The 71,753-nt window shown below is 43.4% G+C and overlaps 3 protein-coding genes across 3 annotated transcripts in view; 2 read left to right on the top strand and 1 right to left on the bottom strand.

The window, feature by feature from the left end:
• The window catches only part of katnb1 (katanin p80 (WD repeat containing) subunit B 1), a 17,151-nt gene extending 8,742 nt beyond the window's left edge, over positions 1–8,409 (top strand). The window contains exons 12-20 of the mRNA XM_063187933.1: positions 1,056–1,219; positions 2,940–2,990; positions 3,114–3,178; positions 3,396–3,620; positions 3,828–3,959; positions 4,725–4,801; positions 5,148–5,222; positions 6,953–7,069; positions 7,783–8,409. Coding sequence (XP_063044003.1) covers positions 1,056–1,219; positions 2,940–2,990; positions 3,114–3,178; positions 3,396–3,620; positions 3,828–3,959; positions 4,725–4,801; positions 5,148–5,222; positions 6,953–7,069; positions 7,783–7,918 — 1,042 coding nt within the window. The 3' untranslated portion in view covers positions 7,919–8,409. The remainder of the gene's footprint in view (positions 1–1,055; positions 1,220–2,939; positions 2,991–3,113; positions 3,179–3,395; positions 3,621–3,827; positions 3,960–4,724; positions 4,802–5,147; positions 5,223–6,952; positions 7,070–7,782) is intronic.
• A 5,959-nt stretch (positions 8,410–14,368) lies between these two features.
• slco3a1b (solute carrier organic anion transporter family member 3A1b) lies at positions 14,369–40,575 on the bottom strand. The gene is made up of 10 exons (XM_063188125.1): positions 40,420–40,575; positions 35,651–36,116; positions 24,473–24,571; positions 21,901–22,158; positions 20,918–21,082; positions 19,988–20,186; positions 18,416–18,551; positions 16,989–17,164; positions 16,069–16,133; positions 14,369–14,748 (listed from the first exon to the last, which is right to left on the bottom strand). The coding sequence occupies exons 1-10, from the start codon at positions 40,573–40,575 to the stop codon at positions 14,369–14,371; spliced, it is 2,100 nt and encodes a 699-aa protein (XP_063044195.1).
• A 17,071-nt stretch (positions 40,576–57,646) lies between these two features.
• On the top strand, positions 57,647–63,259 carry LOC134439047 (gonadotropin-releasing hormone II receptor-like). The gene is made up of 4 exons (XM_063188862.1): positions 57,647–58,207; positions 59,016–59,220; positions 61,410–61,541; positions 62,112–63,259. Exons 1-4 carry the CDS (start codon positions 57,701–57,703, stop codon positions 62,459–62,461), a joined length of 1,194 nt encoding a protein of 397 aa, XP_063044932.1. The 5' UTR covers positions 57,647–57,700; the 3' UTR covers positions 62,462–63,259.
• Positions 63,260–71,753: the final 8,494 nt, after the last annotated feature.

The following is a 71,753-nucleotide window of genomic DNA, read 5'->3' as shown; positions in this document are numbered from 1 at the left end:
TACACATCATGCCAGAGTCTGGCCTTTCACTGGGGTAGCTCAAGCGTTAGTGTGGTAGATAGATAGTCATGAAATAGAAGAGTCTTAACTTGCTTGCTAAAGGTTGAAAGAGATGGGCCTAGTCTTGCCGCCAGTGGGAGATTGTTCCACCACTAAAGAACAGTGACAGAGAACAGTCTTGATGTCATGATGACGAGGCGAAAGCACAAGGGAGGATGGAAGTTAGGATAATGGTAAGAAAACATTGGCTTTTTACTTGCTCGTTTTCTCCCTTAGCCTCTGTTCATATGGCCAGTTCCTTGACACCTTAGCTTAGATCCTTGCGCACTGATTGCGCATATTGAGTGAGCCGTGCAAGAGACAAGTGCTGTATAAAAGCCGATCACATCTCCAAGGATACCTATAATGCTAGCTAAAGCTATATCAACACCGTTCACACTGGGCAACGGTAACGCCTGCCTCTCAGGAACAAGGAGCACCACAGGGTTTAAAGGGACACTGTGTGAGATTTTCAGTTGTTTATTTCCAGAATTCATGCTACCCATTCACTAATGTTACCTTTTTCATGAATACTTACCACCACCATAAAATTCTAAGTATTCATTATGACTGAAAAAATTGCACTTTTCTTACATGAAAAGTGGATCTTCTCCATGGTCCGCCACTTTTTAGCTGCAAAAATGACTCTACTTGGACAATACTAGAAAATATTTGTTTATTACTTAGTAAACTATCATGTAAACATCTCATTTGGCAATAGGCAACCCAGTTTCAATGAGCAGTGTAGTTGCAGTACCTTTTTTGACCATTTCCTGCACAGTGTCCCTTTTAATGTTAATATCATTCTAATGGCAACATGAATGCTTGATTGTCTGACTTTGCTTTTACAGTTTAGAAAACTATGAAGTGAAAATCATGTGGGGGAAAAAAAACACTTGACTTAAAACCATTTTTTCACGAAGTTATTAATGGGTTTATCTTTGTAGTTATCATTGTAGATGGGAATGCCCCATTTTAGTTGAGGATGAAAGTGACGGAATGTTTTCTGCTTCCAGGATGAAGGAGAGTTCGGAGTCGGACCGGCGGAGTCCGGAGGGGGAGAGGCGGAGCCCGAGCAGCGAGGACGAGCGCGAGGAGAAGGAGAAGGAGAAGGGGAGCAGCACAGAGATCACCAACCCGGACGACTACAAGGAGGTCTTCCATCCACGCAACGCCATCTGTGAGCAACAAGCACATCATACCTCTGCACTATACTGCCCTACAATATCAGAACGCAGTATCTTGAAAATGGTCGAAAATGGGTTTAGACCGGAAATTGGCTTTAAAATACCTTCTTTTTCTTGTGTTAATTTTTTTTGGCCCAACTGGTCCCGTTTCGGAAAAAAACGCAAAAAACTAATTATACTGCGCTTTTTGGTTTTAGGAGGTTACGTCGTACTAGCCAAGAACGCAGTATAATGCGAATTATACTGCACGTCTCCATTGACACCGTGGTTTTGGTGTAGACAGTAATACCACAACAGAGCGCAGTATAATGATTTTTCAGCTAAAAAGTAATGAGAATGTTGTTTTTTTTGCTTTTTTCTTGTGTGCATAAATTTTCACCATAAAAAAGTATTATATGGAAGTGTCATCACCACTTTACCTCCAACACAGTCGCGTGGACAGAAAGGAAACTTTAAAGCCTTTTTTCTCAGTTTGCCATTTTGAATTATACTGCGTTCTGAAATTGTAGGGCAGCATACTGCACATCACACACATCATCACATCACATCACATCACATCACATCACATCACATCACATCACATCACATCACATCACCACACACCACATCATCACATATCACATTGCCACTCAGTATCATACCACATCACACACACATCATCACATATCATCAGCACTCTGCACCAGACCATACCACACACAAAGATCACCAACCTGGACTGTACAAGGAGATCTTCCAGCCATGCAACGCCATCTATGAGCCCGCACACCACACCACACCACACCACACCACACCACACCACACCACACACCACACCACACCACACCACTCATACCACTCTGCACTTGGCACACTTAATTGGCTACACTGTGTCATGCACATTTAACACTGCACACACACACATACACACACACACACACACACACACTACACTGTGCACAGGTTTTTCACCCAAATCCACTCTCCGTTGAGGAAGTGGTTGTTGTAGAAGCTGCTGAAGCTGAAGTTTTAGGGTGCATTCCAATATGCGACCTTGCTTCCTCCACTTGTGCTTGTGGCCTCGCCCCGCCTCCTGGCCCCTCCTCTGTGGAGAAAACAATAAAGTTTCCCAGCTGTCAGCCTAGCCACAACAACTTTTGGGGGACTGTTTTTCATTCACCATCCCAATTGCAAATGAGAAAAAGACTTTACAATTGAGCTTTTGCAAGATATTGAAATATAATGCTGTTGTCAGTGATGTCATCATGACATATTACTTCCTGGTAAGAGGCCACAAGCACAAGTGGAGGAAGCAAGGTCGCATATTGGAACGCACCCTTGGTCAAAGAAGATAAAAAGTGGAGAAGAGTTAGGATGGGAAATACATTACGTGCACATGTACACAAACCCCTCCAAATGTACTATGCCAATATGAGGATTACTATTGGGCTTTTTTTTTTATATATATTTTTTTTAGGGGCTTTTATGCCTTTATTTGGCAGGACAGTGTGAGATGGTGACAGGAAGCGAGTGGGACAGAGAGATGGGGTGGGATCGGGAAATGACCCCGGCCGGACTCGAACCGGCGTCCCCGTGGGCATGCAAGCCCAAATGTGGGGTCTTACACTATTGGGCTTTCAGTCAGTTTTACAGTTAAAGTCTGAAAGTCTTTTATTCCATAACTATTCAGACACCGCTATTGGCACTGGTTTCATTTCTTGTTCTCTATTTCAGCTCGGACCCCTCCTAAACATCCAGAGCCCTTCCCAGCCCCACCAGATGACGGTAAGTGTCTGTCTGTCTGTCTGTCTGCCTCTCTGCCTTTCTACAAAGTGTCTACCAATACATACATAGTACATGATAAACCTTTGCATTAATATTAATATGCATTGGTGTTGTTCTGTCTAGCTGAAAGTTTTCCAGTGAAGCCCAATCAGATAGACATTGTGACCCCCTCATCAGACAAAGCTACGGTGAGTGCTGTATGTTGTTGTTGTTTTTTTTTTTCTCCAAAAATCACTTGTGTCGTTATGCATGTTTTTAGCATATTGTTTTTGTGTGTATGTTAAGCACATAGAATGGCTATTGTGTCTGATGTGCTATATATACAGTATATATATACTGTACATTTTTGATTGGTTGGTTGGTTGGTTGTTTGATTGATGGTTTGTTTTTGTTGGTCCCTGGCAGCCGTTCACAGTGAAGAGCGTGCCTCTCTGCACCTCGACGCCAGTGGTGAGGGTGGAGCCCACCATAGTGACCAGTGCCCCCCGCTCCACCACGGCGGTGACGTCATCATCCAGCGCCCCTAGCAACCGGCCCACAGTCACCACGGCCAAGACGAAGCAGCCACCAAATGTCATCATGTCCTCGCGCAATAAACCCATCGGACTCAACGTAGCAGACTTTTTACCGGTTAGTTCACAACAGACAGATTTTTTTTTGAAGAAGAATTACGTTTTTTTTATGGTTTTGTTACAAAGGATCATGAAGGTCCACGTACATATAAACAGATGAATATATAGAGAGATGTCAATAGATCAATGATTGGTACATACAAAACAAAAGATGGACTAAGTGTTAGTTTCTCTTTCTCTTAATTACCTCTGTCGTGTGTTTCAGCCTGGTAAAATGTCTGATGACGAGGCACTGGGTCAGATTAAGAAAGGTCATGACACCATGTGTGTGATGCTGACCCGGCGCTGCAAGAACCTAAACACTGTACGAGGAGTCTGGTCCAACGGAGACGTCAAGGTGAGTAGCAAGCAACTAGCCTGGTCCTGACCATCCCATAATACTACCATTTCATTTTGTATTCATGGTCTGGAGCTTGTGTGATCTGACGCGATCGCAGGAAGTTTGCACTCAGTTATGGTTTGAAATGATTGGACAGCTCTCACCCAATCGCCGACAGTTACTCAACAACAACATAGCACAGACCAGAGCCAATGGCGCAGATGTTTACGTCATCGTCACGAGCGTCCTCCCCTTTTGCCCCCATATGTGGCGCTTATTCGCTTATTGGCTGTTTTCTGGGGAGCGTTGGGCGGCAAGATCCTGCCGCTGCAATCGCTCCACAGAAAACAGGAGCCAGACTAGTAGTGGAGCCAATCCTTTGGCGGAAGTACGTAGGATGGCTCGCGAGGCTAGCCAGCAACCTGCATTCAAACGACAAGTTTCCAACAATACTGTGTGGTTAAAAAAAGACTGAAGGAAAAACATTCTTGGTCCAGGCGCTTCAGTTTATTACAGACAACAGATCCTGATAAAGGACAAAGGGCCAATTCAGTATGTGACTCTTTTTACTTGTTCAATCAACTGAACTCACCAAGGATCTTTTTCGTTCAGTCTTTTTAGAAAATGTTTGAACATTGCACCCTCCATATGGCATATTCAGCCATATTCATTGGCTGAATATACATTTTCATATACAACTGCCTATTAGCTTAGTTGACCTAGTTTTAAGGAATAATGTGTTAATGTTTAATTCTTCACTGAGCTCTTGTTTGTGTCTTGCAGGCGGCTGTGGATCTTGCCGTGTCGATGAAGGATCTCTCCATAGTGGTGGACATACTCAACATTGTCAACCTTAAACCGTAAGTGCAAGTCAATCCTGCTTTACTGCCAGTGGTTCCATGCCAGATTCAAAGTCTGAAAATCCTGCCAGATATTAAAATTCTTTTTTTTCTGATTCTTTTTTTTAATTATTATTATTTTTTTTTTTAGTTTAAATATGCTAATGTCAATGATCACAGCTCAAGAAGATCGTACAGACATAGAGGAAAGCTTATCAGATATACATTTGCCATACTGTGTGTGGGTGTTTTTGTTTTATTTTATTTTATTTTTTTTTAATCTGATGACCAATATTTGGGTGTGTATATGTGTGTTATGGATCTGTTAAGTCTTACATGATTGTCTATCTTGTATCTGATACGGCAGGTCGTTATGGAAACTAGATTTGTGCACGTCCATTCTGCCTCAGATAGAAGAGCTGTTGCAAAGCAAGTATGAGAGGTGAGTGAGTTCACACAGACACACAGACACACACACACACACAAACCCTCAAGCAAACACTGTTATGAAAGCCAGAGCACTGCGCTTGTTGATGAGGAGGTTAATGAGCCGACCGATGCGTGCGTGCGTGCACACGCGTGCGTGTGTGCCAGTGCTTGACACTAACTTTTTTGGTCACCGGCCATTATGGCTAGTGGTTTCCCTGACTCACTAGCCATTCGGCTTCCTCACTAGCCATTATTTTCTTAACCATCATGACAGTCAATGTAGCCTGATATGATTGATATGATGTTAGACCCTATATAATATAATATAATATAATATAATATAATATAATATAATATGTAGTAATATTTTACTCGGATGAGCAGACAGGAAATTACAGAACTGATCTGATGTCTGGTGTTATTTGCTTTATATATTGATCAGAAACGACAAGCACAATGAACATGCTGTGTTGTGCAAGGGCACACGCATAAGTGCAAGGTCTGGAACTATGTGAAGAAGGCCATTTGTTTCTTTGAGGTGGAAGGAATTTTCATTCGTTTGTTCATTAATGTGCAAATACATGTATCCCACACAGGTCTGATGCACGTTCGCCTGCCATGAAACATCACATCTTCTGGGATATTAATCATAAAAGTAAAATATTATTTAGCCTTTATATCTTATTTAGCCTATCTCATGACAACCTGCACCATTACGTTTTGCATCAACTCCTGACAATTTTGGCGACAAAGCCACAAGGGGGAACACATATTTCATATTTTTTAACGATATGCAAAGTCTACATGCGCCTTTTAAACGTGCGTTATGGGTGGATTCTGGACAGGACTGCCTCGCACGTGAACTGTCAGCGTGAAAAGCAACGCACCGCACGACACTGCTGGCCCATTGATTTTCAGAATTTGACCTGTTGAATATTTCCTGCCTTTGGCGTAAATTCGGGGAATTATCCAGATTTGTGAAGCTCAAATTTGACAGGTATGATGTCGTTACCTGCCGACTTTCTGTCGTCGTCCTGTTTTCTTACACTGTTGTCAAAGCAAGACAGACATTGCGATGCTGACAGAATGTTTGTGCAATGTTCGATAACGTGCGTTGTAACCAAGGTTGTGTCAGTACCCACACTCCCACAGCTTATGCGCACAACTACGCAAACCATTACTGGATTATAAAAGGCAGGTCTTAAGGCAGGTCGCAAAATATGCACATAGCGTCGCTTGCCAGTTGAGAGCAAACTTCGCCACATATTTAAACCGGAGCAAGCGGCGCACGTCTTGGCGTGTCCGACTTTCTCCACGGAGGCGGGGCATCTGCAGTGTTTGACAAGCCAGTGCCCTAGGTTCGCAAGACTGGATTCCTTTTTGATAGCGAACACATTCAGAGAAATCCATCACCGTTTTTTTTTTTTTTCAATCACTCCCCAATAATATGCTACCAGCCAAATGGCTAGTGAGGATCAACTTGTTACACGCCAGATGCGATTTTCCCCCGCATTTGGCGCCCGTTAGTTTCAAGCCCTGTTATGTGCGCACGCGTGTGTGCGTGTTTGACCATGTGGCTGGCTGGCTGGCTCGGTGTGTGTGTGTGTGTGTGTGTGTGTGTGTGTGTGTGTGTGTGTGTGTGTGTGTGTGTGTGTGTGTGTGTGTGGCTGCGTGTATGTGTTTGTGTGCTTGTGTGTGTGTGTGCACGAGTTTGACCGGCTTCTCCATCTGTGTGTGTGGCAGCTATGTGCAGACGGGGTGTGTGTCCCTCAAGCTCATCCTGAAGCGCTTCTGGCCCCTCATCTCGGACACACTCACCGCACCGCCCTCCGTCGGGGTGGACATCACAAGGGAGGAGAGGTGTGTGTGTCTGTCTGTTTTTGTGTGTGTGTGTGTGAATGTGTTTGTGTTCACATGTGTATGCACACGTCCGTTTTTGTGTGTGCCTCTGCGTGTGTTGTGTGTGATTGTGTGTATCTTCGCGTGTTGTGTGTGTGTGTCTTTGCGTGTTGCGTGTGTGTCTTTGTGTGTCTGTGTGTGCGTGTTTGTGCGAGTCTGTTGGTGCACAACTGCATACACATTAGATGTGAAGAGCTCTTTTCCAAAACACTATATAAGCCACCATCTTTTCTTAATTTGATTTTAAGGTAGCATTGGGAAAATTGATTTTGAATCAAATTCAATTGGAAATTGATATACTGTTTTTGAGAAGAGCTCTTCTGTTGTATTTCTTTTTCTGCAGCTCATAAAGTGTACAATTATTGTCCCAATGTGTGCAGTCCATTCTTATTTTTAAATGTTATGAACATGTCATATTATTATTCTAAACTCAACACTAACATTATAAAGACATGCATACCTGCAAAGAGGGGAAATTACTTTTCTGAGTACAACTGTTGGTATAAAGCAGTGGTTCCTGTATGATATCACTTGAGTCTAATGTTATTTCGCAATTGTCTCAAGCAACTGATCTCTCTCTCTCTCTCTCTCTCTCTCTCTCTCTCTCTCTCTCTCTCTCTCTCTCTCTCTGTCTCTCTCTCTCTCTCGGCCTACCCCTTTATTTCCTGCGATAGGCTTCAGAAGTGCAAGATGTGCTACAAGCAGCTTTTAAACGTCCACAAAGTGGTGAAAAATCACGCCAAACAAGTGGGACGGCACGGGAGCACTTTCACAGAACTTCAACTACTGATGGTTCCCCTGGACAAATGAGACAATCACCACACACGACACACTGGAACACACACACACACACACACACACACACACACACACACACACACACACACACACACACACACACACATGCTGTACACTACATGCACAGTATTTCTAAAAAAAAGACTTTTTAAGTATATACCTTTTTCACCTTCCCTTTCTTCTTGGGGTTTTCACTCTCAATCACTTACAGCCTATAACATTGGCCAGGTTCGTGAGGGCACACGCTGCACTCTGCGCAATCACAATGCATGCATTCACGAACGTGGCCATTGGCTGAGTTCTTTTGTACGAGCCCATAGTGGGCGTAGCCTTTTTGGAGGACCACATCAAAGCACGGCACATAAACGAAACAGGGGGCTGGGGATGTTTTCTTTTTAGTGTCTGATTTCTTGTTTTTTTTTTCTTTCTTTCTTTCTTTTGTACTTGAACCAATGAGGAGAATTTTATTGTAAGAAAAAAAATAAAGTATTTTGTAAAAATGATTTCCAACGCTCATGTGCATGTCAGCGTTTGTTTGTAAGAAATGTGGCTCAGTTGAGATTTCCCAGCGAGGCAGGCATGCGTGCGTGTCTAGAAGAAGCTGTGACATTAAAGCTGAGTGCAGCATTCAGCATCACGCTAGACTAGTGATCCCGACCACAAGGAAACCGCTCTCATCCCCGGAGAGCCACAGTCACACAATAGCCGTCCCATGTGTGTTCTCAAGGCATCTCTGGGCAAGCCGTAGCAGCACGATCCTAACCGCTGAAAAGCATTTCCATCATCCGCTCCCTCACTCACCAACCGCTCTGGGCAGGGGCGCAGCGGCAAATTTTGGGCCCTATGCACTATCAACTCCAATGGACCCCCCCTCCCCCACCCCAGCCACATGGGTTCACCGTGTTTGTAAAAACGATGTTGTGATGAGGGGCAAGACACTGGCAGCCAACCACGTGAGCTAATGTTTTGACCGACAGCGGTTTCCAACAATCGGAGGTTGAGTTGTGCGCAGCTACTTGTGCGCAGTCAGGTTAAAACTAAAATTTAGAACCCATGTATATCTTCATACAGTAAATCAGTGTGTGTGGGCCCCCAGTACAGTACATGGGGCAGTGCATTGTGCCCTGGTGACTCAGTCACTCTTCACCGCTCTGAATGACACCCCTGGCTCTGCGACAAGGGACTCGAACAGACGAGAGTTTGTAGGAGTTAATACGCTGTGAAGGATGTCAGTTAACTTGTAAACATGCACATGAGGGACAGAGGGCTTTAAACTTTTAACACACACTGTCATCTTCAGGCACAGAGACACAACACGACACCATGCTGGAAAAATCAAAAATAGCATTTATTGTCTTTACAATACACATACAATCATGTAATACGTCGTTATGTACACAATGTCATGTGCAATACTGACTGGTATTGATTTCTCTTGGGGAAGTGGGGAAAGCCAGAGGGGGAAAATGACCATGGGACTATTCCGTAGACTATATCAGTTCACAGCTTGGAATTAATGTATGGGTTTGCTTTGGAGTTGATGTATGATTTTGATTTGTGTTAGCCCCTCAAACATACACACATTCACCTATCCACACAAACAAACACACACACACACACACACACACACACACACACACACACACACACACACACACACACACACACACACACACACACACACACACACACACACACACACACACACGCCTAGAGTGTCTTTCAAGATCCAACCAAAACTGGTTAAAAGTGAAGGCTCTGGAAACTTCTCAGCACCCTCCATTGCATCTCTGAATCTCTGCCATCCAATCAGAGAAGAGATAAGCCTTGTTGTGGGGGAGAGAAGAGGATCTGAAGCATAATAACTGTCCTTCAGGAGTGTAGAGCTAAAAGTACAAAGCGTTCTCCAGACGAACAAGTTGCTTATCACACACATACGCACACTTGCCTTTTTCTTTTTCTTTCTTTCTTTTTTTTTTTGGCTTGACACGTGCTAAGGCCTGAAAAGACAAGAACAGGGTCTCAAGGGCACATTACACACGCACACACACAACACGATGGCCTGACCACTTGTACGTGGTAGCATCTGTGTGTGCAAGTCTGTGTTTTGCCAGAAAACCAGAAGGGATAAACACACACTTTTTACCATAATGCCTCAAATGTATGTGTTTGTGGTGCGTGTTTAATTTTTAAAAGAGAAGCTGTCGAATGATCTGCTGTGTGTCTTATAAATATGCAAGAAGCACGATGACAGTCTGGTGTGTGTGTGTGTGTGTGCAGGGGCACTGACAGCTTTTGCTGGGCCTGGGACAAAGCCATCTGAAAAGGCCCCATCCTCAATTCATACAGTGTAATAGGGTCCCAATACTGGGCACCTCCTTCCTCTGGGCCTGGGACAACTGACCCCTTCCCCCCCCTGTCGGTGGGCCTGTGTATGTGTGTATGTCTACTCTGGTGTGTGAGTGTGTGCGTGCGTGTGTGTGTGTTTGTACTGGTGTTTACTATAGAGGAGCTGCTCCATACAGTGGTAACAACTGAGCTGTCCATCGAGGAGCAGTAAGCGGAACACAGCAGCGCTTTAGATTGCACATGATCAACAATACAGGCACAGGATGGGAGTCTGGACCACACACACACACACACACACTCTCCCTCAGACATACTGTACACACGCACACACACACACACACACACACACACACGCACTCGCACTCGCACACACTTCAGTACTCTACTCCTACCAGACTAGAGTGGAATAGAATTTAAATGCTGACCTGCAAAAAAAGCCACAGCTTCGCTATTTACTACATTCTAAATAGAATAGAATTATTAGCCATCACTATATACAGTACCGATATCTGAGGGTATCACAAAAGTCTACATAACAATTAAATATATCATCTTGTATATTTATATACACAAATCCAGCATTGTAAAAACCAGGTCCTCGCGGGGGAGAACTCTCTAGAACACTTAAATAATGAAGTCACTTTGGCACTTTCATGGCATGGTAGTATTTACACACACAGCAAAGTACAAATTATGACATCAGTCCAATTAGTCAGGGGCACCCAGGGGTCCCACCTGTTGTCCTGTAGGCTGGATCCGAGTTGGCGCTAGCTAGCCCCCAGCTGCGCTAGCCACATGTATTAACAGCTTTCTACATAAAACTACTGGATAGGAAATAAAATATACCATTATATCTTGATTTGGCAGCATTAACAAGCAAGTTCAAGCAAAGAACAGCGTTTTTTTTCTTCTCAGGCAACCAAGCAAACATGCCTTCCATCCCAGCCACTAACGATCCCCCCTAACGCCTGGCTTAGGACCATGCGATACCACCACCGAGGTCCACTCCAAACCCACATTCAGAACCGCTTTTTTTAAAAGAAAAAAAAATGTTTGCTTTAGTATTACATTATACTAAACGACAGACCTATAGGCTAACAAGCCAACTAAACATTTCATCAATAGCCTACATATCAATCCCCACTTCACTTAGAAAAGAAAGAAAAACTCTAGGTAGCCTACCATTTACCTTTAAAGACACCATTAAAGAGGTGAATTTCATTGTCAAACCCCCTTTTCCAGAAACAGTCACATGCTCTTTGTAGGACACGTGTTGAGTAAGGGGAGGATATCAGTAATCCACCATCAAAACCAGTCTTAGAAAACCAACATTGGGCTTGAATTCAAGAAGTAAACGGCATGATTAATAACATTCCTCCACATGGTGGTTGTTGTCATAGAACAACAAATGGGCAAACAAACACATTTACAGCAAGAGCAAAGACAACAGATATGAGTATGTGCCACAGATGTCATGTGATTGGATTGTCTTATCACTTCCATCAACCTAAAGGTAGCCTACAGACTGATTTTGTCACCTTCCAAACAACTGCTAGAATCAGATTTTAGAAAAAAAAAAAAACAAGTTCAGGCACACCTTCCTACTCTACCTGCTCATTTGGCCATCATCCTGCAGGAAAATTGGAGTGGAGGGACTTCACTGTAATACAATAATAATACATTGCTTTTCTACCAGATGTTGCCTGTGCTAGTCCCTACGAGGTCAGCTCTATGTTCCCACAGGTCCCACAGCCCATTGGTCCCACATCACAAAGACTTCTTATATTAATTCTTGGGCCAATTACTCCCACAGAGGTAAGTATGATGTTGTATTATATTGTTGGTGTTTACTGACTTAGGGTTAGGCTAGATTCCACTGCGGTTGTGGCTAGGGTCAGGGTTTGGTAAGTCCATCTCTACTATTATGGGTAGAGCATGGTTAGAGCTCATTATATTGTGGTTTAGACATATTATCTGGATATTGTTGGTGTTTACTGACTAAGGTTTAGGCATGAATCCTGTGAGTTTGGGTTTTAGGGAAAGGTTTTGGGTGGAACCATTGGGCTGCGGGACCATTGAGCCTAAACATTTTTTAAAAAAGTCTTAGTGATGTGGGACCATTGGGCCGTGGGAACATAGACACGCTGCCGTTCCTACAAGGCCCTCCAGTTGGTAGCAGCCTAAACCTGAAGTCTGTCCAATTAGGCCTACGGTTCATACTGCCCTGTTGTCAGATTCACTGCCTCTTTATTGTTAATACTTGGCATTGGTGTTTTTTTTTTTTTTTTTTTACACCTGTATGGTCTAAAGGTGATAATACACAGGGCAACTTTTTGAGAAATGTACACTTCTTAGACACTTAGACTTCCAATACTCTAGATGGCCTTAACCATGTCTAACTATGTTTTTCATAATCAAACCTTTTCATTATTACGTAATTTACATTCGAGATGTATCTAGAGATAGCATATTTAGTCTGGCAATAGCAAATGGTGAATAGTCGTACACTCATTGACCTTGAATGATTTCAGGTTGTCTCAGGCAAAGATGGACAAAAGTTGGACAAAGAGGGCTTTGGACTTGGCTGCGAATTGGACTGGGATCTCCAGACACACTTGACTTGGGCTGAACAAGGGTGGTCTAGGGTAGATAGCCTTGTCAAAAGAGCATACTTCCTTGGGGAGGGTATAATGCACGGATCTGGTGGGAGCACTATTTGCTCTATGTATAACTGGCATTTCTGTGGCACAGATCACAGACTGAAGGAGAAGGAATACACATTTGCGATTTGCAAGTTGGGATGTAGAAAGGAATTCACCTCCACCTCCTTCACCTCCACCAACAACAACACAATTCAACCAGGAACAACAGAGGCATTAGAAATTTCTCCACAAGCCACACCAGCAAAGGCAGATGATCAGACAGGCTGTTTCTGTCTCTGAACTACCTTCAGTGCACTGCACATCATCTGAAAATATACTGCATTGATTTACAAAGTAAAATTTTAAAAAGGCCAACGTATTCAAACACAAGTTAAAAAAAGGATTGCAAATGCTCTGGAAATCATCAAATATGACAAAACACCTCAAAGTAGAGACTATCAATAGTACAAACCCTGTGTACTGCTCAGACCTTAGAATAATATTAAAACACTCCTGATAATACTCCCAGCGATACTCTCTGTATTATTCAAGTAAGTAAAGGGATAAGCTATACTCTCCAAAAGCGTTAAATACACTCATGAAAAAATAATTTATGCACAAATAAATTAATACTGTTTTGAAAGGATGCATACAAATCATATCTCTCTTTTTGGCCTGACAGACTTGTCTTTTTTCCCTTTGTGGGTTGCCATCATCACGCTACTATTTTGGAAAGAGGAGCATCAAACTTTTTAGCCTTCCGTGCAGCTTTGGGGCAGAGACAGAGAGCGAACGAGCTGAATGCAGAGCTTGCTTGGATAAATCTGAAGGGTCTTATTAAAAATGTCCAGGTCTCAGTCATGTGTCTTTCAGATCTTCAGACCTACTGGACGAATTAAGTTACCACTGTCATTACTCAAATGGCCGCTCAGAATATAATCGTAATAACAGCATGCAGTCTTTTTGACAAAGGAGCACATCTCTGTGCCAGGGAATTAATTTGACTTGAGTCTCTGCAAAATGATTCACAAATTACTCATTCTATAGCATCCAGCTATTCTGCCTCATGTCATCAGCCCAGCTCTGTGCAATAACAATACTTGGGAGATGTGGATGTTTGAAAGTGCAGGGGAGATGGGAAGTGGGGGTGAGGGTTTGCGGTATTAAGGTGGGTTGGAGGTATAAAGGTAATTGAGGGTAAAGAGGGGAGCTGCTCTCTCTCTCTCTCTCTCTCTCTCAAATGCTCTCTGCCCAGACTCGTTATTCTAGCTTTCTATGCTCCTCTCTCCTCTTTCATCACATTTCTTTGTGTCATCTTCCCATTCCACCTCTCCTTACTTCCTACAAAACACACTCAATTCCAACCTTTTCCTTTTTCCATTTTCCTCTTATCCCCCTTCCTTTTCTAACTCTCTTGTCCATACCCTTCTCTTCTCATCTCTTCTATCCTCTTCTCTTCTTTTTCTCCTCTCTAAATCACAGACTCCATGTTTTCCATGTTCCAGTCGGGGTCCTCCAGGTTGTAGATGAACTTGGTGCGGTTGACGGGGTTCTGGGCGATCTCCTTGCCCAGGTTGTCCAGGGTGACGTTGGAGGCGAAGAGTTGGCTGGGCGTGAGGTAGCCCTCGTTGTTGCGGATGTAGCGGTCGTAGTGGCGGCGCAGGCAGAGCCAGGTGACCGAGTAGAGCACGAAGGCGCTGGCCTTCAGCACGATGGCGATGCTGACGTACAGGTGGCGGTAGGTGACATTGTCGTAGAGCAGGCAGGCGCCACGCAGCCCGCACACCGAGCTCCACAGCAGGCAGGTGGAGTCGATGCCGATGCCGAAGATCAGCGGAGGGGGGATGAAACCTGGAAGAGGTGGAGAACAACAGAAGTTTAATACAAGGCCTCACTTACAAAAGAGGCAACAGCCTCAATGTGACTACCTTAGTGAAATAAAGGAGAAATAAAAATTAAATTAAATAAACAAAAGTATTTATTTAACCCCTTACATGCTGGTACCACTGTAATAATGAATGCATACAAAATCAATGCTTAGACTTTGTAAATAATTAACTAATGATGAATAAAATATTAACAGATGTTTTTATTATTTACAAAGTTTTATTAAGGCTTCATAAAATATCTACAAATAATACACATATGTTCAAGATTTTACAAACCTTTTAACAAAGTTTGTTTTCTCACTCATCATGTAAGTGCAATATACATAATAGGAGTGGAAGATGAAACATGGTGGAGCATTAGACAGGTTAATAAGTGTATTTAAGTAAGAAAGGAGCGATGTAGATCAATTAACATAAACTAATTATTTAGGAAGATCAGGGGACTGGGAGGTGAAACCTGGAGGAGGAGCAGGAGGCATCTGGAGCTGCTGCCTCTTGACATTACGATGCAGACTGACCTCACAAAACGGTGTCTGATTTAAATAGCCATTTTTAGCTGCAAAAATGACTCTACTTGGACCACACTAGAAAATATTTGTTTATTACTTTGTAAACTTTCATGTAAAGATCAAATTTGGCAATAGGCAACCCAGTTTCAATGAGCAGCTTAGTTGCAGTACCTTTTGACCATTTCCTGCACAGTGTCCCTTTAAATGTAATAATTATGAGTCGGATTCTGAGAGTAAGCTCTGAGAAGGTCAGAGGCAGTGGGATGAAGCCTGTGCATGGTGGACAAGAATCACTGCTTTAGAAGAGGGAGTGAGAAGCTGGGAAAGTTTGATTCAGAGAATAAAATAGAAGTCGAGAATGTGTAGATGAAGAGATTGGAAAGAGGACATGCGCTGTCACACAGTGGCACAGTGTCACACAAGACATTGCATTTAATCCAAGGAGTTAAGCTGTACACAACTGAACTTCTTTGAGCTTGTAGAGGTTTCGTTCCTCATCGTCTTCAACGTCTTCAAGGTCAAAGAAGAGGCCCAGTAAGCTTACAGCTACACTCTTTGAATATGCTCAGTTTTTAGATGTTACTGAATGTGACTATTTTTTATTGTCAAGTGGTCTTTGTATTTGTACTGTGTCCTCAAAGTATGTCTGTGTGTTCTAAGGTTGAAAGATTCTCTCAAGTAATCTTACTTGTCCAGCACTTTGGACAGCTACCTCTGTTGTATTTTAAAGTGCTTTATAAATAAAATTGTCTTGACTTGACATGATCACTTACCAAGCAGCCGTAGCAATAAGAAGAGAACTCCAAGAGCGTACGATTTCAGCTCTGGGCTCACAGTCCTGTAAAACACAAATAAATGAAACAAACAAAGAAAAATATTTTCGAAAGCTGAAAACTGTGACACACATACTGTAGGTGGTACAAAAGGATTTTCAATGATGATCACATGCACGTTATATTAGCCTAAACTGAATTAGGGAAGGGTTTTCGTTATATGAGTGCAATCCGTATAATTTAATCTTTCACCGATTTTGATTTAACATTTCCAGATAATTTTGCTTATTGACATGCTGTTTCTGTTCAGCACTCGATTCATTTCTCTCCAAGCAATGCAGAGCTCATCCATTCTATTCATGCCCCAATCCACGCGTACACACTCATCTCAGACACGCACAGTCGCACCGTACCTGAGGAAGTGGACAAATGGGCTTCCTGTGGATGTCCATGGCAGTGAATGAGTGACAAGACATGGCTGATGTCAAGGACACTTCCTAATGAGGGAGATGAGTGTGATCCGATGGCCATGAGGACTAAAAACGATTACTACTAGCGGTTACTGCGATGATGAATGTGATGACTAAAACAACTGCAAAACGGTGAATATTACTAATAATGGACACGATTATTACAAGAACTGTGAAAGGTGGACATACAGTAGTTGTTATGGCTTGCTATATGACTCTTCACAATGCTGACCAACGTTGGAGCCTTCCAACATGGTCTGTTTCCTTATTTGAATGTCGATAACGGTGCAATAGTGATGATGGTGACTGCAATTTGTCATTGTGAATATGATATCAGTGACACTGGTGGCAGTATTGATGACGATCATGTTAGTGGAGGTGGCCATGGTGTTGACAGTGATCGAGAGGTGATGATGACAGTGACAGAGGGGGGGGGGGGGGGTTGGCTACCTTATGAGGACGATGACGGAGGGGGTCTGTGCCATGGCGCCGACCATGCTGCAGCAGCACACCACCGCCAGGAAGGTGAGGAACGCCCGCTGGCAGTCTGGGCTCTGGCACTTCCCTGGCATGGCCGTGCCCGGGGCGCTACTGCCACGCGAGATGCACCGGCAGCCCATTAGGTCCTGAGAGGCAGACAAGTGGAGAATTAGGGCTAAGTACCTGTGAGTGACCATGGGTATATGTGAAGAGCTATTTTCCAAAACGCTATATCCACCATTTTTGACTTTTTGCATTTTAATATTGGAATTGACTGTAAAGAAGTCTTGTCATCTATGTGTGAATTCTTGCCATTCAAATGTTGTGAGAACATACTTTTTAAACCTCTATAAAATGCATTTTGCAATGCAATTCAATGGAATGTCCAATACAAAAATGCAAATTTCCCAACATTCTATAAAATGGATATATCTCATTTTGGAAAAGAGCTCTTCATGTGCAATTCAACGTATTGTATATTGGTGTTTCTCAACCTTTTTTTTAGCAGATGCCCCCTTGACCTCATCATGAGCCTCCCCATGCCCCTTTGACCTCACCATAAGCCTGCCAATGCTCTTCTTAGTATTAAAATAATAAAATACACCCTTGCCCTCCATTTGCATCTGAGTGCCCTCCTCTGAGCTGCTATCCTTCACAACGCCCCCTAGGGCTCCCTAACGCCTCCTGATTGGCTCTAGAGCCCCCATTGGGACAGACTACAGCATGTGATGTACTACTGTACATGTTTGTGTGTCTACAGATGCAGGACAGAGGGAGAGAGAGAGCATTTAACTTTTGTACTTGGTTTTTGTATTTTGGTAGTTGATCAGTGTTTATCGGTGAATCTAGTGCACATAGTAGAGTAGAGTAGAGTAGAGTAGAGTAGAGTACTTTTATTAATCCTGAAGGAAATGAAAGTGTCTGTCAGCTTACATAAACACACAAATACAAAACATACAGAGGACATTATACACATAATTGAACATTACAGGAAAAATATATCTTGAGTACTACCGCCACACATTATCTCACATACACACATGTTCTCTCTCTCACACACACACACTCACACACACATTGTCCCACCCACACACACACACACACAAACCCACCCACAACCCCCCTCCCACACCCACACACACACACACACACACACACACATCCCTGCACAGACACAAGGTCTGGTAGGGTGTCATGTTGCATACATTCACACTCACAAAAAAAACAAAATAACCATGTTAAGTACACATACAAGTAGTAGTAGTTTAGTAGTAGTTTTCATCTGTGTGTGTGCGTGAGCGTGCGTGTGTGTGCGTGAGCGTGCGTGTGCGTGAGCGTGCGTGTGTATGTGCGTGTGTGTGTGTGTACACATGAGTAAGTGTGCGTGTTCTGCTTACGGGTTTGGTGCATCCAGCGAGGCATGGGGAGAGGTAGGTGACTCCGTTGGAGCCGCAGACTGGGCTGAGAGAGGTGGTGTAGCACTCACAGCCACTTATGCACGCAGCCTCCGCCTTCTGCCAATTGCCTAAAGTCCTGCACACACACACACGCACACACACACACACACACACACACACACACACACACACACACACACACACACACACACACACACACACACACACACACACACACACACACACATTTAGTCATTTTCTGCACATTTGCAGAATATTTTGTAACAGAGGATACATTGTATTTTTACTACACATCCAGTATGCGTCATCATGCAAACGCATTGTGCAAACTACCAGACTGGCAACATCCAAGTGCATTACAAAAGGCTCTGTGTTGTGTCACAGTATAGTGAGTGGTGTGGTAGTTGACTTTTCAGTGACTATTACAGCCTTCCAGTGGTGGCACGGTGTGCATTATGAGGCTACAAGTATTCAATGCCCTCATGTGTATGAATGCACACATCATAACCGTGCGAATAGACCAGGCGCGATGCGATTCAAGTGACAGAGTGCAGCAGCAAGCGATACGAGCGACTGAGGAGACTAGAGTATGTCCGTACAGGCAGAAGGCAAAGCATTCAAACATTCCCATTGGCTGTGGTCACTGACCTCTCTACAGTCATTGGCTGTCGCGGCTTGTCGCCGAACCGCGTCATAGAAAGTTGAAAGGATTTCAACTTCAAACTGTCGCGCTCGTCGCGCAAATCGCTCTAGTCTCCAGAATCGCTTTTGTCGCACGACTCAATACAAAGTCAATTACTTCCGTCGCTCGCCTCGCTCTTGTTGCGGTAGGTGTATTTCTGAGGTAAAACCGTTTCGAATTATTCATAACAACAAACTATGGTCTGATAATAATAATAATAATAATAATAACTTGGTTTTATATAGCGCCTTTCAAGGAACCCAAGGTCGCTTATGTCCACATCTGCATGTACTGTATGTCCTGAAATACAGAGTGTCTGCCCCAGCTGCCCCATCTAGGTCAGCCTGTCTTTCTACATGCTGGCAAGACTTTCATTTTTAGCCATCCAGGTCTCCTCCCTGAAACCCCTCTCTGCCTTTCATGTGCTCCTGCTTTAAGCCCTATAAGGGAGCTGAGGCCCTGCCAACACCAGATGTCATCTCTCTCTCTCTCTCTCGCTCTCTCTCTCTCTCTCTCTCTCTCTCTCTCTCTCTCTCTCAGCCAAGATTTTCACGCTTTTTCCCCCCTCCCCCCTTCTCCCGAGCCACCCGCTTTATTCGCCACCTCAAGTAAAGGTGTCAAGCAGTCAGAAGGCAGGCACACACTGGCGGCTGTGTGTGTGTGTGTGTGTGTGTGTGTGTGTGTGTGTGTGTGTGTGTGTGTGTGTGTGTGTGTGTGTGTGTGTGTGTGTGTGTGTGTGTGTGTGTGTGCGTGTGTGTATGTGTGTGTGTGTGTTTGACTGTGAAATTAGAGCTCACAGCAGGAGGAGGTGGGACTGTCACTGGGTTGGTAGAGAGATGATGATGATGATGATGATGATGATGACTCACTCGTTTCCATAGGCAACGGTGACCCCGGCGACGGGCCCCGTGTCGCAGCCCAGCCAGAGGAAGGAGACGTAGCAGGCGGTGGACACCACGTTGACCATCATGGACAGCCGGATGGCCCCCAGCGCCGACAGGTCCAGCCGCTTCACCAACAGGCCGCCCAGGAAGATGCCCAGGCACGCGCACGGGATGGCCGTCATACCTGCAAGGCAAGGCCACAAAAACACAGCGTAAAATTTAGACAATACCACTAATTGAATAAATATGGAAATGCACACGGGATGGCCGTCATACCTGCAAGGCATGCCACAATACACACCATTTAACAAAAATATGATCACACACTTGAGTGGAACACAGGCAACCAACAATGTTGGTTAATAATAAGGCACCTAACCCCCACACTGCTCCCCGGGCGCCGCTCAGCAGGCAGCCCACTGCTACGGACTAGTGTGTGTACTTCAATGTGATTCACTAGTCCAAATGGGATAAAGTGCAGAGAAAGAATTTACCCTAGGGGACCAAAATTGGCTCCAATTGGCTCCAATTGGCTATACTAATAAATAATAATAATACTCCAATAAACTGCTTATTCCAATAACCTGATTATTGCGGCAAAGTAAACGAGCACGGCATATATGCATGGCATATATCTCAATATATCTCAATATAATGTACTATTCAAGCTATTAAACATACAGTATTAATAAATGAATGAAAATTAACATGCAGACTTGTTTCAGAAGCCTAGAACAAGTGTTCCTTTTTCTGGCTAAGAATGCTAGCTTTTACTAATGAAATTCAGCAGAACATTTTCACACCTCATCAGACACCATGAAACTCACAGAAGATGACTAATATCAATAGAACATACCTCCTTGGTAACACACACACACTCTCCATCACCCTTCCCACCTTCTCCTGGAGGCTTACCTAGTAGCTGATTGGCTGACGAGGTTGTCAGGTTGAACTGTTGCTCCAGGTACTTCCCCAGGAAGGCTGCGAAGCCGGCTACCACGGCGATCTCAAAGCAGGCGGCCAGGATCACGCAGGTGAACACCGGATTGGACAGCAGGTGCTTCGTCACCTTAGGGATGACTGTACACAAGTGGAGAAAAATAAATTAAGTTATTATTATTTTTCCGTAAAGCACATTTTGAAAAATCAGTGCAAAACTGACAAAAACGCTGTGTCATCTGTAGGTAAGTGAATATACCTGGTAAAATATACTACAGAAAAGCAGGCTTTTGGTGTGTACACAGTATGGATTATTGGTGTTGGATTGTAGCTTCAAGCTGTACTGTATTGTACAGAGGTATTAGATAAGACGCTGAGTTAAATCACCCCTCAGAGAATTCTGAAAGTATAGGAGCTTGAACGGACCAAATTCACCAGTGCTTTGTAGTTGGGATAGCCAGACTAGTGTGAGACCACTGTTGAGGTTAAGGCCCTCTACCACCACCGTTTGTAATAGTTTCTTTTACAGTGTAACTAATGTGAACATGTTTAAAGGTGCATTATGTAGGATGGTGGCCAGAGTAGGTATTGCAACTATGCTGCTCACTGTAATTGTGGTGTCTATTGCAAAATTTGATCTTTTCATGAATATTTACAAAATAAGAAACTAATATTTACTAGTATGACCAAAGTACAGCAATGCTGCAGCTAAAAATGTCTATTTATGGAAATTCAAAGTGGCGGACATGGAGAAGAGTTCAATTTTCCCTATCAAAATGAATACTAAGAATTTGATGGTGGTGGTAAGTATTTGTGGAAAAGTTAACATTTGTGAATGGGCATCATGAATTCTGTAAAAGAAACTGCTAAAAGATATTACACGGTGCAGCTTTTACATATATTAGTAGGCTTGAGTCGACAGTAAACGATTAGGAGTGTGTGCCCTGGCTTGTGCTCACTCTGCAGGTGTTGGCAGCAGGTGAGGCCGCTGTTGGCGTGGAGGCCGTGGGTGGCGCGGCCCTCGTACTCCTGTGCCAGCTCGGCGGGCAACATGGCCTGCTGGCTCTCCGTGCCGCTGCCCTCCGTGGCCTCTGTCAGTGACTGCGGGAAGCCGAACATGAAGAGCGAGGACAGGAAGAGGAAGAAGCCGCACAGGATGAAGCCGCCCCACCAGGCGCCAATCCAGCGCGGGTCGTCGGGCGTGATGTCCAACGTGCCTGAGGTGGACAGGAGGAGCAGACTGTGGTGAGCAGATGCCTCAAGAGCGGCAGGGACCAGAACTCTCAGGTGAAAACTGGGGCATTTTGTTGACAAAAATAAATGGAGATTCCCAGTTCTGTTGTATTTCAATTAAAATAAACACACTTTTAACCTAAAATCATGAATTAATGCAAAGTTGTTTATGTATATCTCGTAGTTAGACTGCTACAACCGTTGTAGGACTACACAAACAAAAGTTAATTGTTCATCTTATTGAGTCATACTTTGTATTTGAGAATCTACACATATTATTTAATAGTAAATCCATAACTTAACCTCACAAGAACCTTACTACATCTGCCTGCCAGAATATGGTATAGGGCAGGGGTGGGGAACCGTTTGCGGCCCTTGAGGCCATTTCATCCGGCCCCCAATATAATTTTAATGTTATGCAGCTTCACATGAAATATGACATATTTTGTAAAGGAATCTTAGAAAATACATTTGCAATACAATTAAGCTATATTCGGGGGACCGAGAGAAGGTGGGGTCTGTTTTAAAGGTGGCTGTCTTCAATATAGGCCTAAAGTGCAGGGGGAAATCCTGGTTTGTGTTCATAGCATGATACTTGGAGGACTTTTACAGGCCTTGGATGAATTTGAAGTGGCCCTTCGAATGAAAAAGGTTCCCCACCCCTGGTATAGGGGGAGACTGGGGTTAGTTGTCACATTTTTTTACTAAAATCTAATTTCAGGAAAAACAGTATTGCAAGGAAACCATTTCTATACAGGTTCGATGCCACATTTGTCAGACTGTACATTTGTTTAGTTTTAGATCTCATAGAGTCCATTCTCTTCAAAAGATATGGGCTCTCAATGGCACCTTGCGCAAATGTGACAGCCAACCCCGTTGCGGGGTTGGCTGTCACACCCTATGCGGTTGGTTGTCACAATGTTATTATAATGGGGGGAAATGGAAAATTTTAACATTAAAGGTACACTGTGCAGGAAATGGACAAAAAAGGTACTGAAACTATGCTGCTCATTGAAACTGGGTTGCCTATTGCCAAATTTGATCTTCGCATGAAAGTTTACTAAGTAATAAAATAATATTTTCTAGTATGGCCCAAGTACAGTTGTTTTTGCAGCTAAAAATGTCTATTTTTTTTTAATTCAAAATGACGAACCATGGAGAAGATCCGCCTTTTAATGTATGAAAAGTGCAATTTTCCCAGTCATAATGAATATTTAGAATTTGATGGTAGTAAGTATTCATGAAGAAGGTAACATTAGTGAATGGGTAGCATGAATTCTGGAAATGAACAACTAAAAATCTCGCACAGTGTACCTTTAAATAAAAATGAAAGGTACAAAATAAATTTCAATGAAATGTGAATCTAAACCCTAGCTCATGCATACAGAATCATCACAAATGGTCCTTTTGCTACTTCTTACACTCTTAAGAACTTTAAAAATGCAAATATAGTGTATTTCACACACAAACTGAATGTAAAACAGCTCATGCTATGGCTAACACCACAAACAACGAAAAGTATTGTGACAACCAACCCCGGTAGCAGTGTGACAACCAACCCCAACTGACATGTTTAACTCTTTCTGAGTCTAGCTCCCACATGGATTGCCCTAGCTACGAAAAAAAATGAAACAAAATGGTAGCTTACGCTTTATAGTTTCAAATGGCCATACTGAGTTTGATGTCAGCCCACAGTGCAATGAGTGAGAAGAAAAACATTAGACATTAGACATAACACATAATGTTGTCTCACCTCAAGGATATTACGTTTTTCCCTCCAGTATCAACGTAAATGTCCTGTGACACTAATTACAAACATTTCTGTGTCAACGGATTTGATCAGCGACCTTCAGAGGCTGAGAAATGATGAGTGTGACAACCATAACTTGTGACAACCAACCCCGTTCTCCCCTACTGTATGAGCAAAGGTCCAAATTCTCACAAAGTTGTGCTCTAATGTGCAATGTGTAACCCCTGGCATTATTACTGAAAATAACTGCATCAAACCAAGTGGAATACTTTGAAGTAGCTGTTAATGTTGGGTCATTTCACTGTGTACATGTTGACATCATTTGTGTGGTGTCTGTTTTGTAATCCATTGAGTAGGAACTCTCTCTCTCTCTCTCTCTCTCTCTCTCTCTCTCTCTCTCTCTCTCTCTCTCTCTCTCTCTCTCTCTCTGGAAACTGCTGAGTCACTCTGTATTCAGCTGCTACCGGATGACCTTTAGCGGCTAGTTCATGTGTAGCGTAGCAATGTGATTAGCATAATCCTTCTCCTGAGTGTGTCAAGTCACTCACTGGCGTCAATGAAGACGGCATCCACGTAGAACTTGGTACAGAAGGAGCCCAGGATGAACCCGCATGCTGGCCCAAACACCAACGTGGAAAACAGGATACCTGATGAATAGACACACACATACACACACACAATAGCAGTTACGACGGGTGTTGGGGCCGAGTGTGGAGCTTGACACACACACACACACACACACACACACACACACACACACACACACACACACACACACACACACACACACACACACACACACACACACACACACACACACACACACACACACAGTGTATTCATTGCTAAAATGTGGGAATATAAGTCACTTACAGTACACTCCATATTTACAGTCATGCTGGAAAGGGGTAGGCTATATACGTACAATTGAAAATAAATATTAAATCAAAACATCTACCAAATCTAGTTCGCCTTCATTGACAATAAAAGCCACATTACGTGGGGAGCATCTTGGACCTCATGGAAAACGAATAATTGTTATGTGTCATGTGTACACCGTGAAATATGTTTGTGTCAATCTGTGTACCTACCTAATGAGACTCACAGTGATCTACATTGATGCAACACTCCTGGGACAGTGTAAGGCAATAAATGATGCTGTCATGCAATAAATAAGCAACCTCGGTCCTTCAGTCCCTCTCCTAATCCACCATCCAACAATGGCCACTGCACTGACCAACACGGATGCTGAGGCAGCAACAACTAACCTTAGATTAGCCCTAACAGGATATCTGAAAACCACCCCGCACAGAAATGATGATTTCACTGTGTGTGTGTGTGTGTGTGTGTGTGTGTGTGTGTGTGTGTGTGTGTGTGTGTGTGTGTGTGTGTGTGTGTGTGTGTGTGTGTGTGTGTGTGTGTGTGTGTGCGTGCGTGCGTGCGTGCGTGCGTCTGTGTCTTGGCATGTCTGCAGTGCTTAATAAAGGATTTTGGCCAGTCCAAGGGCACAGCAGGAGCTTTGTGTGTAGGACACAAACTGGTGTGCATTTGGGCAGAAATCAAGTCCAGATGTCTAAAATTAATTACATTAAATAGTATTTTCAAAGAACAATACTACCACAACGACTACACTAAAATAATTGCATGCTAAGAATTTTCATCACTGTACCATTATAAATTCTAGTTCATTTCGAACCAGGGATATAAGTGATTTCTGTGATAAATTGATTGATTTGATTACCGGTATCCTGTTTTTGCTTTACGGAGGCTCTATCACAGCCCTTATAGAACAGCTTTGCCACTTGCCCATTGTCCTAGCCTGATAAACCAGACTAAATGTGGATGTCTAATTTAGTCTGGCCTCGATGCATAATACATCCGAAGATTGTTGATGAGAACAACCTTCCCTCAAAACCCTGCCCTCTTTGATTCAAAACACATCTTTGCGTTGTAATTGGTTTGCCAGATTCCTGGCATTCTGGCTTCATTGAATCATTATGCGAGGCCAGACCCACCCGTAGACAAAACATTTTGGCGTCCAGCGGGTGGCGCTGGTTCACCAGGCTATCATTGTACCAGTTGTTTGTATTAGTTCTATGTTTTTTTGGCTGCAGTTCCAATTAGTTCTCCACTAGTCGCGCATCGGAGACCAGAATGAATGGGACCCAAAGGAGCTAGATGCAAAAAATCTTAATTTTCACCCAGGTCTTATCAACAAATCTCAGATTTGAATGTCGTTCTGGAGACTTCAATAAGGGTTTTACTCAACAGTTTAATAAAAAAGCACATATGTCTGTTTGATTTTTTACAGCAGTTTTTGTTGCTCACTAAGGATGTGACGTCTTAGACACTTAAATAGACATAGACACTTAAAATCACTTTTTAAGCATATGCGTGGCTCAAAAAATCTAAAACGCGGCCGTGGGTATTTTCTATATATTTTCTATAATCTTTCGAAAGCAACATCCAAATTACACGAGAAAAAATCATATACTGAGATAAAGGCACCATGAGGGGTTTTGCTCCATAGGACTCCATTCATTCTGGTCTCCGGGCCGCCACATGGATAAGGGTAGAACTGCAACTACAGCTCTAAATCAACGATAGAACTAATACAAACTTGCCTCGTTTCAGAAACCGTAAATACACCGTGAAACCAACCAGTGGCGTATCTAGACTTCCTAAAGAATCTATGACTCTATTACGTCTCTATTTCCTCTCTGATCTCAAAGCAGCTATATTTTCCCCTGTGTTGTGTTACAAACACACATTGTATTAAGACCTCAAGAGGGATGGGGAAGTTACTTTTTAAAAGTAGTGTGTGCTCGTTACTCGTTACCTATTCAAAAAAGTAGTGCCTTACTTTACTTAGTTACCCCTTGTGGAAAGTAACTTTATGCGTTACTCGTTACTTTTGCGTTACATTCGTCAATCGAGTTTAGGCAGAATCCCTACACACTTCTATCAAGGCAACTACTACAACACAATATGAAAAGGTAGCTTTTACCAACAGAATTATCAACTCTGATGGCGCAAACGAAATCGCCACCATCAACAATCATCCTATAAACAAAACGGCTGAGAATGAAATCGCCATCATCAACCTTGCCATTCCGATTAAATTGAGACTGCTGCCAAAGAATATGAAGCCTAATTGCTGCTGCGTTGTCATTTGCCAACATCCTTCTTCCTGAAACGTCACGTTGTCCCAGCGAAACGGCTGAGCTATTGGCACGCCATAATGTAGAGATAAATTGTTGCATATTTTCATAACTCTGTCATGTCTAATTATAACTGAAATGCAGGCGTTAATTGATCCATTAACAGTCTGTGGCAAAAACCTACCGTCATCTCATGACGACACGCCGACTGGTGCCTGCATTCCTGCCTCCATTAAATGCAGTGTAGCTATCAGCTGCCTGTTAACAATCAGCGTTTCGTCCTGAATTTTTGGGGGCAAATCGCTGGTTGTTCACAGCCAGGCAGCTACGCCTACATACAATGATTCGAAAGTAACGTTTTGCCATATTTAACAAAGAACGGCGTTACGTTACCTAATTTCCCAGTAGTAACGCGTTACACTACTATTTTACGAAGAAAGTAGTTACACTACTGTAACGCTATAACGCTGTAACACTATTTCATAAATATGTGATTCATTTATTTTGAACCCAAACCTTTTGTATAGGTCCATGTAAAGATGTTATGCCACTGACAATGGGAACAAGATTTGTGATTCCTTGTTAAGCATCATTCCATGAACATTAGAAAATTGGACAAAAATATAGCCTAAATTTTTTTTAAAAAAATAAAGGGGTGGGAAAGAAAATTCTGTTTATGGGCCAATTACTTAAAAACTAGCTTCCAAGATCAAACTGAAGAGCACCAGCTTCTAGTCTCTAGTTTCTAGTGAAGGAGTGATTGCATTTGAGATCCGAAAACATGCAGGCTGTCTCATATGCTAAACATGCTGTAACTTACTCTTGGGTTACTGTAATGTGACAACAGGCCATGTTCAATGTTGATTTAATATTTTTTTTAAACTCAATGGTGAGCTACATGAACCAGAGCAGAGGGCCGCATTTGCTCTGTGGGCCTATAGAATCTGAGTTGCAAATGAGATCGAATAGCAGAGAATTAGTGCTTTTGTAGCATTTATGATGGCCGTTGTCATCTTCAACTCGTGCTGCATCAGGCAATGTCAGGCACTGCCATGAAATTGGTAGTTTAACGCTACGTGCCCACGACAACGATAATGATAGGAAAACGTAGAACATTTCCACAGATGTGACTATCATGCCCTCGGCGACGGCGTGTTCTTGAGTTCAAAACGCAGAAAACACAAACGCCCGCCAAAGTGAAGATCTTGAAAACGCTCCAACCTGTCGTCGCCGTTGGAACGACTCAAAACGCAGAAGCGCACACGTTTTTCCTTAGCACTCGCACCTGGAAGGAATATAATGTAATATTCACTCTGAATATCAATCTATAGATATGTGCGTTGATATGTGTGTCCATGGGAAGTATTCGACAGATATCCACCCCCAAACGTCCCTGGGCACACAGATAAATTGTGGAGAAAAAAAACGCACATCTGCTTAATGACATGTCATTTATCATCAGGGAAAATGTCTGGTTTTTTTTAGTTGCCTGCAACCAAACTCTGTGCACCATTCTGTGGAAAATGTTGCTCTTTGGACAGTTTCCTTGCGATGCAGGTCTCACACAAACTAGTATTGGAGCCATCTCTATTTCACTAGACACCGAAGGCCATGAAGCAACACACGCACGCACACACATGATATGATATAGATAGGCCTAGCTGATCAAACTCATCAAACTCTGATAAGATCTCACTGCTCTGCTCCTGCACAAACTTCTAATGCTTTTGTAGCATTCATGATGGCAGTTGTCATCTACAACTTGTACTTCATCAGGCAAAGTCAGACACTGACATTAAATTGGTAGTTTTAATGACATACCATTATTGTCACATGGGGGAAAATGTCTGGTCGTTTTTAGTTGCCTGCAGCGACTCTGTAGCCCACTATTTGGCAAACACTTTACTCTTTGGACTGTTTGCCTGCGACCCAGGTCTCACACAAACACTAGTAGCCTACACTGTAAAACATTGCTGCCAGTTAAACGTAAAAAAGAGAGTTGCCCTACTGCCTTAAGGTTTTAAGTTACCTTAACTTGAGAAAGCCTCAAGTTGAGTTACTGTAACTTACAAACTTAAAGCAGCAGGGCAACTTTCTTTTTAACATTTAACTGGCTTGCAAAGTTTCACAGTGTATTGGAGCCATCTCTGTTTCGCTAGACACCGAAGGAAATTGACAAACACACACATGCACGCACATGATATGATAAGGATAACTCTGATAACACTGCTCTGCTCCTGCACAAACTTCTGCTGCTACTGCACAAACTCAAGCCCAACCCCCCACAAACACACACACACACACACACACACACACACACACACACACACACACACACACACACACACACACACACACACACACACACACACACACACACACACGCGCACACACGTCTACTCCTGCCAGAGGACTCATTCTGCTTGGTAGAATCTGATCGACACAAGAAGACTACATGCTGAACAACGAACGCAAACACAACACCAACAGACACTCAGGATGGAGGCAGCAGAGTGCATGAGGGCATCATTCCTAGTGGTGTTCCTCGCTGGTGCCCACGTCACTCCAGATCCTCACACAATACTTCAAACCAAAGGACAGAATGCTTATGTCAGAACTTTCAACGGGACTAATGACAACACCTTTTTGTACAGGATTCATGAAGATGAAGATCTATTTCTGGTCAACTGCTCACAGGCAAGCAGCCTGCAAACTGATGGCTACAACATCACCTGCAGTGAACCACTCCGGGGCTCTTTTAGATTTAGAAAGCTCACAGTGTCACAGAATGGAGCTTACAGGGCTGACAGCTGGTAGACTGGGAAAATAATAGCAAAGACAAGTTTCCATCTTTATGTCTGCGCAGATGCAAAAGATTTGGTTAGCGATCCTGTTCGGACACGTTCTAGCAAAATAGCACTCGGCAAACGGCAAACATAAAATAGTGTGCAGGCTGCTGAATGAAACGTTGGGGAGTGGTACTAGCCTGCGAGTGTACCAATGGAGGGGCCTGGGCATGAATCGATACACTCTGGTCCTGGACACCAACTCATCTCTGGAGCCCCATAACACACGTATACGTATGCCCAAAATCGTTTCCCTCAGATCTGATGCTTTGTCATGGGGAAAGCGTCCCTCTGTCTTTGCCAATCAACGGCACTGCGTCAAGTGTCCACTGGTATTCCAAAAAAGACCACCAGTCTTTGAGGAGCTCATTGTAGACGCTGATGATGAAGATGAGCTTTTGGACGTGCCTGAGAACCTCAGGGCCAGAGTGAGTGTGAGCAGACACAATTACTCTATGAGCACCTCTAACCTTACAGAAGAGGATAGTGGGATCGTGTATACTTGGAGAGTCTTTCAGGGTGACGAGATTGAGTGGGGGAGGAGGATTTGTTATGAGGGAAGAATCCGCCTTCTGTACAGGGATCCATTTGGTGTGGTTTCTCCATTCTACAGAACGTACGGTGCACTGCTGGGCTGTGTGCTTCTGGGGCTGGTAGCTACTGTGAACTGGGTCAACCTGAGGGGCAAAAAAAGAATGCCGACCTCTGGGGGGAAAAAAGGCAGAGAGTGGCACCAGAGTGGAGACGAATATCCCAATGATGAGGCCAAAGAGGCCTAAGATGCCTAAAGCCCTATTCGGAAGGGACTAGTTTAATGTATGGACACGAGGAAATGTGATTTTTATCTCAGGACGTCGGTAATAGAACTGGCCGATTCGGACAGGATTAAAATATCTTGGTAAATGAACAGAAAGTGGGATGGGGAACTCATTACGTGTCGTTGAGACTGCACTTGTTGTCACGTATGTGCCATCTCCACAATAGGCCTTTATTACTGATTTTTGAGCATATTATTGCGAACACATTGCAGACACTTGGTCCCGTGGAACAATTTTAATAATTGCCTGTTGGTTTACCAACCCATCAGAATCCATTCTAATGCATCTGCATGCATTTCCGTTCCTTCCTTTCCTTACTGTTCCCAGTGTTTGTAGGATGGATCTGATTGATTTTCCTTCTTTTCTCATCTACAAAATGGATTGTTGTTCTCCCATAGACAGTTCTCTGATCTTTGTGTCAGTTTCATATTATTTGATAAGAAATGCAATATTTATAGGTTTAAATCCAACCCAAAAAAGTAGAGGTAGTTTTGAGAAGATTTTTGAGAAAATCTTAAATTCAGCAACTGATCAAAAAGAAACACCTCTAAGTCGCCTGTTCCAATACTTCCAATACACATGTGATAAAATGGGTGGGTTCAGACAAAGGGTGGTATGTCTTGTGTTGTTTCACATATCACACATTATTCTACTGGAAATAAATTCTAAACTCTAGTCTCATATTCATCTTTTAGTCGTAGTCTTCACTGAACCACAAAACAAAGAAATTTGCCTTGCTCTTCCAACACGTGAAGGAGACTGCATGTCAAAGAAAGGATAACGGTCTGTATTTTTCCACTTAATGAAGGTATATGTAGAGATGCACATTATATCAAAATAATAGCCTGGAAGAAAGAAGCCTCTAATTGATCCGTCTATAATTCAAAAGAGTTGATACAAGCCAAGTCTTGGATACCACTATTGCTATATTAAATACATTTCTGTATAGATACCATCTACTCTGAATATCACAACCTCGCCTCAGGGACAAATTCCAACTGTCAAGCTCAGGCGAGTACCAGTTTAAGGCCATACCACACCAGCTATTTTCCAAGCACTGAAAGCTCAAAATAGCACAACACTAAAATCACATGCATCTCTAGTATCAAACACTAAAACACCCAACTCCTTCCTGGTAACCATTTTAAATCAAAATATGTGGTGGAGGTATACAGTAAGATGGCCATTGCAGTCTCTGTAGCCTCTCTCTGTGAGTGAGTGAGTGAGTGAGTGAGTGAGTGAGTGAGTGAGTGAGTGAGTGAGTGAGTGAGTGAGTGAGTGAGTGAGTGAGTGAGTGAGTGAGTGAGTGAGTGAGTGAGTGAATGAGTGAGTGAGTGAGTGAGTGAGTGAGTGAGTGAGTGAGGGTAAGAGTGAATGCGTGAGTGAGTGAGTGAGTGAGTGAGTGAGTGAGTGAGTGAGTGAGTGAGTGAGTGAGTGAGTGAGTGAGTGAGTGAGTGAGTGAGTGAGTGAGTGAGTGAGTGAGGGTAAGAGTGAGTGAGTGTGTGAGGGTAAGAGTGAGAGAGTGAGTGAGTGAGTGAGTGAGGGTAAGAGTGAATGCGTGAGTGAGTCAGTGAGTGAGGGTAAGAGTGAGTGAGTAAGGGTAAGAGTGAGTGAGTGAGTGAGTGAGTGAGTGAGTGAGTGAGTGAGTGAGTGAGTGAGTGAGTGAGTGAGTGAGTGAGTGAGTGAGTGAGTGAGTGAGTGAGTGAGTGAGTGAGTGTCTCTGGGCAGTGTTGGTGCTGCAGGTGCATCCGTGTATATGTAAAGTGATGAGTGGACATATCTATGGCTGCTGCTGCTGCTATTTGCTGCTGATGGAGGCTGGGCCTCCTCGTGATTTATCGTGGGCTTCCTGAGGATGAATGAGAGGTCACACGCCTCTGAGTACACAAGAACACGTCAATGCGCGCACACACACACACACACACACACACACACACACACACACACACACACACACACACACACACACACACACACACACACACACACACACACACACACACACACACACACACAGGACCAGGGATGGAACATGACTCCATGGGCCCCAGGGCCAGTTAACTAGAGAGGCCCCCTCTCCATGGGTGTTGCGCGTTTACCAAAAGATTTAGAGTTTTATACCAGATATTATGATGCCATTATATTGTTGGGGGTTCGGAGCTTTGTCTCCCAAGAACATTTGACTACTGTGAATACTGTTGTGAGAAATGCGATTTTAACGTAACATGAGAATGGAAATATAGAGGCCCTTAACTCTTGGGCCCCTAGGCCTGGGCCCAGTAGGCCGGTGCAGTATACTCCATCCTTGCATAGGGCACAGATACACTAGCACACGCGTGCACGCACGCACACACAAATGAGAGAGGGAGAGAGAGAGAAAGAGAGAGAGAGATGTAACCTGAAGGCTAGACAGACAGATATCTACCAATATAAGCCCACTCACATATTTGCCATCTTGTCTCATTCTCTCAAACAACACATTCTCATTGTTTCTTTCTCTCTCTCTCTCTCTCTCTCTCTCTCTCTCTCTCTCTCTCTCTCTCTCTCTCTCTCTCTCTCTCTCAGCCAAACCCTCTGTTCCAGAGCTTGACATTTGAGAGAAAATTCACCAGCCCAGAGACAAACATTTCCACATGCCCAAATATTACAGTAACCCTCACATGTCCCTATAAAATACCCAGTATGTGTTTAAAATGTATTAAACCATTTTAGCCTAAGCCCTTTTTGGGAAAGGGTATGCCCTGCCTATTAAATCCTAAATATCTCAGCCTCCGAAGCACATACAAACATGAAATAAGTTGCATTTAAAAGTTAGGTACCTCATTCTGCATTAGAATGCGTTCATTCAGCTCTAACATACCCACATGTTTAATAAAACCCCCTCAAATCTCAAGACAGTTTTATTTTAAACACACACGCACGCCTTTGGTTTGGCTTAATGTTAACCGATGCTTGACTCAAAAGAACTGACTGCTAAAAGCTCGCAATAGCTTGCATCGGAACTAGCTCTTGTGTGGTTGTCTCCTTTTTAAAGATGCTTTGTGAAGGATCAGTGACCAGAGTTTTAGTAATAACTCAACATCACAGGACATGTTTGCAAAACGCACTGTCAGAGTACCAGAGACAGATAGAGGGAGAGAAAAGAGAGAGAGAGAGAGAGCAGGCAGAGGAAGACAGAGGAAAAGAAAACACACACACACACACACACACACACACACACACACACACACACACACACACACACACACACACACACACACACACACACACACACACACACACACACACACACAGAGAGAGTCTTTTCCTAGTCCTCCTTCCTCCTGACTTTCCCTCAGGCCACCACAGATGAGCACTGAGTCCCTCTGACCCTTCAGTTCCCATGCAGACTGCAGCCGCTCTCAGAAGAGAAAATATACCGTACAGTACCTCTCATCCCTCATTCACACGTCTGTCTGTCTGTCTGTCTGTCTGTCTGTCTGTCTGTCTGTCTGTCTGTCTGTCTGTCTGTCTATCTATCTATCTACAGTATCTATCTATCTCACTAGCAAGCTGGCTAGCTGGTTATATGGCTACAATATATGGCTATGTTTCCCCTTCCTTTTGTTTCCTCTCTCGTTTCCATACACCCCTCTCTCCTCCTCCCTCTCCTCCTCTCTCTACATTTCTCTGTACATCCCTCTGTAAGCCCTACATGTATCTGTCTTTTCGTATCTAGCTTTGACTTGACACAGGTCTCTCCCTCTCCCTCTCCCTCTTTCATCCTCTCTCTCTCTCTCTCTCTCTCTCTCTCTCTCTCTCTCTCTCTCTCTCTCTCTCTCTCTCTCTCTCCCTGGGTGGATTAAAATGGCACTGGGGCCCAGGGGGAATAGCTAAGCAGCCACAGCACATCAACATCATCAATGCCTGTGCACACACACACACACACACACACTACACACACACACACACACACACACACACACACACACACACACACACACACACACACACACACACACACACACACACACACACACACACACGCTACACATACACACGCCTACACATATAAACACATATACACACATATACACCCCCCCCACACACAAACACACACACAAAGACACATAGACACACACTCAAACATTACATGAGCACACAATGGGTAACATCTGTAAAAAATATATTTTTTCTCAAGGTAGTCCAGGTTGAAGTTCACAGACAAAAGACACAAAAGCCCAAAAACTAACCAATCTGCTGGCCTGTTCATATACAGACACATACACGCATGCAGGCACGCACCCATGCAGGCACGCACGCACACACACATACACACACACAGACACACACACACACACACACACACACACACACAGACACACAGACACACACACACACACACACACACACACACACACACACACACACACACACACACACACACAAACACACACACACACACACACACAGACACAACGCCCCAACACACACACACACAAAGACACAAAGACACATATAGGGCTTTCAGGCCGACCCGAACGGAGCCAGTGCCGGTGCCCGCACTAGTTACGTTCGGCACTAAAGTGCTTATCTGCGAACCGCCCGTGTTCATACTGGGCTCTGAACTTTTTCCGCACGTGACTGTGTTACCCGGATGAACGTGCTGACGGCCACGCTGTCGTCACGGTTCGCGGAGAAAAACCTAGTACCGTATTTTGCGGTTCGCATTGCAAACCAACTTTCTGGTTCGCGAACGCTAAAATCTGTGGCGTGAACACAACGGCCGGTTCGCGATTAGGTGCGGGAACGGGCACCGGCACCGTTCTCAGTCACCCCACCACACACACACACTGACACCCCACCCCACACACACACACACGCGCGCGCGCACACACAAACCCCCCATCTCTCCTCCGTACCTATGTAGAGCGAGGAGTCCTCTCTCCGGACGTGGTCGTCGATGTAGGACACCCCCAGGGGCTGTACGGGCGTGGCCCCGATCCCCAGCAGCACCTGGGCCCCGATCAGCAGCAGGTACATCATGTTGGTGTTGGCCCTGTTGTGGGTGCACTTGAAGCCTGGGTCCACGGCCCCCGCCCCGCTGCTGCTGTTGGAGCACACGTCCCTGCCCTCGCCGGCCGGCCGGAAGTCCCCGGCGTCGTACTCGTACTGGTGCGTGAGGAACTCGGGCAGGGCGGAGAGCAGCGCCCCCAGCGCCATGACGATGCCGCCGCAGCCGATGAGGCGGGGCCGGTGGGCGCGCGCCCCGAAGTAGCTGACGAACAGGATGAGCGCCAGGTTGCCGATCTCGAAGCTGCTGGCGATCACGCCCACGTCGGCGCTCTGCAGGTTGAAGCGCCGCTCCAGCGTGGTCAGCACGCTCACCTGAGAACCAGAGGCAGAGAGAGAGTTAGAGTGTGTGTGTCAGGGCTTAACACTGGCACCTGCCAACCGGCAAAATGCTGGTGAAACTTGGCTATGGCTGGTAATAATTTCAGTGTCACTAGCCGATTTGGCAGGTAACTCATTGAATGGTATGACATATCAGAATAGACTATATTCTGCACTTCTGCAGTTTCATTTAGTTATAGTGTGTGTGTGTGTGTGGGGGGGGGGGGTGTCGCCGCTCTACTGGTTGAAGGTTGAAGAGAGAGAGTTAAATAGTATTTATTTGAGTTTATGTGTTAATTTGAGTTTATGTGAGTGCACAATATCAGGCCCACACTGCAGAGCAGTCACCTCGCCTACCTGAGCTTACATTACAGAGAGAAAGTTGTAGTGTGTGTGTGCACATTAAAGAGTACATTCTAATGTGGTACGTACACCTGAGGTTTACACCAGAGAGAACGAGAGGAGAGATACAGAAAGTTATGCAGATTGTGCAGCCGTGTGTGTGTGTGCATGTCTATCCAGGCAGATACAAGAAAACAGAAACCACTGAAAAATGATATACTGTATATGTGCATGTTTGCGTGTAACATATCAGTGCTCTGCAGGTTAAACTGCTCCAGCAGGCTTCAGCTAGGGTAGTATGCTCACCTGAAGTTACACCAAGGTCAGAGAGGGGGATATGTAAGGGATAACGGCCGACGAGGTGACCGGTTCCACAAAGTTAATGGTGAGGCGGCTGCTCAGAACTCCGGCGACATGCGGTCGACCTCGAAGGCCATTATCCCGCTTATCTGCCGTTAGGGTAGGGTACTTTTTTAATCGATTACTGTCTGTAAAGTTGTAGGAACCATGCCAACTGCACCAGAATCTTGTGAGCAAGACAGACGCGTCACGTCAAACACGCGACTAAGTTAGCCGTGTCTAGAATATTCGTTTGGAATGCCGACGTTGTGATTATTTAATTTTCCGTAGATGATGTGCATGGTTTCTACAGCGTTATCCCTCAGGTACCGTCGGCATTCCAAAAGAAGATTCTATGCGCGTCTAACTTAGTCGCACACTTGACGCCTTAACGGCTCTACGGAATTAATGGCCACCCCATTAGCCAATCAGAAAAGAGAATTCCGTGGCGAAGGCAGATAATGGTAGTTTAGGGCAGTAACGGTATTTTATCGAACCAAGAAATTGTGATACACAGTCATAAAACTGTATATTGAGGCAAGAGGGCAGTATCGTGATCAAAAAGATACATCAAAACAATTGTGGGGTGTATCAAACCGTACGATACTAACCGGATCTTGAGTTCAGTGCATCATTACAGGTCTAGTATAGTGTGTGTGCATCTGTGTGTCTGCCCACTTGGGTTAAACCATTACTGTGGTCAGTACACTCACCTGACATTACACCGAGAGAAAGTAAGGGAGAGATAAAAAAAAATGTTGTTGTTATTGTTGTTGGTGGTGTTGGGGTGTGTGTGTGTGTGTGTGTGTGTGTGTGTGTGTGTGTGTGTGTGTGTGTGTGTGTGTGTGTGTGTGTGTGTGTGTGTGTGTGTGTGTGTGTGCGCGTGCTTTCCTGCATGCGTGCGTGCGTGTCTGTGTGCATGCCATGGTGACAAAGTAGAGCGTATGCCAGTCTGACCTCTAGCCAAACTCCACACTCAGCCACAACACCCCTCGTAACTTTTATTACAGAATTTTTACACATCATTCTGTCCATGACACTTCAAGCTTCTGCCACTGAGAGCTGGGGCTACAATTGCCTGCACACTGTGCTTGTGTTTGCTAGTCTCTGCCATGCACATACAGTAGGCTGGTGGGCAGTGGACTTACGGTAACATCATAGAACTAACGAAGAGAAGCAGGGCCTCCGACAGCTTTGGCCACGGCCCGGGACAAAATCATCTGATAGGGACCCCCATTTAATATACAGTAATGTGGCAGGGACCCAAGCCTGGACCTCCTCTATACCTGGGCCTGGGCTACTGAGCCCTTGGCCCCCCCTGCCCCCCCCTGTCTGCTTCCTTGAAGAGAACGGCCAGACAGCTATCTAAATACTTCTCTACATCAGCAGTTACTGGATAGGGAGCTTAATCATCTGGAAAAAACAACTATATTTCCTACTGTACTGACTTGTGTTTACCTGGTGCATCTCCAAAGGTGTGCTTATTGATCCGAAAACACATTCTTAGACCATTTAGAGAGGCTGTAGTTCCTAATGATATGAACTTGTGATATGGAAGCAAATAAACTTGAAGTGTGACTGAGTGTGTGATATGACACCCATGCCAGGTGAGAGCCAGGGAGATGCGTGCATGTGTGTGTGTTTGAGAGAGAGAGAGAGAGAGAGAGAGAGAGAGAGGGGGGAGAGAGAGTGTGTGTGTATGTGTGCGTGACAAAGTGTAGCCTACGTGTATGTGGAAAGAAAATGTGATAATGGCAAATCCAGAGGAACAGAAAAGATGGCGGGCAGGGGAGCAATACAGGGGGAGAAAGACAAGAAAATAGCAGCCAGAGAACAGAAGACAAGGAAGAATGATATGGAAGAAAAGACAGAAATGGAAAGACAGAGCTGAACACAGACAATATCTGAAGGATGTAAGAAAACAACTAAGAAGAAGCCTGCTGACATCCCACTAGAAGTAATGACATAAAATTCTTTCAATTGTCTATCTACAATGTTATTCTGCATTGTATCAATTATTTGACGTAAATGGCTGTATAGCCCTGTTGTTTTACTAAAGGACACTGTTTTGTCTAAGCATTATGATTAATCTATGTGTCTTCACCATTCATTGTCCCTATTAATGGTTCCTTGCATTTGCCACCGCTTTTGATGGATTACCTGGATTTATGTTTTTGTCAGCATAAGCCATGAAAAGTACCCTAATGTGAAAATTCATTTTTGAGATGAGATCCCAATCAGTTATCAAAGCCTTCAATCTCCATTGTCAGTTGATCCTGAATCATCAACAGTTATTTGGTCATAGCATTCGGTTAATAAACCACATTTGGGTAGTTGTTTGTGGACATGAACAAAAGCAAGTAGACTATCAATATGAAAATACATGTATGAGGAGGTGAACTCCCAAAATAATATTACAAAGGAGGCCTTCACTCCCCACTCTTAGTGGCCTAGTGAACCTGAATCGTCACTGGTTAGCCAAAACATTTAATTGATTATCCATATTTGGGTTTTATTACTTGTGAACAGGGTTCTACATTAACACCTATATCAATCAACCAAATGCTGGTGAAAATTCAGTCTGACTGGTAGGCTAGAAAAGAAAACTTACTAGCCACTTTCTGGAGCGGATCTTGCCATTTTGTGGCCTTAGGCGAAATATAAACATGGGCCCCTCAAATGTCACCAATTGGCATGGAAGGAGAGAGGTATTTTAGTGTTTTGTCTCATATATATCTTCGATTGCTTTACATAAGTGTCAAATTAGATCAGGCCTGATTTTTGTGTGTTTATCACAAGTGGTGTGACAATTGGGGGCCCCTATGGAGGCCAGATTTGGTCGGCCCCCTAGGCAAATGCCTAGGTTTGCCTGATGTAAAGTCCACCTCTGGCCATTTCGACTGCTACTAATTGTATGAGTGGCTGGTATGATTTAACATCTACTAGCCAAATTGGCTAGTGATTAAAAAAAAAGTTAATGTAGTAGGCCTATAATAGCCCTGCTTGTTATGAACATGACACAAAACAATAAGACTAAACTCATGTTTGAGGCGAGATCCCAATCTGATAGTCAGAAGAAGCAGGAAGCACCGTGCGACCGCGCAACCGGCGAGTCAGGCCGGGGGCGACGAAAAAAACATGGGCGAGAAATTAAAGGCAGAGACGCGCGTCTCGCTGTGCTGCTCCGCCAATAACCCCTCTCTTGATGTCCCTGCTCATCGAAGTGTAACGGTCCCTGTAAATTACCTTTGGAGAAACCAAGGACACCAAACAACGCTTTGTCTGTCCATGCGCCAGGTGCAAGACAGGTCTAATAACGGTACAAACGCCTGTGTGGAGTGTGATGATGTAACATCGAAGGCTGCTCTCGTGTGAAGCATGTTATTGGCCGTTAAGGGATCTGAGGAGTCAAGGTGAACCTTATAGCCCATAGTGACACAATGGTCTTGGGCGCAATTTGCTGAATTGAAAAAGGCGTTTTACCGCAATAACATCATCCTCGATGGTGCCAAGTCAGTCGTGTACATCCACACATTCTCGCCAACAACAAACGTATACTGAAGAAACTCACTCTATAGGTCATGATGCTGATGGCTACCTCATGACCGTAACTCACCAGATATGCACCGACGGTACCCTGGGCCAGCATCAGTGCGCACTCAGACACCAGAAATATTTTTATGTTGGAGAAACATGACGTCTTTTTCTCACACTCGTCCGCCTCGATGTCTCCCGGAGACCCCTCCGCGCACATCGGGCTTTTCACCTGCATCCTTTGACAGTGGCGGTGCTCGCCGGCTGCGGATTGCAGCAAGAGACGGGCTCAGTCCGGCCGGAAGGTGATCATTGAGATCTGAGAGCCCGGTTACAGCACAAACCAAACCTGACGTGGCTGTGTATCCACCGACATGGATTCACCGCAAGTGTTCGTTTTAATCCCCGTCCGTTGTGTCCAAACACAGCCTTTGCAACATCCAGAAAAAAGGCAAGCGCGAATAATAAGAGAGCAAAAGGTTTATTCGAGGTGATGTTACCAGGCAGCTTCGTCAGCCTCTCATATTAGCTGGCTCAGCTACGCATTTTAGGCAGAAAAATGGTAGATCCAAGGAGAAGCGCCGGCAGAGGACGTGGATGCATCTGACCATCGGCATCAGTGACACTGACATTTCGCAAGACTCCCGCAGCGCCTCATTTTCATCCCTCGAAAGGCATCCTATTCGCAGCGCATCGCATTAATCCGACAAGTCTAATCAAGATTTCAGTCGCGCTGTCCATACGTGGGCACTGGGAGCAGAACAGACGTGGACCTTACTATCGAGTCGCGCAGCCTGCACCAAATACTGACCCCCTCCTTCCTCTCCTCCTCCTCCTCCTCCTCTCCGCCACCCCTCCCCCCTGTATCTACAGGTTAAGAGCAGGCGAAGATGCCATCTACTGTAAACATTGGCTGTGAAGAGTTTTGTTGTTAGGCTAGATAGATAGATAGATAGATAGATAAATAGATAGATAGATAGACTTAAGTGGGAAATGTGTAGGCCTACATAAATATTGCAAAATATATATATAAATATTGGCTAGGCCTATGCAAAATATATTGCAAAATATATATAGGCACACTGAAGAAGGCAGTAGGCTACGCCGAAACGCGTCTGTGTAATAAAGAAACCTATGCATGGTGCGACCTTTTTTAATTTTTCAGTTGTACAATATTTTGGTCAGCACCCTTAAAAAGGAAGAGAAAAACTGTTGGGTGACGCCTGCTCCAACCCTTATGAACTTTAAAATATATATTTACAAATTCCTTTAAAAGACATAGGCCTACACATCAGGGCTTGAAACTTTTTGCTCACTTCTTGCTCACCGGCCACAGTGGCTTGTGGTTTTCCAGAGTCACTAGCCCTTCAGCCTTTCTACTATAGGCACAGCTTTGTTGTCAGTATTGTTAGACATATTTTCTTTACCATGATATCTAAGCTCAGGAAATTAAGTGACATGAAATGACATACAGTATCAGATTGAGATAGCCTTAATATAACCTGAATGATCTTTCTTGAAACTAAACATGACACAAGATGCAAAAACAGGATATATGCTACTGAGATGTGTCATAAGAATAAATTACCTGCCAAAGTGGCTTGTGAGACTTAAATTGTTACTAGCCACGGCTAAATTTTAGCCATTTTTTTGTCGGTTGGCAGGTCCCCGTGTCAAGGCCTGCTACATTCACACAAATGGGCCTACAATTTTACAGAGAGACAGTGGGATTGAAAAATACACATCTATGGATGAACAAACACACACACACACACACACACACACACACACACACACACACACACACACACACACACACACACACACACACACACACACACACACACACACACACACACACACACAAAAGCAGCACGGCACACGCACAGACACTTATAGGGTCAAGCCGAATGTTTGGCGTGCAAGAAGCAGCCTGCTGTTATTTCGGGCGCTGTGTCAACAGGGCCAGAAATAAATAACTCCACTGGTCTGCTTGTATGAAGAGTGGCATGACATTAGTAGGCCTGCTGTACCACTGTCACTGCCCATGCATCTATCTATCTATCTATCTATCTATCTATCTATCTATCTATCTATCTATCTATCTATCTATCTATCTATCTATCTATCTATCTATCTATCTATCTATCACAACAAAACTCCTCACAGCCAATGTTGACAGTATATGGCATTTTCGCCTGCTCTTAACCTGTAGATTATACCTGTAGGGGGGAGGGGTGACAGAGAGGAGGAGGAGGAGGAGAGGGAGGAAGGAGGGGGTATATCTATATCTATCTATCTATCTATCTATCTATCTATCTATCTATCTATCTATCTATCTATCTATCTATCTATCTATCTATCTATCTAGGCCTATCTATCTATCTATATTGGTCTACTGTATACAAGGTTACTGTCTCCTTGCCTTAGCCTCTGTCCTTGTCCCTGTCTTTGCCACTGCCTCAGTTCCTCCCTCTGCCCTCGCCTTGCCTCTTGCTCCTGCCTGTGTTGCTGCCTCTGCCCCCTGCCCCTGTCTTCATAAGCATGCACAGATAGGACGAGGTGATGCTAATGCCTCTTTTGAATGTTATTTTTTGTGACAATATACTGTGTTCCATGTTGACATGACAATCTACAAATGCTTCACGATCAAAACCACGTGACAATTATGCCCTGATGTAATATACCTGTATAGCAGGGGTGTCAAACTCATTTTGGTCCGGGGGCCGCATACAACCCATGTGATCTCAAGCGGGTCACATAAACCTTAAAGCTTTTCAGCATGTTTTAAACGTGTGTTGAATATGTAGAAAACAATGCAATACTATGTAGAATTCAATTGATTACATCATTTCAATGTCCTACAAGGGTTGCCAACTGTCAATGAATAAAATACGGGACAGTTCATTTTGGCGGGGGGTTTGGGTGGGAATTTTGTATTTCTTACATGTAATTTCCTGTATTTTAACGTCCCGTTTCCCTCTTCAGCTCAATACTAACCCGTAAATACCATATTTCCAGGGACGGTTGGCAACTCTACTGAAATAATTTTTTGAAGAAAGTATCAACATTTGGTAGGTCTATATAAGCTTTATCAAATGCCTGTCACGGTACAAATTCACCATTTATAATAGAAGTGTGCACTTTCCAACATTTATGAGAGAGAGAGAGAGAGAGAGAGAGAGAGAGAGAGAGAGAGAGAGAGAGAGAGAGGGAGGTTTGGATCATTGGGTGTCATGCAGGTCTCGATTTTCCTTTGTTGCCCCCAGTGGCGGAATTGCGCATGTCACTTATTTCTTTGGAAAAGCAAAAATAATAATATATATATGTATATAATGTATATAATATATACATGTTTGACAACACTGCTCTATAGCCTTGTAAGGCAGCTGGAAGTTCAACATGCCCACCCTCACCCCATCGCTGACTCGGCCCTTGTTCCTGCCCTTGTCCATGCTTCCTACCTCACTCCTGTCCTCTGCCTCTGCTTCTCTTTCCCTGCTACTGTCCCTGGCCGTGTCCGGTACTCAGCCAGGCAGCTCAAGGCCAGGGCAGACAGGAGAGAAGAGCAGAGGGGGGGCAGGCAGGCAGGCAGGCAGGCGGTGTGATTTAGCACTGCCTCTCTGGGTGCATGCAGTGCTTAAAGCATCATTAAAGCATCAGGCTGATGTGCCTGCCCGCCCGCCTGCAGCGCATCTCCACTACTGCTGCAAATGCCTACCACCTGCAGAGCACAGCACAATACAGCACAGCACAATACAGCACAGCACAGTACAATACAGCACAGAACAGCACAGCACAGCACAGCACAACACAATGCAGCACAGCACAGTACAATACAGCACAGCACAGCACAATACAACACAGCACAATACAGCACAGCACGGGACAGCACAGCACAACACAATACAGCACAGCACAGCACAGCACAGCACAGCACAGCACAGCACAGCACAGCACAGCACAGCACAGAACAGAATTACACAACACAACACAGCACAGCAGAGCACAACACAATACAGCACAGCACAGCACAGCACAGTACAGTACAATACAAAACAACACAGCACAACACACACAACACAGCAAAGCAAAGGAAAGCACAGAACAGCACAACACAACACAGCACAACACAACACAGCACAGCACAGCACAGCACAGCACAGCACAGCACAGCACAGCACAACACAGCGCTCCTGTCTGTGAAACGTTATATTGTCATGGAGATACAGCCCATTTTTCAAATGGAGATCTACCATCGTGAACCCTACCCTACCCTGGACTATTCAGCACGAGGTGGGTCGGATAGTACATTGACATGGTTTATTCATTGGCCCGTTTCAAACGTTTGGCTTAATTGCTGGGAGATTGCAGAGGTGGTTAAAAGGAGGGCCACATCAAAGACTCACACAAACACACACACACACACACACACACACACAGACACAGACACAGACACAGACACAGACACACACACACGCACACACACACACACACACACACACTACTATGATGGGGCTTTATCTGTAGTGTGTGTGTGTGTGTGTGTGTGTGTGTGTGTGTGTGTGTGTGTGTGTGTGTGTGTGTGTGTGTGTGTGTGTGTGTGTGTGTGTGTGTGTGTGCAGTATGACAAAAGGCTTGCTAATGATATCTATGCAGACGCTGGACAAGGCAATGAGTACACTCGCCTCCAAAAGAGTTGTCGCCTACCAATCTGTTTGGAATAACAGCTAATAAACTGACTTTCAATTAATCACTTGGCTTCAGAAGTCACTCATATGAACGCTACAACCCTCTCGAATGAAAATGAATGAACAAAAATAAATTTCATGCACCAACGAAAGATTGACCCTTTAATGAACACAGACAGGGCAGATTTTGACAAGACAAAAGTTGTGTCGCCTATCGAACATAATGTGAAAATGAGCAGATAAGTCATTTCAAACACACACACACACACACCTGTCATACTGCACACACACACACACACACACACACACACACACACACACACACACACACACACACACACACAGACACAGACACACACACACACACACACACACACACACACACACACACACACACTACTATGATGGGGCTTTATCTGTAGTGTGTGTGTGTGTGTGTGTGTGTGTGTGTGTGTGTGTGTGTGTGTGTGTGTGTGTGTGTGTGTGTGTGCAGTATGACAAAAGGCTTGCTAATGATATCTATGCAGACGCTGGACAAGGCAATGAGTACACTCGCCTCCAAAAGAGTTGTCGCCTACCAATCTGTTTGGAATAACAGCTAATAAACTGACTTTCAATTAATCACTTGGCTTCAGAAGTCACTCATATGAACGCTACAACCCTCTCAAATGAAAATGAATGAACAAAAATAAATTTCATGCACCAACGAAAGATTGACCCTTTAATGAACACAGACAGGGCAGATTTTGACAAGACAAAAGTTGTGTCGCCTATCGAACATAATGTGAAAATGAGCAGATAAGTCATTTCAAACCACTTCAAATACGCAGATCGGATGTCATACTTAATCACTGATTCACTCACACCTCTCCAGAAAATCAACTTTGGCCTTAGGTGTATGTTTAGGGTCATTGTAATCCTGGAAAGCAACACAATGAAAATCAATGGAGTTCAATGAGAGGTGGTGACATATTCGCTATTCGTAGAGCAATACATTTTTAACTTCATGATGTAATCAATGATAAAAGCCCTCACACACCAGCAGCATGCATGCAGCTCCACATAAGAGCTGTATCCCTCCCATGTTTGACTTTAGGCACCATGTATTTATTCCAAATTCTTCACCTTTAACACCAAAGAAGTCTCTCCCACTGTCCTGTCTCAAAAAAGCCAACCAAGAGTATGTCAAGCCTAATTCTGACAAAAATTAAGGCTAATGGGATTCATACTCTGAAGTCAAGATCCCAAGATCAACCATTTTAGAACTGATAGCATCAAAACTATATGGTGTTGGAGATGAAGAATATGAAAAAAGAGAAATGGTGCATAAGAGCGATTCTCTAATTCGCCTACACTTTTAAGTCCGTGGATTTTATTTGGCAATTCCACTAACTATTAACTGTATCCAATGATGTTTTGGACATTAGAAAACATTTATCTTTCATATAATACAGAAAGTGTAGACATAGCATTATTTCCCTCAGCAAGAATGAATATTTAATACTGGTTTTGGGCGTTTTCATGCCGTCCTGTTTTCCAATTGTCAGATTCAGTCTTCATATTAGCATGTAAAGAAACTTGTTTTGCCCAAGACGATTGCAAATGTTGATTCACAGTAATCATCACAATATGACAAAACTGTCAGAAAGACCACTGTCCTTTCCATTATACATGAAATTTGCCATTTTGTGTGTGTCCACGAAAACTGTGTTAACCGTGTCACGGTCTGAAACCTCCTCCATAAATCAGTAATGGTTTGGTCTTAGGCCATACGAATAACATCACGTGATGTCATAACCTCTTTGGCAGGATACGGGAAGACTTTTTGGTAAATTTTGAGCTCCATCCTTCCACAATTTAATCCAGTATTTTTCATGTTCTCATAGCGGGAAAATTGCCTGTCAACTGTGTTATCAACATATTCATAAGAATCTGAATTAGAAATCACATGTACAAAAACACAGATAAAGCATACAGATACATGAATTGATTAAGGTGTTGTGGTGGAACTTCTGAGGTCCTCAGTTAGCACAACACCATAAAAATGGCTGAAATGTCAACGGTGTTACCGTCAATGGTGTTACAATTAAGTATGACAGTCAGGGTTGCCAGATGAGGCTGATGATTTCCAGCCCAAAAAATGATCAAAATCCGCCCTAAAAACCCGCCCAATTCTATTGATTTATATGGCAGTGGGAAGGTTTTTCTGATAGATGCCATTTTTACCCGCGCACGGCCATCCTAAGCTGCCCAATTGGGCGGGAACCAGCCCAATCTGGCAACACTGATGACAGTTGAGGAGGAGTATGTTTTTGCCAATTTATATCCATATTGACAGACAAACAAACAAAATAATTTGTGTTCTAGGGAGATGGGTTTGTCTGCTCTGTTTTTTCTCCTAAAAAAGTGCCGACTTGTTCCCCTGCACTGTTGACCGTAACACAGTTGAGTAACACGGTTGACTGTTTTGAAAGTGTTTTTGCGCTATTGATCCCTTATGTGTTGGAAAAATCCTATGAACATACACTAGGGATTATCTCTGGAGAAGGAAGTCTTGTGTAAGGAGGGTGACTACATTCAAATCAGACGTTACAGGGATTTATGATGAAAAATGTGTCAGTCTGTATCACAGTGACTTATAAAGTCCTACTTATGAAGCTCAACAATCACATTTTCTATATCAGTTGCACAGATTAATGACAACATTACTGCTAAGGGACATAAGCGCTTTCAAACATATATTGTTTCAACTCTGTAGTATTTTTATATATGTTTGAAATGACATAGTATTTGTCCATAACACTGTTGACAAAATAATTAAGCAAATGTTCGCTTTCATTAGAGTATTTATCAAATGATTTAAGATTAAGCTTGGCAATTTGTTTGTTTGGAAACTTAAATATATACACTATGTAAACATCTAGGTCATTTAGTTGAAAAAAAATACTGATAATTGACATTTTGCTTTTGCCAAAAGCGTAGGGGAATCGTAGAATCACTCATAAAGTGAAACATGGTACAGATACAGCTCTTATGAGGAGCTGCATGCATGCTGCAGGTGTTTGAGGGCTTTTAACATTGATTAAATCATGAAGTTAAACATGTATTGCTCTACGAATAGCGAATATGTCACCATCTCTCATTGACCTCCATTGATTTTCATTGTGTTGCTTTCCATGATTATAATGACCCTAAACATACACCTAAGGCTAAAGTTGATTTTCTGGAGAGGTGAGAGTGATTCAGTGATTAAGTATGACACCCAATCTGCGTATTTGAAGTGTTTTGAAGTGACTTATCTGCTCATTTTCACATTATGTTCGATAGGCGACAAAACTTTTGTCTTGTCAAAATCTGCCTGTCTGTGTTCAATAAAGGGTCAATCTTTCGTTGGTGCATGAAATTTATTTTTGTACATACATTTTCATTCGGGAGGGTTGTAGCTTTCATATGAGTGACTTTTGAAGCCAAGTGATTAATTGAAAGTCAGGTTATTAGCTGTTATTCCAAACAGATGGATAGGCGACAACTCTTTTGGAGGCGAGTGTAGATTATGACCATGGTCATTATAGGTGCACATGATAGTGGGGAGTTTGCTTCACGACTTCACAAGTGTTTTTATACACATTATACCGTATGTATTTTAAAAATATTTATTGAGCAAACCACAGAAGAAGGTAATACAGTCAAAGTACATGATGTTTGTAAGCCCTAGGCTTTTTAAACGCAAACATTCTCACCTGGGTTTTACATCAAATGTATTTATTTACATATAATGTGATATGACAATTTCCCCTCAAAACCCAACTGTAAAAATCCATGTTTAAAATCTTTTTAAAAATGAAATATTTTGTTATTGTCATTCTCATTTAATGTGTTATGACATGCCCCAACAGAATAGCAATGGCCAAGTTGTTACATTACTGAAGACTCGGACTATAATGTCGTAAAGGTAGTGTGTAGTAATATGGCATTAATGCTTCTATCTACAAATAGTAAGGCTAATGAACCGTGATGAAGACGAAGACTGATGAAGACGGTGCACATTTCTGTATGTATCTCTATCACTGCTTTGTTATTGGAGTTTCCCAATGGGCTTTCACTTTTTCACTTTTTTTTTAATTATTATTATTTTATTTTGGCATTGGCCCAGTTCCAGTTGCCTCAATGATACAACAATAATATAATATAATATAATATAATATAATATAATATAATATAATATAATATAATATAATATAATAATAACAACAACAACAACAACAATAATAATAATAATAATAATAATAATAATAATAAACAAAAAGGATGGACTTTAGTGTGTTGCAGAAAGAGCTTATGATTGGTCATACTCGGTGATGACACAATGCCTATATTTTACTTGCAACAAATAGACTTTTTGTTTTTATTTTCCCCAATATACATGTATTTACTATAGACAATGCACAGCAAATGCTGTTGCCGCTGTAGTAGGACAGATACTTTGTTTATTTAAATATTTTTCTTTCTTTTTTTCAAGGTGAACGAGTTTAAGGTTTTTTTTAGGGAGGCCTGCATTGCTGTGCTTATTACACAAAGGCGTTTGGACCCAAGAACGTATACGTTCAATGAGCTCTATACTCCAAGAGCTACCTCTCTCTCTCTCTCTCTCTCTCTCTCTCTCTCTCTCTCTCTCTCTCTTCCTCTCCCCCTCTGTGGGTGTGTGGGTGTGCACATACGTGTGTGTGTTGGGGGGGGGGGGGGTGTGTGTGAAGGATTTTAGGATGAACAATATATCAGACAGAGCAAGTGTGTGTGTGTGTGTGTGTGTGTGTGTGTGTGTGTGTGTGTGTGTGTGTGTGTGTGTGTGTGTGTGTGTGTGTGTGTGTGTGTGTGTGTGGTCAGCAGAATCGCCGCGCGTAACTCAAGTGGTGCGACAGCAGGAGAGATTTAAACAGCAAACACGGAAGCCAAGCATACTCACACACCCTCGCACTGACACACATAGCCGCACTCACAGTGACACACATAGCAGCACTCATTCTCATTCTCTGTCTCTAGCTAACTCTCTCTATCTCTCTCTCTCTCTCTCTTTCTCTCTCTCCATCTCTCGCTCCGACTCTCTCTCTCGCCCCCCCTCACACTCACACTGCCCCCTTTTTCACACATATACTCACATACGCCATCCACTTTTAGCCTCTCTTCTCTCTCCGTCTCTCCCCCTCTCTTGCTCTCTCTCTCTCTCTCTCTCACACACACACACACACACACACACACACACACACACACACACACACACACACACACACACACACACACACACACACACACACACACACACACACACAGTGGAGCACCCCTTGTGGCCTGCCATCTGTCTTATTCTCCAGGCCTCAACAGCATGTCTCTGCATGCACACACACACACACAGACACACACAGACACGACGGCCACTTTATATATGCATTACAAGAAACTAGAGGAGGCTATTTTACATAATATAACCTGCTCATGTAAAAAGTAGTATCTTTTAAATTGCCATGTAAAATTCAGAGGACCTCGTTATCGTGCAGATTCTGTGGTGTCATCTTTGTACGATTTGGCTCAGAAATGGAAAGGTTATGCACTTCGTGCCTCGGGATGTTGCTAACATTATGCATGGCAGACATAATTTTTGCTTTCTCTGTACTGGTGTAAGCAATTCTGAATAACAGCTTCTACAAAATAAGGTAAAACACAGATGGGGATGTACGTAATCAACTCCATAATGACAGTGAAATAAAAACTGCTTTCACAGTGATTACAACTGTTCTCTGTGTCCTTATAGGTACAGTAAATAGGCCTATCAGCATTAGAAATAGCACATCAGCAAACATTGCATTTACAGTTATAGCAGCATTGATATCATTTACGAGGGAGGGATGATGAATTGTCGAAGGATTCCAAAGAGACATCAAGAGATATCTCATTCTGGAATTTTCTGTGTCATTGCCCTTCAGTGCACTATACTCATGAAGGCTAATAGAGAGAGAGAGAGAGAGAGAGAGAGAGAGAGAGAGAGAGAGAGAGAGAGAGAGAGAGAGAGAGAGAGAGAGTGTGTGTGTGTGTGTGTGTGTGCGCGCGCGTGTGTGTGTGTATGTGCGTGTGTGAGTGAGATAGAGAGAGAGAGAGAGAGAGAGAGAGAGAGAGAGAGAGAGAGAGAGAGAGAGAGAGAGAGAGAGAGAGAGAGAGAGAGAAAGAGGTCTGGATGGTCATAAAGAATGTTGTGAAGGATCCCGTGAAAGTGAGGTGGTGGTCGAATGGGAAAATGCTGATGGTCTTTCTTTCCACTCTGTGTAGTGGGATAATGCCTCAGATTTCTTCCGCGGTTTTTTTTTTTATTGCTTCTTCCTCTGCCATGTATGGATTTACCATCAGGGGCGGAGCTATAGGGGGAGCAAGTAGGGCATTTGCCCCTGGGCCAAGGGCCCTCCTGTATTGTTGGTGGGGGCCCTATTGTGACAATGGCAAGTTGTTTGAGAGGCCCTATCAGTGTTTTCCCCAGGGGCCCTGTGTGTAATTGTTCCGCCACTGTTTAGTATGGTTCTATATAAGATGACTTTAACCATCAATGATATGTACATTCCAAATGTTGTCGTATTTTGACAATTAGGCACAGACTTCAATGTTATATGGGGAGACTTACAGTATTATGGAATTTCACATTATCTAATTGTGCTTGGACATTGTAACAACTTACTGTATACAGACAAATTTGGATGAAACAAATAAAACATTGCTAGTGGGCAGGCACATTTGTGGCCATTAACATCAAGTCTATCAAAGATACCAAGTAGTTGGCATTACAGGTGTATGTGGTGGTAGGAACCAGGCCATAGCACTGCCTAGTACCTCCACTCAATCTCATTTACATGATCACAAAGTGAAAGTAGTGTATCAGGGCAGTGGGACTAAAACACAGTGTATGGTCACATGCTGAATTTTGAATGAAATTTGGGACTGGTCTTCACAGTGTGTTATCCAAGGGTCTATGATCACTCACATCAGCCAGTCAAAATATACACCATACGCCCACTGTCATTTCACTGGACCCGAGTCTTGGTGCAGTGGCATTCTTTGGACAGTAGAGGGAGACAAAATTCCTTTACATCATTGTAAATCGTCACCAACAGTGGCATGTCTCCTATATTCCCTAGCTGTTACTACTGCAAAGTTCGACTCTCAGTAATGTCTGATTATGTGCTCATATTCACAGACTGCAGTCCAAAGCTGGACTGGCTGGAATTTAATCTATCAAAAAACATTTGATTTTCTCTTGTAAGAATGACAATGGCCAAGTCGTAATGTATCATCACTAAAGGATCTTCTAAAGGATATTACAGTTGTTCTTGCTCTACAAAGTTCTCTTCATTCCTTCTACTGTATTAAAGTATGCAGTCATGATGTCCCCATCTATCGTTCAGCTTACAATACAACATCTGGGTGATTTGATAGGATATGACCCCGCAACATTGTGCCCCCTCAGTTATGTCCCCCACACTGAGGACAAACATGTCATCATGACCTGAGTGTGAATCTACAGAGCTTTCAATGGAGGCCTCTGGGTCATGAAGTTACACAATATGTCCAACAGAGGGAGGTAAAACTTCCTCTTTGTTTCTCCGTCTCTGTTGCTGTCGTTCTCTCTCTCTCTCTCTCTCTCTCTCTCTCTCTCTCTCTCTCTCTCTCTCTCTCTCTCTCTCTCTCTCTCTCACTGTTGACCGAGGATTGACTCACTGAGTCAGGGCCTGGCTAGAGGAGGGGATGGGGCAGCGTCAAAGGGTCTCGGGGGATGTGCCTTTTATAGCTTCAGTCAGTGCTGCAGTGGGGGTAACAATACTGTACTGCTGGACCATTCACATAAAACACATTTGTCATTATTGATCATCACTCTTATTATAAACCCATATTACCGTTTTTGTAGTGGATTTGTAATTGATTTCAAGCTTGCTGAGGAGGGGCAGTTTTGTAGAGGAGGGAGACAAGATACATCCGGATTGTTTTGTTAATGTGATCTGCAACGACAGGACACGTCTGGTTAAGGTTATTGCGACAAACTGAGGATTAAAACCTATTGAATGCAAGGGTGTTCTTACCTATGCCTTACTGTCCTGTGAATGTTTACATCTTATAAATATAAAACATGTAAATGTTTGGGTGGAATTAGTTAAAGCAGACTCTGTTTGTTCCTTCTTGGGATTTCTGGGTAGATCAGACCATGTTTAATCACCAATTTTGACAGAAATGTAAGACATTTCAAAGGATGTACATATCTGAGTGACTATTATTCACATTACAAATTGCAAGCCACATTCACACTGTGATTGATCAGTAATTGCAGTGTTCTAACTTTGGCAAAGTGGAGAGGTGTTTAATAACTAGCTGTGCTGCGCTGTGTGGGTGGCACCTGAGGAGCAATCCTCCATCATGGTGCTTCAAAATCAACTACTCACACATCTGTTATTAAGTTAATGAATAGGTGTCGTGAAGGAATGTTTTGTTTCCTTTTCGTGTGTGTGTGCGTGCGCGCGCGCGTGTGTGTGTGTGTGTGTGTGTGTGTGTGTGTGTGTGTGTGTGTGTGTGTGTGTGTGTGTGTGTGTGTGTGTGTGTGTGTGTGTGTGTGTGTGTGTGTGTGCATAGTACACACTCATGTATGCATGCATGCAGAAATACACAAGCACATATAAAATATACTATAAGCATAAATGTATGAGTGATTCCAGACCAATATGCTGAATCTGCACAAGTTAAAGTGTACATTATGCATTGTTTGACCTAGGCTAGGTTTGCATTGTTTAGGTGCATTGTTTGACCGAGGTTTGACAAGTGACTGTGAGTGTTAAAGAGATACACCACCCCCAGATCGAATGGAGGGTCCCTCACAGTCCCGAGACTTAAAGAAGGGGGGTGGAAGCGTTTTCCTGGTAACCCAGCCATTGTCCGAATCTCTTTGCATTGACCATTGCTTGGTTTCGAGTGATAGTTTAAGTCTGCCATCTGCATCAAAAGACGTAAAGGGATACACCACCCACAGGTCAAATTGAAGGTAAAAAAAACTTGATCAGAAACTTCTGACCAAGTACACAGAGCTGCTGGTGTGTGTGAGTGTGTGAGTGAGGACTGAGTACTACATTAGATTAGAACATACAGTACTCTTACATACAATCATATTACCTCACTCAAGTGTCTGGTCCTGTGCAATTGTTTCAGATTCAAAATAAAATAATCTTTACTAATTCTTTAATTAAATAATCTCTGCACTTAGTCTAAGGAAATTGCTTTAATTAGGCCACTCAAGCGTTGATTAAAGCCAATTAGCAATGACTTGCTAGGGTAGCACTTTGAAGCATGGGGTTGCTGACATCACGTCACTGTTACCATGGAGGTATTTTTGCCTGCTCTGTCTCAAACCACATTATGTTACATATAACCTATACATATACACATAGATAGATAGATATCTCTATCTATCTATCTATGTGTATATGTATACAGAGAGAGAGAGAGAGAGAGAGAGAGAGAGAGAGAGAGAGAGAGAGAGAGAGAGAGAGAGAGAGAGAGAGAGAGAGAGAGAGAAAACACCAAGCGTAGCTATATTGGTTACATGATATGCGTTGCTTGGTTGCTGGCCATGGTCCTGAAATGGGTTAATGCTGAGTCAGTACACAATGTACACAACACCCAACATGGAAAACATATACCTATGACACATCTAAATCCTGATTGTGTTAAGTAGTGGGTTAGGGAACACATATACACATCCTACAATTCATTTAAAAGATTTCACTACCAAAGCACTACATTACAATGACATTACACAGAGTTTGTGGTAAGACACTGTCATTGGCATAACAGCTGATTTCTAACAGCGACCGTGTTTTAAGAGTTTAAGCTGTTCTATTTCTTTTAAGCATTTCTATACAGTTTCAAGCATGGAATCAGACAGCATTTCTTCGGCAATCTTAATGCAACTGGCAAATAAATCGGAAAATGTGTTACAGTAAAAACCCTCCAGATAATCGTGATGTGTGAAAAATAGCATGTTCACAGGGCATTTTTTTTTGCAGCTGTGACAAACTAGACAGCTGAGTTGGTGACTCATCTTCCATTTTGGGGTCAGACGACATTTTTTATATGTCTGCAGCAAGAATCTCAACATAGCTAACAACGTCAGGATACAGGACGCACCAAGCATCTGCACCAAGTGCCAACAGTCATTTTCAAATATGCAAACGCACTATTTTTATTTATTTTATTTTTTTAATGCATTTTTTTCGCCTTTATTTCAGATAGGACAGTAAAGATCGACAGGAAGTGAATGTGGAGAGAGAGACGGGGTAGGGATGGCAAATGACACAGGTCAGATTCGAACCCTGGGGCATGCAAGCCAAAATGTGGAGGGCTTAGCCTGGCTTAGCGCGCTGCGCCACAGTTCCCCCCCTGCAAACATACTATTGGAACTAGGGTAAAACTTAACAGGATTACAATGGAACTATGTTGCAATGTGTTAAGTACAGATAATTAAGATATAAAATACAGGAAGTTGTGTTTCACCCTTCAGTTATCCTGGTAAGTATTTCACAAAGAGGCAAGAACCTCTACATCTACATCATCCTATCAAATTAGTAATTGAGTAATACTAAGTCAGTGAGTCAGTTGCTGAGCTGGACCCTGAGTGGTAAGCTTTGAGGTGTGTGTGTGTGTGCACGTGTGTGTGTGTGTGTGTGTGTGTGTGTGTGTGTGTGTGTGTGTGTGTGTGTGTGTGTGTGTGTGTGTGTGTGTGTGTGTGTGTGTCTGTGTGTGTGTGTGTTTTATCTGCCTCTTGAGTTGGCAGGCGCTGGGCTGAGCGGCGAGCCTTCAGGCTGTCTGCTCTCATCTGATAAAGGTGAAACAGCAGGCAGATGCAGCTGGGGCCATGGCGATGGCTGGCCCATTTAAAACAAAAAACAAAAACTTCCACCATCAAATGACATCAGAAGCTGTAAAAAGCCCAGTAGCTGTAACAAAAAAGAGCCCAGTCCAGTCGTTCTTTTTACATGTGTGTGTACATGTACTATGTGTGTATATATGCATATGTGCAGCGAAGCCGACAAGGGGGGACGAAGGGGTCAGCTGTTCCGGGCCCAGGGAGATGGGGGGCCCAATAATTGGGTCCTCATTACATTGCATGTATGTGGGGGAGGGGGCTTTCAGATTACTTTGTCCTGGGCCCAGTCGAAGATGTCAGCGGCCCTGCATATGTGTCAGTGAGAAATGTGTGAGATGGGTATAGGTCTGAATGGTTATGATTGGTTTGGCCATGATCCGGAGTGAGGCAAAGTAACCCGGCCCCAGGCCTTACACTCCATGAGGTGACCGGTTGTTTAGATTAGGGACAGTGTTTATCTCAGGCTTAATGGTGGTCAAAATGACCCTGCCAGAGAAGCACAAAGACATAAGCGTGCCCACACACCATGCACACATGCATGCATGCTAACACACACAACCACATGCACACACACGCACACACACATACACACACACACACACATACACACAGACACACACACACATTCTGAGAGATAACACTGTACGGACATGTTGTCATGGAAATGGCAAGGTTGACCACTTAGTCCCAGAGCAGGCTGTCCTCTCCTGTCTACTCACTGACCATTCATGACACACGCACGCATGCACACACACACACACACACACACACACACACACACACACACACATAGTACACAGAAACACACATTTACTGTGCGCAGAGAGAGAGAGAGAGAGACAGAGAGACAGAGACACAGAGAGAGAGAGAGAGAGAGAGAGAGAGAGAGAGAGAGAGAGAGAGAGAGAGAGAGAGAGAGAGAGAATGCAATCTTACATATTTACCATGGACTACTAGCAATATGCAATTTTGATTGTATACTGATTGCTTTCTATTTGTTTGCATAAATTGAAAAACTGAATTGAAAGAACGGCAAACACCATTTTATTCCATCTCTATCTGACACAGCACGCACGCACGCACACACATTGGTCAGTCATGTGTGCGTCATCGTGATGGCATAGTGAACAGTTATAGTCAGACTCTCAAGCACACAGCTGAGTGGAGCAGCAAGTGAAAGTACCAATTCTGAATGTTTCCAGACGCTCTGAAGGGGACGGGTATGTTTGGATATTGACAATTATTTTGGCTTTATGGCTGTTGTTTTTTAGACGTGCATTATTTCTAGTGTTTTTTTTTAATAGAATGCCTGCTTATCATGTTTGCGTTACGTTAAGTTATTGTTTGTAGCCTATACTTCTTGAAATGATCAGCAACCCAGTAGAATGCCAGGAAAGGAATAGTTTTAAACTTTTTAGCCTATGCTCATGCTTGACACTGACAGAGGTGCTTACTTGAAAACGATTCTATTTTGTATCGCCTTATAACTTATCGCCTAACACTGAATTGCTTTCTTGACTTAAACAAAATCTACACTCCTATTTGTTACTTGTAGGTTGCAGTAGCATCCCAAGAAGCACCCGAACATCATGGAGCCTTATACAGTTCATATTGGCATTCTTTCACGCGCGTCTTTCCCACAGTATTTAAATCCTACAATGGATTAACCAACATCAACAAACATTTTCCTCACAAATAATCTCAGTCTAGAACTACAGTCGACCACAATGTTCTACCAGGCAGACCCGGGGTGGAACGTGACCTGCGGTTTTCCCGCGCACACCTGTAACCACAGTTTGGGCTCACAACTTACCTTGCCTACTTTCAGCACCGCGGCGAAAGTTCGCGTCACCATCACATTCGTCCTGTGCGCGGTCTCTGGAATCTTCAACCTCGCCGTCCTCTACAGCGCCTACAGAGGCCGTCGAAAATCCCACGTGCGTTTGCTGATGATGAACTTGAGCGCAGCAGACTTGCTGGTGTCGTTCGTCGTGATGCCGCTGGACGCCGTGTGGAACATGACGGTGCAGTGGCTGGCGGGAGATTTAGCTTGTCGGCTTCTGATGTTTCTGAAGCTGATGGCTATGTACGCTGGCGCCTTTGTCACCGTGGTGATAAGTCTGGATAGACAGTCTGCCATCTTGAACCCCCTGGCAATCAACAAAGCCCGGACGAGGAACAAAATTCAGCTGACAGTGGCGTGGACGCTGAGCGCTGTTCTGTCACTGCCGCAGGTAAGGGAATGAGCCATGGATATCGTGCTTCATTTATCCGGCAACTGTTCATGCATGCGTATCTTGTGTATGTCTTGACTCATGGATGGTGAAATGCAGACTACTATTTCTATGTGCTGCTTGAGGGATAATAACATACACCAAGCGATTACCAAAGTCAATTGATTTTCTTCCTTGTCATTGGAGTTCAGATAGTTTTCACAGGGGTGCAGCTAATACCCAGAAGTTTTATGCTGTGTTAAAACAATTACATCATATGCCATCATCATCAATAACAGTGTCCCTAAAGAACCCCTGGCAGCCTAATGTGTGAGATTGATCCTAATACTCCCAACCCACCCCACTTCCTCCAAGTATATGCCCCAGCACACATATCCTACTAATTGCTCTCATCTAAGTATTGAACCGTGTCCATAATAACAATGTGGCTGACCACTCCATGAACTCACACACACATATATGCATCCCGCTCTAATGACTTTGCGTGGTGTCATCGTTGAAACTGAATCTATTAAATCATGCTGTCATCAGGTATTTTTTTTGTGGAAGAACCACGTTTCCTTCTCTTATAATCGTAATGTATTACTAAAAGCTCTGTGTAATTTTGTAGATGTAGCACTATGGACCATTATGATAGTAATGCGTTTTCAGTGACTAGTACATACAACATATATAATATAATATATATAACAGCGTTCCACAGGCAGAACAGTGCCCATTATAAGGCTGGGCAGTGTGTAACATCCAACCCACTATCGCCCCACCCCTCATCCCCTGTATGACCACCTCTCCCCCACCCCATCCCCAGGCTCTCCTCTTCCACCAGGTGACCATCACCTTCCCCGAGCGCTTCACACAGTGCACCACGCACGGCAGCTTCAGCCAGCGCTGGCAGGAGACGCTCTACAACATGTTCACCTTCAGCTGCCTCTTCCTGCTGCCGCTGCTCATCATGGTCAGCTGCTACACACAAATCCTGCTGGAGATCTCCCGAGGCATGGTGGGCCACAGCGGTGAGGGATACATGATATACATGCCACACGGCAGCCACACAGTGAAATGCTCATATACATATAGTAGCCATATTATGTTAGGTACTGGGGAGTATATGCAGTTACGTAAAGTGAATTTGCACTTTATTGCATGGACATTTGCGTGCCACATCATACGGTTGCCACAGCACGGTGGAATGCTCATATACCACGACTAAGCTACAGGGTAGTCTGCCCTACCCAAAAATGTTGCCAGCTCACCCCTGAGCCGCAACCAACGTGACTTATCAAATGCAGAGTGCAGCTACCACCAAGTCACATACAGTTATTATTTACAAATTCCAAACAGCTACATAAACTTAACAAACAAAACATACAAACCTCATGGGTGGTTCATCCTGGACGAGCCCCCAATTAAAATTCATGCAGCCGTAACAATAGCTATATTATGTTAGGTACTACATGTATTGTCAGTGTTAGACCGGTGTTTGACAGTTAAAGTGAATTTTGACGGTATAGTATTGATCAGTTGTCACATGCACATCCTGCTTTAGATCTCCCAGGGCATGCTGGGACACAGCTGTGAGGGTGGCATAATGCAGGCAGCATCCTACATCACACAGTAGCCACAGCACAGTGGACTGTTCATACAGCCATATTATGTCAGGTGCTGGGGTGTATGTTCAGTGTTAGACCGGTGTTAGACAGTTAAAGTGAATTTAGACTGTACAACAGGGTCAGCTGCTATACACACACATACTGCTGGAGATCTCCTGAGGCATGTTTGGGCATAGCGGTCGACATTATGTTACATTACATTTAGCAGAGGTTTTTATCAGAACCAACTTATAGGGTTTTTACACCTGGTCTGTTACATCTGATCACAAGCCACGTTCAAGTCACTTCAACTGTCTCAAATAATACCCTGCCCTGTTCATTCCTCACTCTGGTTGCGTAGCACAGCCAGCAAACAAGGAAATGTCACACAGCGTTCTTCTCCAATATCCCATGTCCACTGAATGTGAATGTGTTGGATTACCTCTCTGTGCGGGGAATATTCCACCAGACATTCCACAGCACATGTTGAGAATGTGACACACACATCCTCTAAGACTGCTCTGGTAGAACATGAAACATGGCTCAATAGTCTTTGCCAAGTCCTCCAGACATTCTAGGAACATCTGGCGGAATGTCCTATATAAATGTCATTGAAGAAACACATATATAATAGAGCATGAATCAATTTCGAGCACTGCAAATGTCTTGGATATCTGAGCATACAGTATAAATGCACAAAGATGTCATCCTCAATGCTATCCTGAGTTGAAGCTCCTTGGATTGTACTCCAGGGCTGATGCACCACAATACAAATGAGGCCAATAAAGCTGTGGGCTGATTCCAAGGCTGTGCAGTGAACTTTAGCATGTGGAACAATTAAAGATGATGGGCCACTTTTTTGTATCACCTTATTTGAGGCTATACCATTACGTTTTGAAGAAAATAATCCCTAAAATAAGTTACTAATCTTTTCTTGTCAAAGTTTTTTCAAGCTCACCACATTGCCATTAAAGTTAATGAATCAACAATGAAACAAAAAGTGAACAGCCAGCCAACTGATGTCATGGGCATTCTTTGCCTGCATCTTGGCAGCAATGTTGACCTTTCACGTTGGCAATTGGGTCGAATGTGGCTTGCATGCCAGGAAGATTATTCAACTACTCTGTTCACTTGCGCTTCTTTTTATTTTTAAGATGTTGCTGTTGTTTTGGAAGGGGAAGGGGAAGACACATTTAACAGTTTGTCTTCTATTAAAAAGTTATCTTAAAACAACATCAGAATTTGTCCCTTTGAGAAAACAGCAACGTATTTGAAATGATAATGTCGGAAAAACCTGCTTTTTTCCATGACTGTTTTTGTGTGGTTATGAAACCTGACATTATTGAGTTTGAAATGTTGTGGTGTTTAATTATGGTCAGTCCAATGACTGATGTGACATAAATATAAAGAGGGGTCCGCTTATTTTCCTGGTCCACCCTGACTATTCACTATACGTACATAATGGCTAAGGTAAAGGCAGGGGTGATTAAGACAGCTGTCTGTCAGTCAGAAGTCGAATGCGGATTGTGCATCAGTGTCAGTGGTTGTGTGATTTACAGGCACTGATCAAACTGTTTTAAACCATGCATATGTGTAATTTGCCCTCCGATCAGCGTCGGCCAATGAGGTTCACCTGCGGCGCTCCAACAACAACATCATCCCCAAGGCCCGCCTGCGCACACTGAAGATGAGCATCGTCATCGTCAGCTCCTTCATCGTGTGCTGGACACCATACTACCTGCTAGGTATCTACAGCTGGGTATCTGCTCTGTTTCCAGATGGGGGAATACATGTTTTGATCTGCACAATAATGTATGCAAGTTTGTGATACATGTTTAACCTGTGGTGCAATGTACTGTATTATTTATTTTTCACCTTTTTGTGTATGCTGCTGAACACCATAATCCCCTAGTTTCCAGGTTGATAGAGGGAAATACATGAGTGTTTCAGAAAGAGAATCCCTCTGTTGGGCTTGGTAGGTGCCAGTAAGGTAATTATGGTACTTTCATAGGTGTCAAAAGTAAAAGTACATTTGTGGTGTAATTACAACACTAGCACATGTCATTACATACAGTAGCTGTTACACCATTTACTCCATTGTACCTAATAAGATAGACGGAGTGTGTTGTTACTGAAAAAACCCAACAAGGACACACCACGAACTTGATCCAACCAGTGCAGAGTAAGCTGATCGTAACACATGTACACGGGTCAACTGGTTACTCAGATATGTTACTTGTGTTTGAAGGAAACTGTGTTTCTTTTTTATTTTTACTTTTACTTTTGACACCTCTGTGTACTGTCCTCCACTCTAGGTCTGTGGTACTGGTTCAGCCCAGAGGGCCTGGAGCGGGCCGTGTCAGACTCCCTCACCCACCTCCTCTTCCTCTTCGGCCTCTTCAACGCCTGCCTGGACCCCCTCATCTACGGCCTCTTCTCACTGCCGCTCTGCAGGCGGAGACGCAGGCGCAGGCCGCAGGCCATCGCCATGGAGATGGAGAGCACGACGCATTTCGTCACTCTCAGCAGCAGGAGGCTGCCGGGGATGGAGGTCTGCGCGGGACACACAGAGCGGGGTGAGGAGGTTCAAATGCAGGAGGTGCAACGGCAGGACTCTGGGAGAGGAGAGGAGGGACTGCTGCTCAAATCTGATGAACTGCTGTGATACAGCTGCACCGGGCTCGACAGGCACTGGACATGCAGTGGCTCATGGTACCTACAATAATTCAGAGGCTCAAAACAGCCTTTTTCAACTGCTGAACTGGACCTGTAATCAGTTTTCTCTCTCTCTCTCTCTCTCTCTCTCTCTCTCTCTCTCTCTCTCTCTCTCTCTCTCTCTCTCTCTCTTCTGTCTATTCTAATCTATTCAGGGATACAGAGAAGGACGGTAATGAGAGGAATATGAATTTCCTATTCAAATATTTTACATGGTCAGTAATAACTGCACAGTACACTTCCACACAAAGAAGAAAAAACAGGCCATTTGCATTTACTCAGTATGATTAACATGCTTTGTGTGAATATTGTACAGAATCATCTTCTATTGGTATGCAACATTTTTCAGTTAAATGAGACTGTGGACATACTGACATCTCCTTGGATCATGCCATTGATGCTGTGTGAATATTAAGGTCCATTATATGGCACAGACACTCAATGGCTCTGAGGAAGACTGAGTTTTCATGTGCATTGTGTAATTTTCTGTTGAAAAGAGATGTATTCACTTCAGCTGGGTTGTCATTCATTCTCTCATGTCATTTGATGTTAGACATTTTATTAACTTTATCTTGTGTGGCCAGGTGGTGTGTGTGTGTGTGCCCTTTGTGGCCCCGCAAGAAACTGGAAAAGTTGCCCACTCAATTATCTGTAGCCTGCTATTGCAGTGACCTATTTACAAGTCTGCCAAAAAGTCAATAGAATCACTGCAGTTTACTTCAAACCTAGCCAAAATAAAGGAAAGAGAATGTCCATTAATAGTAGAACTACTCCAGGTGTCTATGACTTAACCCATATTCAAATGTGGTAGTAAGATGATCTACTGTATATGGTGCTAAGGTGGACATGTAAAAGTATAAGTAAATTTATAGTGTAAGTGCAACACTAGCACATGATATTACATAGTGGTTACACCCGTTATTCCATTGTACCTATTTAAATGGCTATACATTGCTGTTACTGGAAAAACCTTTAAAGAAAGCCACCAAATTTGATCTAACCAGTGCAGAATCAGATACAGCACTCTAAAGGAACTGTAGACTTGTCACTCTGTTACTTGTGTTGGAAGGAAACTATGGCAGGTTTTTTATTTATTTTTATTTTTTTTACTTTTACTTAGTATTTTTTTTTACTTTGTTACTTTGTATAAAAAGCAAGACCAAAGACCAAAATCTTCTTTTTATACAGAAATTTCTACTGAATCCTGCACCTTCTAAACAGATGAGCGGTGGCCTATCACAACTTAAGTTGTGTCCAAAAACCTTCAGGTTCTCAGAGACCTACCCTCTACTAAGCCCAACAGCGAGATTCCCTCTCTGAAACACCCAATAATGTTGCTCTACCACAGGGCTATTCAAATGGCGGCCCTGGGGCCAGATGCGGCCCTTGGACAGCAATGTTCTGCCCCCCCACAAGCCCCTTGAAATACAGAATCTTTTTTCAGAATTTAGAGATAAAAGTATGGGTTCTGTTATCGTGCTGAAACGGGACACGGGACGTTAAAATGCAGGAAATTACATTGAAAAAATGCAAAACTTTCGGGGAGAGGACCCCCAGACCCCCCACTTCAACAGGGTGGCCGCGGGTCCTTAAAAAGTCTTAAAAAGTCTTAAATTTCATTTTCGCCAAATAAGGCATTGAAAAGTCTTATTTTGTCTTAAAAATTGAATCAATGAAGTCTCCCAGATTTTTTCATTGTCGGTAACCATAATACATACCTATATTTCGCCCCCTTTACTGGGAGGAATGTGAAAAACTGGCCCTGGTTGACATTTAATTGAATACCCCTGCTCTACCAGCACAGTAGTTGAGTCAAACATACAGTACCCTCCATAATTATTGGCACCCCTGGTTGAGACGTGTTAAAAGCCTTAAAATAAATTCAGTGTTTATTGCAGAAGAATACTGTCACACTGAAAATTGTAGGAAAATGTAGCCTTCAACTCAAATGAATTGTAAGAAAATAAAAAAATCCCTGACTAAAAAATAATTATTTTTCATTAAATCACCTGTTCCACAATTATTGGCACCCTTAACAATTCCCAGGAAATAAATATAATTGAAGCATTTCTGTCATTTCTACAGTAGTTTACAAAGTTTACCAGAGTATGTAGGAACATTTAATTAGTAATTCATCACTTCCTGTTTCCCTGGGGTATAAATATGACGTGACACCGAGGCCATTTCTCTTATCCACTCTTAAACATGGGAAAGACAAAGGAACACAGCATACAAGTGAGGCAGATGTGCGTCGACCTTCACAGGTCAGGCAGAGGCTACAAGAAGATTGCCACTCAACTGCAGCTGCCCATATCCACTGTGAGAGGAATAATTAAGAAGTTCAAAACAACTGGTACAGTGGTAAACAAGCCTGGACGAGGACCCAAGTTTATTTTGCCACCACGCACAGTGAGGAGGATGGTAAGAGAAATCCAAAGATCACTGTTACAGAATTACAACAAATGGTAGCATCCTGGGGTCACAAAGTCTCCAAATCAACAATCAGGCGCTGTCTACACGCCAACAAGCTGTTTGGGAGGCATGCACGGAGAAAACCTTTCCTCACTCACAATCATAAACGCAAGCGTCTGGAGTTCGCCAAGCGGTATTGGGGCTTCAACTGGGACCATGTGCTTTGGTCAGATGAGACCAAGATTGAGCTTTTTGGCAACAAACACTCTAAGTGGGTCTGGCGTACCACGAAAGATGCGCATGCTGAAGAGCACCTCATACCCACTGTGAAGTAGGGTCAGTGATGCTGTGGGGCTGTTTCGCTTCCAAAGGCCCTGGGAACCTTGTTAGGGTGCATGGCATCATGAATGCTTTGAAATACCAGGACATTTTAAATCAAAATCTGTTGCCCTCTGCCCGAAAGCTGAAGCTGGGTCGTCACTGGGTCTTTCAGCAAGACAATGACCCTAAACATATGATCTACACAGAAATGGTTCACCAGACACAAAATCAAGCTCCTCCCATGGCCATCTCAGTCCCCTGACCTCAACCCCATTGAGAACCTGTGGGGTGAGCTGAAGAGGAGAGTACAGAGGAGAGGACCCAGGTCTCTGGATGATTTAGAGAGATTCTGCAAAGAGGAATGGCTGAAGATCCCTCTTTCTGTCTTTTCCCATCTTGTGAAACATTATAGGAGAAGATTAGGTGCTGTTTTGTTGGCAAAAGGGGGTTGTACAAAATATTAACACCAGGGATGCTAATAATTGTGACACACATTATTTGATGTCAAATAATTATTTCTTTATGTGGGATTTTTTTCCCCACTGAATAAATGCACTTGTATTGAAGGTTGGATTTTTCTCTTTTTTTCCATTAAGGTCCCATATTATTTAGAAAAAAAATAAAATAATTGGAAGCTAAAAAACACATCTCAACCAGGGGTGCCAATAATTATGGAGGGAACTGTAGTTTTACTCCACATAGTAGTAGCAGAGATTCTTTAAGTATAGAGATATGCCAATGTAATAGGTTGCTATGGGCACCTAACGTGACCAGGTTCCGGTCTGCCTAAAGGGGCGTGTCATAATACTCCTAGCATTGAATAGAACAGTCCTTAGGTCTGCCTAGGTCTGCCTAAAGGGGGATTTCCCCCCACTCCCCCTTGCAATAATAGAACCCGGAAACAATGGGCCAATGGAACCTCTCTCTCTCTACTCTCTCTGGTAGTAGTCAACATAGTAGTTGATCTCCCCTGGGAGCTATGAGGGACATTCAACAGAGCTCCCCACAGTGACAGGTGTTTTTGGTGCCATATGCCACCTATATTTAGGGGACAGTTGAAGGGACACTCACTACTCTTAATTGTTCAGGGCGGTCCTAGGGCAGGAGGGTGCGAATCATAAGGATAGTCAATGTGGTGGCTGTTGAAAGATCCAATATGTGTGACTTTGTGCTGTACAAGTATAGATGTATATATATATATTTTAAATACATAATCCCAGTGCTTCAGGGTCATTTGACGTCTGGTCTGTGGACTGAGATAAATGCATATTATGTGGATAAGAGAATGTAAGTTGATGTGTTGTTGACAAGCAAAGCGATGGAATTTTACAGCTCACCTCTCTTTGGTCTGGTGTGTGTGTGTGTGTGTGTGTGTGTGTGTGTGTGTGTGTGTGTGTGTGTGTGTGTGTGTGTGTGTGTGTGTGTGTGTGTGTACACTGGCCCTTCTGCCTCAGTGGAGGAGCGATGACCCATCAGCCCACACTTAGTCTTATTAGGACTCAGGCCATGTAGCAGAACAATACCACCCACACACACACAAGAGTCAAGCATGGATGTCTCACCCATGGCCTCTGAGCTCCCCCTACCCTGGACACACACACACACACGTACACGTACACACACACACACACACACACACACACACACACACACACACACACACACACACACACACACACACACACACACACGTATACACAAACACGTATACACACACAGGTATTATTGCATGACAAAAGCAAATACTGTACACCCACACAAGAGAACCAACATTGCAATGACACCAACATTGATATAATAACAAGTGCTGCTGATGGACAACAGTAGACTGGGATGTGTGTGTGTGTGTGTGTGTGTGTGTGTGTGTGTGTGTGTGTGTGTGTGTGTGTGTGTGTGTGTGTGTGTGTGTGTGTGTGTGTGTGTGTGTGGAAAGCAGCATGCTGCTAAATCAATGGAAGATCAAAATTCTGGGTAAATCCACATGAGCTGGAGCTGAGAGGGAGGGAGTGGGTGGCCCTCGGGCTATTAGCCCCAGCTGCTGCATCTCATTGAACATCAGAACAACTTGAAGATAAGAAGGAGCCACAGCACTCGGTGTGGTGATCTTGTTTGGTCTGCACACCAGGGCTTGACACTAACTTTCCCGCTTGCCTGCCATGTGGCTAGTGGTTTTCCTGAGTCACTAGCCATCCAGCTATTCTGCTAGCCACAATTTGATATTGTTTTTTTTTCTTTATCATTACGCTGTTCATCTAACCTCAGAAGATGAGTGCACATAGCTTTCTACATGGAAATAAATCAAACAAGTAGAAACTGAGTAACTGAGTTTTTTCTTGAACCTAGATAAAAACAATTGATACACAAGGCGTACAACGCAGAATAAATGCTATTCTGATATGTCATACCATTGAATAAGATACCTGCCACATTGGCTAGTGGCACTGTAATTGTTACTAGCCACAGCCAAGTTTTACCAGCATTTGGCCGGTTGGCAGGTGCCAGTGTCAAGCCCTGCTGCACACCACTTAAAGACATAGAGAGGGACTCTCGCTGTGTGCGTGTGTCTGTGTCTTTGTGGTGTACTGATATACGTAAGACCTGTCAGACATCCAATAACCTCTTCCAAAATACTTGGATCGTTTACCGTCATGCTTGTTTCTTGGGTACAAATAAAAGTAAATGTGTGTGTGTGTGGGAGAAGGAGAGAGAAAGAGATAATATAAGCTAATGCATTCTCAAGATGGCTATAGATCCGGAGGGGGGGTCCGTGGGGTAGTGGGCCACTTGGACACAAGTCGGGGGCTGATCACCCCCGGCTCGATCGCCCGAGCGAGGGTGTTTGATGATCAAAGGCCCTAAACACCCTATAACCTCGGATTCATCTCTGATGATGTGTCCAAGTAGCACCTTGTGGTGTATTGAAGAACTCATAACACCTGAATGATTATGGTAGAGTGCCACCTCCATATGACATAGAAAAGGCCAGAGCTATACATCAAGGGCACTATGTTTTCAATTAAAACAGGTAATAATGCCATTGTTAATATGTAAGCAACCTCCTCGTAATCACCCACCGCAACATCAAAATACACAGCAGCCTTTTTTCATGACAACTTGTGCTCATTAGACTGGGGTTAAGTCAACACACAACATGTCTTACACAACCTTCATAACGTAAAAACCAATCTGTGCAAGACCCGATAAGATACCTCTCAATCCTCAAACTCAAAATAAATATGCAGAAATCAATGAACAATTGATGCCAGATTTATGGTTTGAATGGATTTGGCTAAATATTCATGAATGTGAACAAGTGGAAGATGGAGACACCAGCCCCATAATGTACGCCAGGGGTCCCCAACCTTTCAGGATCTGAGGGCTACTGAGGGCTACTTGAGGGCTACCAAGGGCTACTCGAGGGCTACTTAGAGCTACCCGAGGGCTACTTGTTTGTTCAAAATCCTCTACTGATGTCTTCTTGACATTATTCCCAAATCACACTATGATTGAAAGATAAGTTGCTTATAGGTTTTAAAGAAATTATATCATATTTAAATCAAGAAAAACATTAACTGTGACTAAAATCTTGTAGTCGTCACTGTTTACTAACATCCTTGGAGGGCACATTAGAAGCTCCTGGAGGGCTACCTGGCACCCGTGGGCACAGCGTTGGTGACACCTGATGTACGCCATTCTGCCATTGGAATGCTGTGATAGTTGTTGAAAAGATTTAACTACCATAGTACTACACTACTATGACATTACACAGGACCTTTAGAAATAGGGCCTACATTACAACTTTGGCATTGCCATTCTGATAACAAGGACAGTCAAAAAGATGAGGCACACACAAGGCTTGCAGGTTCAAAAAGTGTATTGTGTCCGACAAATTAACAAAAGAAGTCAGCGGAAAATATATGGAGCTACAAAGGTTTCGGATCTAGTCCATTATCAATGTCTCCAGTAGCACTGGAGTAGTCATCTGAACCAGGGGGGCTCCATGCCTCAGCAGGAGAACCTCCTGCCCTGACTCTCCATCTTCAACCTCCAATCTCTCCCTGCTCTTCACACAGGTAAGGCCAAACTCAAAAAGGCACACTTGACTTAAGGCCAGGTGTGTGACTGTGTGTGTGTGTGTGTGTGTGTGTGTGTGTGTGTGTGTGTGTGTGTGTGTGTGTGTGTGTGTGTGTGTGTGTGTGTGTGTGTGTGTGTGTGTGTGTGTGAACACCAGACCATTATATACTGGACTAAGTATTTTATTTTAAATTTTATTGGGTTAGCAAACTGTGTCTGTGTGTGTGTGGATGCATGTGTGCGCAAGCATATGCATGGGTGCATGTACTTTTTGTCTCATTTCTCATCACTAACATTAACATGCCTTTTTTGACAGGCATGGAGACAATTTTCAGAGGGAGGGCTGATGACGCCAGAGACTGAGACTGTCTGTCATGGCAGCTCCCCCAGACGAAGGGGACATCTACACTCGCCTCCAAAAGAGTTGTCTCCTACCCATCTGTTTGGAATAACAGCTAATAACCTGACTTTCAATTAATCACTTGTCTTCAGAAGTCAGTCATATGAAAGCTACAACCCTCTCGAATGAAAATGAATGTGCAAAAATAAATTTCATGCACCAAAGAAAGATTGACCCTTTAATGAACACAGACAGGGCAGATTTTGACAAGACAAAAGTTTTGTCGCCTAGCGAACATAATGTGAAAATGAGCAGATAAGTCACTTCAAAACACTTCAAATACACAGATCGGGTGTCATACTTAATCACTGATTCACTCACACCTCTCCAGAAAATCAACTTTGGCCTTAGGTGTATGTTTAGGGTAATTGTAATCATGGAAAGCAACACAATGAAAATCAATGGAGTTAAATGAGAGATGGTGACATATTTGCTATTCGTAGAGCAATACATTTTTAACTTCATGATGTAATCAATGATAAAAGCCCTCACAAACCAGCAGCATGCATGCAGCTCCACATAAGAGCTGTATCCCTCCCATGTTTGACTTTAGGCACCATGTATTTTTTCCAAATTCTTCACCTTTAACACCAAAGAAGTCTCTCCCACTGTCCTGTCTCAAAAAAGCCAGCCAAGAGTATGTCAGGCCTAATTCTGACAAAAATGAAGGCTAATGGGTCTCATACTCTGAAGTCAAGATCCCAAGATCAACCATTTTAGAACTGATAGCATCAAAACTATATGGTGTTGGAGATGAAGAATATGAAAAAAGAGAAATGGTGCGTAAAGTGAAACATGGTACAGATACAGCTCTTATGAGGAGCTGCATGCATGCTGCAGGTGTTTGAGGGCTTTTATCATTGATTAAATCATGAAGTTAAACATGTATTGCTCTACGAATAGCAAATATGTCACCATCTCTCATTGAACTCCATTGATTTTCATTGTGTTGCTTTCCATGATTACAATGACCCTAAACATACACCTAAGGCCAAAGTTGATTTTCGGGAGAGGTGAGAATGATTCAGTGATTAAGTATGACACCCAATCTGCGTATTTGAAGTGTTTTGAAGTGACTTATCTGCTCATTTTCACATTATGTTCGATAGGTGACAAAAACTTTTGTCTTGTGAAAATCTGCCCTGTCTGTGTTCAATAAAGGGTCAATCTTTCGTTGGTGCATGAAATTTATTTTTGTACATACATTTTCATTCGGGAGGGTTGTAGCTTTCATATGAGTGACTTCTGAAGCCAAGTGATTAATTGAAAGTCAGGTTATTAGCTGTTATTCCAAACAGATGGATAGGCGACAACTCTTTTGGAGGCGAGTGTAGAAGCGATTTCAGTTGTTCTATATTTATTCCTTTTTGTGCACTATATCTTACCCTTTTAATGTATGTATGCATTCAGCTGTAGGCAATACTTAACATCATTGCATGTGATGTTCCATGTTTATCCTCTATTCCATCTGCCTGTGTACAGTTTTGTGCTTGTGCATTTGATAGTGTGATATGTACCGCAATGTCTATTATGTGTAGACTGGTAAATATATACCTCAATAAATAAATGATACATAAATGAGTGCTCCTCTACCTGTGATAATTGTATGCTGTTCTACGCACAGCTTGGAATGTGAGGGGTGGGAGAGGTGACCGTTCATCAACGTAAATCATTTTTTCACATTTCATTCCTGTCTGATTCAGTTGTTTCAGCAATGTACAATGTGCAATGTATGTATGGCCTACATGTGCACAGAAATACAAATATAAATAGTAATTTTGCACGTTTTCTGATGGCCTTTGAATTCATTTGTTAGAAGCTGAATATCTTACTTAAGACATAGCCAATCTGGAAACTCTCCTGGTTAAAGGTAAGTAAATAGTGAAGAAGTGTGGCCACTTCCAATGATAGACAGATATGGAGGTACAGTATTTTGATGTATAAGAAAGGATTTTGCCCCAATAAAACAAACAAATGGCAGATTGCTATTTGATAGTTCATACATTTATTATATAGGCCCTACCCCTTTCCAAGT

Source organism: Engraulis encrasicolus, chromosome 22, assembly GCF_034702125.1.
Source record: "Engraulis encrasicolus isolate BLACKSEA-1 chromosome 22, IST_EnEncr_1.0, whole genome shotgun sequence".
Lineage (NCBI taxonomy): Eukaryota > Metazoa > Chordata > Actinopteri > Clupeiformes > Engraulidae > Engraulis > Engraulis encrasicolus.
The sequence above is the reverse complement of the archived record's forward strand: the minus strand, read 5'-3'. Positions and strand labels throughout refer to the sequence as shown.

Excerpts from the sequence above, each read along its gene's own strand:
- slco3a1b (XM_063188125.1), bottom strand. The coding sequence starts at position 40,575 with ATGCAGGTGAAAAGCCCGATGTGCGCGGAGGGGTCTCCGGGAGACATC. Across the intron at positions 22,159-24,472 it reads TGCCGTCTTCATTGACGCCA|GCACGTTGGACATCACGCCC; the intron begins GTGAGTGACTTG and ends TGTCCACCTCAG. Across the intron at positions 17,165-18,415 it reads TCGCTGGATGCACCAAACCC|GACCTAATGGGCTGCCGGTG; the intron begins GTAAGCAGAACA and ends TCTGCCTCTCAG.
- LOC134439047 (XM_063188862.1), top strand. The coding sequence starts at position 57,701 with ATGTTCTACCAGGCAGACCCGGGGTGGAACGTGACCTGCGGTTTTCCC. Across the intron at positions 58,208-59,015 it reads CTGTTCTGTCACTGCCGCAG|GCTCTCCTCTTCCACCAGGT; the intron begins GTAAGGGAATGA and ends CCCCATCCCCAG. Across the intron at positions 59,221-61,409 it reads AGGCATGGTGGGCCACAGCG|CGTCGGCCAATGAGGTTCAC; the intron begins GTGAGGGATACA and ends CCCTCCGATCAG.